Source organism: Danio rerio, chromosome 7 (assembly GCF_049306965.1).
Source record: "Danio rerio strain Tuebingen ecotype United States chromosome 7, GRCz12tu, whole genome shotgun sequence".
Taxonomy (NCBI): Eukaryota; Metazoa; Chordata; class Actinopteri; order Cypriniformes; family Danionidae; genus Danio; species Danio rerio.
In genome coordinates this window covers 62343022-62415110 of record NC_133182.1, presented here as the reverse complement: position 1 = coordinate 62415110, position 72089 = coordinate 62343022, and the positions used below count along the sequence as shown (strand labels likewise).

At 38.7% G+C, this 72089-nt stretch overlaps 1 protein-coding gene and 1 long non-coding RNA gene across 3 annotated transcripts; one reads left to right on the top strand and one right to left on the bottom strand.

Moving 5' to 3' along the window:
• Window positions 1-29188: 29188 nt before the first annotated feature.
• Window positions 29189-50939, bottom strand: LOC141375162 (uncharacterized). The gene is made up of 4 exons (XR_012382767.1): window positions 50834-50939; window positions 48321-48560; window positions 29963-30035; window positions 29189-29866 (listed from the first exon to the last, which is right to left on the bottom strand). It is a non-coding gene; the product is annotated as an uncharacterized lncRNA (long non-coding RNA).
• Window positions 50940-51335: 396 nt separating this feature from the next.
• On the top strand, window positions 51336-65180 carry larp7 (La ribonucleoprotein 7, transcriptional regulator). 2 transcript variants are annotated; one of them, XM_005166534.5, is made up of 13 exons: window positions 51336-51408; window positions 51691-51899; window positions 51984-52084; window positions 52189-52272; window positions 52366-52530; window positions 53946-54042; window positions 54195-54461; window positions 59143-59290; window positions 63967-64109; window positions 64191-64300; window positions 64396-64555; window positions 64642-64733; window positions 64917-65180. In XM_005166534.5, exons 1-13 carry the CDS (start codon window positions 51392-51394, stop codon window positions 64989-64991), a joined length of 1668 nt encoding a protein of 555 aa, XP_005166591.1. In that variant the 5' UTR covers window positions 51336-51391; the 3' UTR covers window positions 64992-65180.
• The last annotated feature ends 6909 nt before the right edge of the window (window positions 65181-72089 follow it).

Sequence of the window (72089 nt, the reverse complement as noted above, 5' to 3'; positions counted from 1 at the left end):
GAAAAACTTCAATCCATTTTGACCACGTCAACCATCACCAAACAGTACCATTTCCTATTACATGGGGACAATTCAATGTAATCCGTTATCAAATATTCAAATGGCCCTGTTGGAGGTGGGTGGGATGTCTGTGTAACTTTTATCACTCTAGCCACATTATGTAAATAGCAAATTACACATCATCTACAGAAATTGTCTGCAAATGTAGTGAACCCCTTTGTGAACAACATCTCCCTCATTTGCGTAACCATTACTTTGAAGCATGATCTTTACTGTAAATCAATTTCGCATAGTGTTGGAAAAAATGTTTTGGTAAACAAGCCTTGCCCTCAAAGTTTTATCCACACATTATCTTTCATCACGCAGCCAGATTGTCTCTACTTGTTTTATCCAGTCCAGTCGCAAATGTTTGCATATCCTGTAAAGAACAGACTTCATTGTTATTGTCAGCAGATAGTAATGTACATTCAGAACTGTCCTCGTCTTAGGATGCTACGACTTTTGCTGCCTCATCTGGCCTTGAGTTACCTGCAGATAAAGAATGTTTGTTGTTAGTGTGCTGCGCATTTACAATTGGCCAGTTTGTCAGGTAGTAAAATTGCATGTATCTAAGGATTATTGGTTGATTATCAGATTTCAGAAAATGTCTTTGTTTCCACAAACCCCCAAAATCATGAGCTACCCCAAACACATATTGAATCAGTATAAATTGTGACTTTCTTTTATGTCATCAATTTACATGATTCTTTCAACACCACAAGCTCTGCGGCCTGTGCAGAATAGTGTCTTGGTAATTTCCCAGAGGTCACCTCATCAAATTCAGTTGTCACTGCGTAACCAACCTTATTCTGACCTGTTTGTGGTTCTTTAAATGCCAAACCCATCCACAAAGAGGACATTGTCACAATTTTCAAGTGGTTTATCAGGTCAGGTCAACAGGTGCTGTTAAACAACAATGATGTTCCTCCCCATCTTCCTCAGTAGGAAAAAGAGAATCAATATTTAAATTTGTACATAACTTAACAGTCACATTTGACGTATCTAACAAGATATCGCAGCCAGCGAGCTGTTGACAAATGCAATGTTTTCTCTTTTTGAAGTATCATGGACACTGCATACGGCACCATCAGTATGAAATCACAAAAACCAACAAAAAGTCTTAAAACTATAACAGCTTTTTCCCACAGCTGCCACTGCTCTTAAGCAACGTGGCAGGCCTGCTGCTACAGGGTCAGGTTTGCCCGAAAAGTAGGCCACAGGTCGCAGCCTACCTCCATGGTCCTGTAAGAGTGATGATGTCATAAATCCACTGTTTTCATGTACCATCTGAATGAATGATTTTGTTCAAACAATTAAGCCTAAAGTAGGCACACCAGCCATTTGTATTTTCATGTTTACATAGGCCTGCTCTGCCCATGTTATCCAGGTTGGCTTATCTGTAAATTTGATCCCCTTCTCTATAATTTAGGGCTCTCAGGGGCTGTTCATAATTCCCTAATTTGGAATAAATGTGTGACAGTATGAGCACATTACCAAAAAGGACAACAATTGTTTTTTCGTTTGTGGTTTGGGTAAATTTTTTATACTTCTTACCCTTTTTCCAGACAGAGATTTGCTGTGTCGAGTAATGACATATCCCAAAAACGTTACCTTTAGTTTGAAAAATTGCAGTTTTGCTAACTGACCTTGTGGCCTCTGCAGCTAAGTGCTTAAGGAGAGTCACAGTGTCATTCACACACGTCTGTTCATTTTCAGCACATATTAACAGGTCTTTACAAAACGCTATTCTGCTGACAGCCCATTATCCCTTATTATTATTATTTATTTTTTTTTATTGTTTTTTTAACGGAAAAAAATAGGTGTGCAGACTTCAGAATTGTTGCATGCTGCAATAACACATTGCTCCAGTAAAGCTTTAAATACTGGAGTGATGCCATCAATGGCAAGGCAAGGCAAGGCAAGGCAAGTTTATTTATATAGCACATACACAGTGGCAATTCAAAGTGCTTTACATAAACAAGAATAAAAGAAACAAGTAAAAAAAAAATAAATAAAAACAAATAATAAAACTGATTAAAAAAATAAAAACAGGTAAAATGTGATATAAAAGAATGAAGAAGAAGAGAAAAACATAATAGTGCAATCTGTCGGACGCAGCACAGTGCTCATTCAGTAAAGGCACAGCTAAACAGATGTGTTTTTAGTCTTGATTTGAATGTGCCTAATGTTGGAGCACATCTGATCATTTCTGGAAGCTGATTCCAGCAGCGAGGGGCATAGTGGCTGAAAGCTGATTCACCCTGCTTTGACTGAGCCATTGGAACTTCTAGTTTATATGATCCTAAAGATCTGAGTGATCTGTTGGGTTTGTATTCAGTGAGCATATCTGTAATGTATTGAGGTCCTTGGCCATTTAGTGATTTATAGACCAGTAATAATACTTTAAAGTCTATGTAACTGGGAGCCAGTGTAGAGACCTGAGGACAGGTGTGATGTGCTCTGATTTTCTGGTTCTGGTCAGAATTCTGGCTGCAGCATTCTGGATGAGCTGCAACTGTCTGACTGTCTTTTTAGGAAGGCCAGTGAGGAGGCCGTTACAGTAATCCACCCTGCTGCTGATAAAAGCATGAACAAGTTTCTCTAAATCTTCACTGGAAACAAAGCATCTGATTCTTGCTATGTTTTTGAGATGATAGTATGCTGATTTACTGACTGCTTTGACATGACTATTGAAACTCAGATCTAACTCTAGAGTCACACCAAGATTCTTGACCTTATTTTTTGTTGTTTGACCTTTAGTAACAAGGTACGCATTTACCTTTGGAACCTCATCTCTTTTTTTCCAAACGCAATGACTTCAGTTTTCTCTTTGTTTAACTGAAGAAAGTTTGGAAATGGAAAGATCCATTTCTAAACAGGTAAACACCGTTTTGAAGAATGATGTGGGGAGCGTGTCAAGACTGCAGGTTGATGTTTTCATAGCTTGCACAATCTCTTCTAAGATTTTACCATTAATTGCCATAAAATCAGACATAATGTCTGATTTCTTAAGTTGTGGTTGAGCTTGTTTGATATCGACACAACTTGGCTGATTGGATGAGCTTATTGCCTTTCTGATATTATTGATCTTATCATTAAAGAAATGAGCAAACTCATTACATTTGCTTTCAGAGAGTAGTTCACCTGGAATCCGACTGGGGGGGGGGGGGGGGGTTGAGAGTCTCTCTATCGTTGCTTTTCATCATTTGTACTCTCGGTGACCTTGTCCAAGATCCCTTTTGCCTACCAGTCATCTTCTTGACTTTAACAGGAGCGACGTCATCTATAATCTTAATTTTAGAGATTATCTATATGAATATTAAAATCCCCAGCAATATTAAAATAATCAAATTCAGAGGTTACTATTGATAACAGCTCTGTAAAATCATCAATAAAAGCTGGAGAATATTTTGGAGGTTTGTAGATAATGATCAGTAAGATGCGTGTAGACCCTTTAAGTGCTATCTCAGATATTCAAAGGACAAATAGTCACCAAATGACACTTGTTTACACTCACATACATTTTTAAACAGGGCAGCGATGCCTTCAACTCTCCTATTAGCTCTGCAAACACTCAAAAAATCAAAGTTTAAAGGAGCTGCCTCATTCAGAATTGCTGCGCTACAACTGTCATCTAGCCAAGTTTCATTTAAAAGCATAAAATCAAGGCAATTTGTGTTGATAAAATCATTGACTAAAAGTGACTTATTATTGAGTGATCGAATGTTTAAAAGTGCTAACTTAACAGTTTTAGCCGTTTTCACTACAGAAGTCTCAGATCTACATTTAATAGACACGAGATTTGAATTATTTGCTAAAGAAGTCTTTGGTTTTCTGTCACTTAATACAACACATATCTGCTTAGAGTAAGCTACAGACACACTGGGTTCCTGCTTGTTCTGAAAACATTTGATAAAGACACTGTTCTCTAAGCAGGCCCCCGACACACATCAGTGAGAGCTCTTGTGTTCACCAGCTGAAGATGGGGCGTTGTTGTTTGGGCCCTGGCGGTGTGGCAAAAATTGGAGGGCTCTTCCAGGTGAGCTCATAGGTGGTTGTGGAGCAGGCCGCTTTTTGGTTGATAACTGGGGGCTTGCGGCAATGGAGTGTGAAAGTTTAGTTCCAGCATACACCAGTTCCTCCATCTTTTTTGAAAATCCCAAGAGTGGTGAACATTGTGACAATGAGAACGTGTCCGGTGACAGAGGCTGTGCATCTGGAGATTTTGTCTGCAGAAATATGTTTTCCTGAGGATCATTTTTGAGTGATGAGACTTGATGCTGTTCTGATGCGTCACAGTCTGCCTGTGTTGAGCAGAGGGCAAGTGATAGTGTTTCTATTAACATTGGGTGTTTTGGCTGCGTGGCATTATCACTGTACTTGGGTGATTCGTCATCCACAAGTCCATTCAGGAGCTGATTTGAGGTCCTGTGGTCATCCGGACATTTGCTAGGTGTGTGAGTGCAATTCAGTTCAGTGGCATACACAGCTGATGGATGATGGAGGGAGAAAAATATATTGTCCTTTAGCACCTTTGCACCAAGTTTGTTTGGATGAAGGCCGTCTGATGTAAACAGTTGTCTTTGGTTCCAGAAGAGATTGAAGTTGTCAATGAAATTCAGTCCTTTCTTGTTACATGTTTTCTGTAGCCATACATTTAGACCAAGAAGCCGTGAAAACATATTTGTCCCTCTTGCAGGGAGTGGTCCACTTATGAACGGCTGAACCTTCAATCTTTCAACTGTTTCCAAGAGCTCACAGAAATCTTTCTTGAGCAGTTCTGACTGTTCTTTCCGAATATCATTCTTCCCCACATGGATGATAATCTGTTTTGCAGTACTGTGCTTTTTCAGAATTTTCTCAAGTTCTTTATTTACATCAGAATCTGTTGCATGACGAAAGCAGTATGTCATTGTAGATCTGCTCCTGAAATTCTTGATTATTGAATCTCCTACGACTAGTGTTCTTATCTCAGGTGTGATCGGAGCAGAATGCCGCTGTCTAGTCGGCCTTGAGCCTCTGTTCCATGCTGAATTAGTTGCTGAATCATGCGATCTCTGTCTGTCTGCATTTGGGGATTCTTCACCCATATTACTCAAAACTTCATATCTGTTTTGAAGCTGTATTTGAGTCCGAGCTGTATTTGGGGTAGAAGACGCTAATGCGGCAGCGTATGATCTGACCCCGCGAGTACCCTTTGGTCTCGCACCTTGTTTATGCCAATGCTCATTTTCAACAGTTTTTTTCTGTTTTTCTGTGCTCAAAACAGTAGCAGGAACAGATTTATGGGACTCACCAGCTGTGTGCTGAGAGGATCCACAATGAAGCTGAAGTTCTGGTCGGAAGCAAGCAACTTCGTTTCAAGAACTGCAATCTTTTGTAGAAGTTTGTGGCAGTTTGTACAGCAGTGAGAATCTGAATTAATCCGATCCAGAGGCATTTTCACAGCCGTGTTTTCCCGTCTCCGGAAGTAAGCAGCTGGTAGCGGGTAGCAGTCGGATTGTTTAGACGGTAATTCCCCTCTTGTTAGTAAAGCTATATTCCAGAATGTTTGTAGAATAAATGCTGATCTTCAAGCGTGTTTTTTGAGCACTGTGCTGATAGGCTAAAGTTAAAATTAGGGTATAAGATATAAAAGCAAGAGTGCAAAGAGCGGAGCAGTAGGCAAAGACGTCCGAACAGTAGCAAAGCAGGAAGTGAGTTTCTTCAATGGCTTCTTTTTTCAAACAGTATTGTGCTTGGCATGACTTAATGTTATTAGATTTGGGAGTAATTATCACTGGATTACATCCTTTCATTAATCCCACATCATATTTGCTTTTAGCGCAATATTCATTTGGCACTTCTGCTAAGGCCGGGTCAATGTCTATTGCATTAAAGTCAGCCATGCAAGGATTCTTCACACAAAGTTTGTCAACAGCAGTTATAGTTCTTGATAAAGCATTTTTTTTATTCATGAAGTCACATCTAAATGCTTTCAAGTGCTTGCTTCATTCAACCCCTCCCTCTATGCTCTCTCATTTTGCTGCTTCAACACACATAATTTCACAAACTCGCCTAATTCAGACCAAGATGTTTACCTTTGCAAACTGATAAGCGATACAGCCTGTTCTGACATAAGATAAAGTGAACCCTGCTTTTCTGTCAGAGACACAAAAATTACACACAAACTTTCTGTTCAGTACATCTTTTCTAAAATCAAAGTTTCATTCACTTCTGTCTCGAACCAAACTTTCTCAAATTCCTCATCTGTAAATTACAACATGTAACATGCAATGCAGTTCATCAGAAGACACTATATTAATGTCAAAAGTTTTTACTCAACCTTTAGCCAATTTTCAAATCAAATCAGCACATTTATTGTTTTCAATAAGCCATTCATGATCCCACTGTGGTGTTTATGATTCAAATGGCAAACAACATAACTCCTTCCCTTCTTCCACTCTCACACCTGAGAAGTCTGCTGTTAAAACTGCGTTTAATTTATACAAAAAGGAGTGGTATGAGACATTTTGGCAAACAAATGTGGCAAAATGCGTGGTTGAAAACTTAACCCCTCTCTGTCTCACAGGTCAGGGGAGCTGTAAATCGCTCAACCACTGTATGACCAGATGCAGACAGAGACTCATGAAATTTGTTTGTATTTTATACTGTAGGTCACATTGTCGTATGCAAGATTTGCTAGCTCCACTATCAGCTAGAAACTGCATATTATTTGGCATATTAAAAATGCTTCATTATCAAAAACCAATGGCATTATATCAGGAAATTATCAACATTACTGTGATCAAAATTACAGTGGGAATAAAACAGGCTCAATGGCCATCCCATTGATGTGGATGGGTTCATGTGAGCCTATTCTTCCCTTCCTGAAACCACAATGAGCTCCTTGGTCTTGTTGGTGTTAAGGAGCAGATTATTGGTGGTGCACCAAGTGGCCAGATGCTGTATCTCCTCCCTGTAGGTCGTCTCATCATTGTTGCTGATTATAACAATCACTGTGGTGTCATCTGCAAATTTGATGATGATGTTGGATCTGTTCACAGGCCCACAGTCGATGGTAAAAAGGGGGTAGAGGAAGGGGCTCAGCACACAGCCCTGTGGTACACCAATGTTGAATGTGATGGTGGTGGAGCAGATGTGGCCTGATCTAACATTCTGAGGTCTGTTAGTCAGAAAGTCCATAAGCCAGATGCAGAGAGACATGTCGAGATCCAGGTCTCTAAGTTTGATCATTAACTTGGAGGGTATGACAGTGTTGAATGCTGAGCTGAAGTCAACAAACAGCATTCGTGCATAAGTGTTTTTATTGTACAGAGTGCAGTGCTATGGAGACTGCATCTTCTGTGCTCCTGTTGCCACGGTAGGCTAACTAATGTGGGTCCAGTGTTGATGTCAGAGAGTCTTTCAGATGTGCCAGGACCAACCGATCGAAGCACTTCATGATTATGGATGTGAGTGCTTAAGGGCAGTAGTCATTCAGGCATGTTGGGTTGGAGTGTTTCGGCACTGGCACAACAGAGGTGGTTTTAAAGCATGTAGGCACAGCTGCTAGGTTAAGCGACAGATTGAAAATATCTGTAAATACCCCAGCGAGCTGTTCTGGACATGTTTTGAGGACGTGCCCAGGGATACCGTTTGGTCCAGCAGCTTTACGCACAATGATCCGACTCAGTGTGGTGTAGACTTCTGAGGAGGTGAGTGTGATATGAGAGTGGTAGGTTGAGGAAGTGATCCTGTTGTAGGGTTTTTTATTGTCTCTTTCAAAACGGGTACAAAAGTAATTTAGCTCGTTCAGGAAGGAGACCTTTATGGCTGTGGGTGTGGACTGGCTGGGTTTGTAGTTGCTGATGGCCTGGATGCCCTGCCACATGCACCGAGGATCAGAGTTGGAAAAGTGCTCCTCTAACTTTAGCTTGTAACAGTCCTGGGCCTTTTTGATGCCCCTCTACAGATTAGCCCTGGAAGTGCTGTAGGCCTGTCCATCCTCTGGTCTGAAGGCAGTTTTGTGTGCCTTCAGCAGGAGGTGCACCTCATTGTTCATCCATGGCTTCTGATTCGAGTATGTATTGATCTGTTTCTGGGTTGTAACACTGTCTATGGTGGTGTTGTATTCTAGAACAGAGGAAGTGTAACTGTCAATGTCAGTTTGAGAGCCACAGGTGACCTGGGAACCTGGGGCCTCATGTATCAACGCTGCGTACGCACAAAAACTTTGCGTACGCCAGGTTTCACGCTCAGAATCACTCACGTTTGGATTTACTAACAATGAACTGAACGTGGGAATGTGCGCAGCTTCATGGCAGCTTTCTGGCAGGCATATGCACATTTTTTGTGCGTGTCTGTTTTATTTCCATTGGCGACTCCTAGAGGCAGTTGTGTTAAATTCCTTTACAAAGTGTCTGAGCCTTGCAATGGCAGCTGTATGAGACGGGTTCAGCAGGTATATAAGGTTTCCATACCATACATTTGACCAGCTAAACATTAAAGCGCAATTTGCAGCGGTCGCCTGTTTTCCCAATGTAATCTGAGCGGTCTACCGCACGCACATTGCTATAAAGACACTATCTGAAGATGAATTTGCATGCGTGAATCAGAAACATTTCCATTCAATAAATGTGCAAATAAAATATGATGCTTATTGATATGAACTTATTGATGATTCCTACTTGTCTTTCTCGTGATAAATAGTTGGCAAAATCTGATATGTAGCGGGGGAAAAAACAAGAAAGAATTTATTAGACGCTGGATTCGAACCGAGTTCAAGCTCGAACGTATCAATTCATGATCACATGCGTCTTATGAGTAGCGCCACTGAGACTGTTAAGCGTCCTGCAACATTTTATAGATATAAACCACACTATTTCTTTTTTTTAATGCACTCAGTGCGATGTTCAGACCCAACTGTGTTGACCGCATCAGCTAAACTCTCCGACTCTATTTTTTTCTTTTGTTGTTAATTCCGGAGAACAAACTTGCAAATAACACCGCTTTTCTCCGGTCTACCTCCGAAAGCAGCAACTCCAATTCACATTCTGTTCAAAGTTTCTCTTTTTGCTTGCTTTTGCCATTGCTTTTTCGTTGGGTTTTGCCATTAGCATAGTCATTAGCATATTCATACGGGGGAGGAGGCAGGGAGGAGTTTTGTGCTCGTGCATGTTGCGCTCAGTTTCACGTTCATTCAGATGTACAAAAGAATATGCGTGAGATTCGGCGTACGCAGTGTTTCATACATCTGAATTTTTTTCTGCGTAGGCACATTTACAGCTTCGTGCGTACGCAATGTTTTAGTAAGATTTCCACGCAAGTCTTCGTACATGAGGCCCCTGGTCCTCACTGATGGCTTCACATGGTTAATGGGGGGTACTTAGTACTTAGGGGTGAGGAACAAAAAAAGATGATCTGAGTAACCCAAGTGGCAGAGGAGGGATCACAGCGTATGCTTCAGCCATGTTTGTGTAAACATGGTCTAAGGTTTTGTTTCCCTTTGTGTGGCAGAAAATGTTTTGATGGAATTTGGGGAGCACTGTCTTTAAATTTGAGAGATTAAAATCCCCCGCAACAATAAAAGCAGCCTTTGGGTGAGCAGTCTGTTGTTTGGTAATGGCTGTATAAAGTTCATTCATAGCAAGCTTGGCATCAGCATCAGAAGGAATATAAGCAACATTTACAATGGTGGATGTGAACTCCCTTGGTAAATAAAACGGTCTACATTTAACCATTAGAAATTCCAGGTTAGCAGAGCAATGTCTCCCAATGACGACAGACCTTGTGCACCAAGCTTTGTTAATATAAATGCATAATCCTCCGCCACTGGTTTTACTGGAGTTATCTGCTGTTCTGTCTGCTCGGAATGTGTGGTGCTCAGTTAAAGATACAGCATTGTCTGGTATCCCGCTGTTTAGCCATGTTTCTGTGAAAATCATGCCATTACAGTTTTATAATCTTTTGCTGTGGTTGATGCGCTGTCGAATCTCATCCATTTTGTTCACCAGTGACCGTACATTGGTGACAAATATGCTGGGTAAAGAGAGACGATGTAGTGTTAGCTTTAGCTTAGCTCTTAGCCCGCCGCGCTTCCCCCGCCTTTGTTTACTGTCTCGATGCCGCTTTTTAAGCACTTCTGCCAGGCCAGGCAGGGCGCTCAAACTCAAATGTTCTGGCAATCTCGGGGATGAGACGAAGATTGCTGATAAACCTGTTCGGAATGCACAAACCAATATCAATGATCTCCTGTCCAACCATTTCTCCAGTTCAAACAGATGTCCTCCACTTGCTTGAGGTGGGGATTTTGTTGGTGCGGTCGGAGGTTTTCTGGGACAGAAGCAGTTGAGATCTGGGTCAGTTCCATGGCTCGCAGCTCAGCCACAGGTCTGATTGGTCAGCTTGTATTTTTTTTATTGTTTTGTATTTCATTATTTAAATGTTTATTGGTATATGTTTATGTTACTAATTTCTTTATTTCTGGTTGGCTTGAGTGGGAGGTTTCATGATTCTCTTTGATTGATTTAACCTGCGAGATTTTGTATGGTCACTCAGCATAGTGAGATCTCAATGCAAGCACTTGTTAAATGCTCCTGTTTATTCTACAGCTGGTTATTAGGCCAACACGGTAAACTAAACTTTGTTTTATATATTATTTGTTTATTTTGAGGTCCTTTTGATTGTGTTTATGTGAAACATTTGGTTTGTTTATTTATTTATCTTTTAGTTTTTACAGTGTTTAATAAATGAAACGCATGATGGACATCAGTATTTAGAAGCGTGGACTGTTTTAATAACCAGCGAGTAGTTACAGTGAAAACGTGGTCCAAATCTGCCTTACCAAGGTGTTTATTGGCGGTGCACAGCAACGGTGAGTGGCTCGTACCTCCGGACGGACCTTTGTGCGTGGCTGGGCTGCCTCTGCGGTGATGGAGGATGCTGTCTTTGGTGCGTGATTCTTTAGTGAATGTCTTGGACTCTGGGATCTGTTTAGCGGTGGCTAGTGGTTAGCGGTGGTTTCGTGACGTCATACAAGCTGTTGCCTTGGTGTTGGCTGCAGCGAGATTCAGAGCACAGTTCGGTGTCTTTCTCACGTGGCAGATCCATCTCTAATTCACTGGCATCATAGGAGGTCAGACTGTGGTATTTGAATGCCGTCTTTGGCGAAAATTGATGCTTTAAAGAGTTGGATCTAAGTTGTTTAAAGGTAAAGTTGCGTATAACAGAGAAAAAATGTCCTGATGGTAATGGGTTGAAATGGGTTGTGACTGTATCAATGTTTAAGGGTTAACATATAGATTTTAACCTTTTTGTAAAAAAAAACAAAAAACAAAAAAAAGTGTTTAAATGTAAGTAAATATTTCACAGTATTAAGGGTATTGTTTTGAAGTGAGTTTGAGTGTGTCTAATGATCTCATGGTTGTGCTGTGTAAAGTGTGTGCACATATACATAGTGTCACAGTCAAATAAAAGATGAGGAACCCTCTAACCAATGACGCCACTCCTCCAATGCTAGCTTGACGGCCAACAACTCTCGATTACCAATGTCTTAATTTCTTTCTGCAGAGGATAACCGATGAGAAAAATACGCACAAGGATGGATCTTGCCATCTGAGGCAGAGCGCTGCGACAGGATCGCTCCGACTCCAACCTCTGACGCATCGACCTCCACCACAAACTGCTGGGAAGGATCAGGGGCAATGAGGATCAGGGCTGAAACAAAGCAGCCTTTCAGTTTGAAAAAGGCAGCTTCGGCTGCGCTAGACCACCTGAACGGCATCTTGGATGAGGTCAAGGAAGTCAGAGGTGCAGCGAGCTTGCTGAAATTGCGAATAAAACGCTGGTAAAAATTGGCAAAGCCCAGAAATCTCTCCACGGCCTTACGTGAATCTGGGGTTGGCCAATTTACCACAGCCTGAATCTTCTCTGGATCCATGCACATCCCCTCGACTGACACGATATGCCCTAAGAACTGAACCGACTGTGCAAAAAAAACGCATTTTTCCGCCTTGACATAAAGCCCATTCTCTAAAAGCCTCTGCAACACTCGTCTGACATGTTAAACGTGTTCCTGGAGAGAGTGAGAAAAATCAGAATGTCATCCAGGTAGACATAGATAAACTGATCTATCATATCTCTCAACACGTCATTGACGAGTGCCTGGAATACAGTCAAAGGCCGAAGGGCAGAACGCAGTACTCAAAATGCCCTCTAGGGGTGTTAAAGGCTGTTTTCCACTCATACCCGGGTCTTTTGCGAACCAAATGATAAGCATAGCGGAGATCTAATTTTGTGAAAAGGTTCGCCCCCTGCAGGCGCTCGAAGGCCTAAGACATCAACGGCAGAGGGTAAGTATTCTTAACCATGATGCTGTTCAACCCTTGACAGTCAATGCATGGGTGAAGGAAACCATCCTTCTTTTTCACAAAAAAAATCCCGCCCCCGCCGGTGAAGAAGACGGGCGGATGATCTTGGCTGCTAGAGAATCAGAAATATATTCCTCCATGGCCAGTGAATATAACTTGCCCTTGGGCAGAGACGTACCTGGCAATAAGTCTATAGCACAGTCATAGGGATGGTGAGGAGGTAGAGAAGCAGCCCGGGACTTACTGAACACTCTCTTCAGGTCATGGTACTCACGGGGCATGTTTGATAGATCCACCTGCTCCTCCTGAAACACAGAACAAGGAACAGTGGAACAAGCAGACAATAAACAAGACTTATGACAGCTCTCACTCCATGAAAAAACTGCGCTGTGACCCCAGTTAATGTGGGGCTTGTGTAGTACCAACCACGGGTGTCCCAGGATGACAGTATTCTTAACAGTTCTAGTAAGAAAGAAAGAAATGTTTTCTGTATGACTTCCTGAAGTGACAAGTTTAATAGGAGCCGTGATGTGTGTGATAGTTGGAAGAGATAATCCGCTAAGTGCTTGGACAGCTATGGGTGAGGAAAGAGGAGAAAAGTACATTTTTAACTCATTAACTAAATCAGAGTCAATAAAGTTCCCTTCAGCTCCTGAATCAATGAGCACATGACAGGAATGAAAACTTGAAATAAACCCTAACTTAATGGGTAGAGATGTGGTATTGGGAGAGTCCTCTTACCAGCAGGTGAATTATTGTTCTTGAGGCTGCAAAATGCTCTGCAACCCCACAGTACATACACTACCCACTTGTGTGTCGGCGACGTTTCTCCTCCGCTGAGAGGCGAAATTCTCCCACTTGTCTGGGCTCAGACTCCGGAACAGGAAGTGTTGCCTCCGAAAAACAGGTCTGTGAAACCAAACGTTGAGATCGAAGCTCTCTGTGGGCACCCCTGTGCTGAAGGCGATTGTCCACCCTTATGGCCAGGTTAATGAGACCCTCCAGTGTCTTGGGAAGCTCCAAAACGTAGATCTCATTCTTAATATGATCCGCCAGTCTGAAAGACCATGTCCCACTGCGCTTCGCTGTTCCACCCTGCACTCGGCCGCCACGGTGCGGAAGTCGATGGAATACTCTGCCACACTGTGATCCTCCTGACGGAGCTCCGCAAATCATCTGGACGCCTTTCTCCCCGAAGTCGCTGGATCGAAAACCACTCTGAGTTCCTCCGAAAACGCCTAAAAGGACATACAACAGGGGAGTTTCTTCTCCCAAACCATGGTTCCCCATAATGCAGCTTTACCAGTCAATAAGTTGATTAAAAATGCCACCTTGCTCTCCTCAGTGGGAAAAGACGAGGGCTGGAGTGATAAAAAGATTGCATTTGGTTATGAAGGGTCTGCATAAATGGGGTTCACCTGCATAACTTTGTGGTGGTGGTAGTCATGGTTTGGAGGTCCGTGAACTCTCACTAAAAACAGGACTGGGTGGTGGTTTGACTGGAGGAGCTGGCAGCGAGGATCCGGCTTTGAGACCCGAAGTAAGCCGCTGGACTTGGTTAAACAGCTCGACGACTTGATTAAAAAGTGCTTGAATGGCCTGGCTGGAAACCTCCATTTGCTGGTCCCGATGATCCATACTGGCAACAAAGTGAGACAGCACTATATGGATCACCTCAGTACTTGCGGGGTTCAAGTTTGGTCAGTTCATTCTGTCACAGTCAAATAAAAGATGAGGAACCCAATTGCAAGTGAATAACAGTCTTTTAATGAAGATCTCACAAAAACAGAAAAATAGGTGAGTAGCCTGAGGTATATATGATCCTTGCAGGGAGAATAAACAGAACAGAGCTGGATTGGCAGCGCCGATTAAATCTTCATTATAAACGTCAACAGAGAGGTTCAAAAATTCATCTTCGATGAAAACAGGAAGCTTCGAGAAGCAGCAACAAATGAATCAACCAGCCCACTCACCAACAGCGAAACCAACAAGGAGAGTCTGATAATACACAAAAGACTGTGAACAAACAACGAACTGACAAGGTGAGACAGGAACGCTGAACACTTATAGGAGAGGTAATGCGCTGCACCTGTAGCATGCTGATTATCAGCTGAGCGGTGCTACGCAACGCTACTGGTGACAACGATCATGTGACCGCTCAGCTGATGACATGAAAACAAACAACCACTGACAGTCACGCAACTCCCACACAAACACAGAAACAGATGCACACACGCTAGAAACACACAATCGCTACACAGAATAAACGGTCACCCAACACACATCAAACACATCAAAAGAGAGCAGATAGATTCACAGCCGTGACACATAGAAAGTAATTGACAAAAAAAAAATGTCTCTTCAAGACGAGTCAGCTGAACAAAATGAATGTTTATTACAAGAGCAAGTAGTTTTAATGGATGATGTATATGAAATTGAGGGTACTGTGAGTAATCGCTATACATCATGTACCACATGCACCGAAAAATCTGAGGCGAGTTTTAAAGAACTTAATTCTGCTTCATCAACGGTAAATTGAAGTTTAGAAAGTTAGAAAATCTTCTCGTGACAAGTGTTTGAACCCAAAGATGCAGGAGTTAAAGGAGCAAAAAATTATCCAAAAGGAAAAGAAGTTTAAAACCGCATATGAAAATTGGAAGGTCCATGTGAGAAATGTTCGTTTTAAACTGAAGCATGAGTGTTCTGAAAGTGCGACATAATGGATGGGGTCGAAAAGAAAGAGTCTGATATGAAAGTGTTATATGATAAAATTTGATTTCAAGTTGTAACAAGTCAAGAAATTAGGAGGAAAATTGATGCATGTTCAGCTGTTACTGCAGATTTGCTGAAGATAATGAGGGCACGCTTGATGGAAGATGGCATGGAGTTTGATGCAGAAGCTGAGAAGGCAAGATGGACTGTGAGTTTGCGAGGTCCATTCATGGATTTACAGTGTCTAGAGCTGCAGCTCTTAGTAATCATTAAAATCCCTTTCAGAATCTTTAAGCAGAGAGCAGAGGCTGCTGCTTTGTTGGCTGCAAAGAAAGCCGAGATTGAAATGGAGGCTGATATCTATGAGCAAAGGCAGCAATTAAAGAAACTTGAAAATTGCAGAGATGTTGGGGTCATGGAATCAAGACTTTAAGTGTACACCGAGGAGGAGTCAAGAATGAACAGCCAGCAATGTGGTTAAACCTGCGCGGATGTGAGTAACCCTATTCTCTCTGTTTCCAACTCACCAGATTTGGATAAACAAGACCAAGAAAGTAAAATATCTGTCACACAGACATTACAAGAGTCAGTGGCCTTATCCCGTCTTCCTGTTTCAAAAACTTTTGTATTTTTTGGTGGCCCACATAAGTTTAAGTTTATAGAATGAAGCATTACATTTAAGTCTCTTATAGAAAGACGGTGTCCAAATTCAGCAGACAGGCTCTTCTATTTGCAAATGTATATTGATGGTGAAGCCAAATCAGTTCTGGAAGGCACCTTTTATAGAAAAGATGAACAAGCTTATCAGCAAGCATGGGAAAGGATAAATGCCAGATATCCTTCGTGGTACAACATGCCTTTAGAGAGAAACTTAGTAAATGGCCTAAGATTGGTGCATCCGAATCCATTAAATTAAGAGAGTTCAGTGACTTTTTGCAATCATGTAGTGATGCCATGCCACACGTCAAGAGTCCTAATGTGTTGAACGACTGTGAGGAGAACAAGAAGATATTGCTTCAACTTCCCAATTGGGTGACACATAGGTGGAACTGCTATGTCACAGAACAGTTGGACTTGGATAAAAATTACCCAAGCTTTAGCACCTTTGTTTTGTTTATCTCAAAGAAAGCACGCATAGCATGCAATCCTGTGTCATCTTTGTATGCATTAAAGACATCTGATGGGAAGTCAATAAATGAAATAAAGCATCCCAGAATAAGTTTGTTGGCAACCACTACGACAATGTAAATGCAGCATGTGATTTTGCTGATTCTAGCAATTCTAGTGCGTCCAATTCAAGCAGTACATTAGTGCTTGGTGCAAGTTCAGTCGAATGTTTGTTTTGTGGAGAGGGACATTTAATCCATAAATGTCAAGATCTAACAGAGAAGACTGCAATGGAAAAGAGAGGGTTTATGATGAAGAATAAGTTGTGCTTTGCATGCTAAAGAAAAGGACATTTCTTCAAGCACTGTAGAAACAGGGCCACATGTGCCGTATGCAAGAGGCACCACCCCACTCCACTGCATGAGGATCGTCAGATAACAGATAAGCCAACTTCTCATAGCGTTTCACAAGCTGAAGAAAGTACATCCTCTTTATGTTGTATGAGTGGGGGAGAAAGAGGTTTAACATCCATGATTGTTCTTGTATGGTTGTCTTCATCTTATTCTGAGTCAGAAATCCTTGTATATGCTTTATTAGATACACAAAGCAGTCACACTTTCATTGATCAAAAGGCATGTGATCGATTGCAGGTAACAACAGATCCAGTAAAATTGAAGCTGTCCACTATGTTAAGAAATGATTCTATTGTAGAGAGCCAGAGAGTTTGTGGACTCCAAGTTAGAGGGTTCTTTTTAGATAGTTCATTCTGTTCACCTCCTGCTTATATGAGGGACCCTATTCCCTTTGAACGCACACGTTCCTACCTGTGAAACGGCTAAAAGATGGAGACATCTAGAAAAGATTGCTGATGAAATGCCTGCACAACTGGATTGTGGAGTAGGTCTTCTTATTGGTTATGATTGCTCTAGAGCGTTGGCACCTCGACAGGTCATCAGTGGAGGTAATGAAGAGCCTTATGCCGTCAAGACTGACCTGGGCTGGAGCATTGTAGGGGATACTCCACACTGTACAAAGGTGAATGTGACTGGCTTAAGCCATTGTATATCAATCCAGGAACTTCATTCTGTGATACCTGTTGCTGTCATTAGATTATCGGAAATGGATTTTACAGATACTCAATTGGGAGAGAAGATCATATCAGAGAAAGATGTTCAGTTTTTGCACATTATAACAGAAGGTGTTCATCAGAATGATGGTGGCCATAATAAAAGTCTTGCATTAATACGATTAAAGCACCCTAAATGGAAACACTGCCCTGACAAGTCATCAAAACACTTAAAATAAGAGAAAGATGTCACCGTGGAAGGGCCGTCCCCAACAAAAGAGTTTTAGGTCTGCTGACTGGGAAAAGAAAGCTTACGGAAAGCAGTTTGACCATGAGAAAATACTAGGAGGAGGTAACCGGTTTAAAAAGAGTGGAAGTGGCAAAAAAATCCTTTGGAAAAGTGAAGTGTTGGTTGTCATGTTCGTGTCTTATAATAAGGACGCCAAGTTGGAACAAGTGTATTCTTTATTTATCAGTTCAGTCTGCAGCCTAATGCTGTCTTATTCTAACTCCTTCTCATCTCACCTGAACCCTTACAAACCTCTGATGCCATCTAGTGTTCACACACTTCATTATATACAATCACAACATCCCCCTTTTTCTCAGGCAAAAACATTAACATGAACTTATACATCTTTTGTCAGTAAATTTATCCATTTCTCCTTCAGTAAGACCCTATATTTTCATAACAATGAATATGCATTTTCTAAGTTTACCCTAAATTCAACACAACATAACTTATGTTCAAAAGGTTTAACATGTAAACTATTTAAATTTCTTATCTTTCATTTACCCACTATAAATTCAGTTTATTAGGCTTTCTAACTTCTCTGGTGGACCTTCTCAACTCAGGAGTAGGTGTGTGTGTGACAGTGTCACCATCAATAACTGGTGTGTGAATTGTCTCAGGTTCACCATAGGTCACACTAAGCTCTCCAACAGTTTCTTGTGGTGTTTTTAGCAAACTGTGACGATTACGCCTGAGGATTTGTCCATCATCAGTTTTCACTGTATAGGATCTTGGAGCTACTTCTTGCAGAACAGTTGTTTTTGTGCTCCATCCATCAGCATCCTCAACTCTGACTTGGTTGTTAGATGTCAAAGGTGAGAGATGTTTTGTGGTCCTGTCATAAAAGGACTTTTCCTTCCTTTTCTGCTTTTGCCAGTTATGTTCAATCTTGGCAGGATTCTTTTGCTTCAATTTGTCACTTGTATGACTTGGTTATGTTGTCCGAAGTTTTCTCTTCATCAAAAGTTCAGCTGGTGAGAAACTGCACTGAAGAGGTGATGCTCTGTAGCTCAATAGAGCCAGGTACGGATCCGAGTCACTGTCAGCTGCTTTCTTTAAGAGCTGCTTCAGAATGTGGACCCCTTTTTCAGCTTGACCATTTGACTGTGCATAATGCGGACTTGATGTTATATGCTTGAAGTCACACTGTGCTGCAAATTTCTGCCATTCTTTGCAATTGAAGAATGAACCATTGTCACTCACCACAATTTGTGGAATGCCATGCCTGGCGAAGATTGACTTGGCATGTGTTATGACACAGGTCGATGTTAAGTTTGTCAATAGAGCCATCTCGGGGTAGTTTGAGTAGTAATCAATTACCACTAAATAGTCCTTACCCCTAAGATGAAACAAGTTCATTCCTACTTTATGCCATGGTGCAGTCGGAAACTCGGCTACCACCATTGGCTCTTTGCTTTGCCTGCTTCTGTGTTTCTGACATGTATCACATTTACTTATGAGTGTTTCAATGTCTTTGTTAATTCCAGGCCAGAAAACTGTCTCTCTCGCTCTCCTTTTGCATTTTTCAATGCCAAGATGACCTTCATGTATCCTGTGCAACATGTCCATTCTCAAAGCCTGCGGAATGACAATCCTGGCCTTTTTTTAAAAGCGGACCATCCACAGCACTGAGCTCTCCTCTGATGTGATAAAATTGTGGAGATGCACCATCTGGCCATCCCTCATCCATGTATCTCATGACATGCTGCAACTCCACATCCTTTGCTGTAGCCTCCACAATGGAGGCTACAGGTCCTGCAGCTGACACCATATTCACGTGACATTGTATGTCCTCATCAGTTGTATTAACACTGTTGCCTGCAGTTGCCCTGGATAGAGCATCCGCAAGGACTAGGTTTTTCCCTGGAGTATACATTAGCTCAAAATCATACCTCTGCATCTTCATCATTAAACGCTGTATCCGTGGAGACATTTCGTTCAGATTCTTTTTGATGATGGAGACTAGTGGTCGGTGATCAGTCTCTGCCGTGAAAGATGGCAGTCCATATACATAGCTATGAAAGCGTTCCAAACCATACGCCAGCCCCAAACACTCTTTTTCAATCTGAGCGTATCGGCATTCAGTTTTGGTCATAGCCCTAGAAGCATACGCTACTGGTTTCCAGTGTTCTCCTTCAGCCTGGAGTAAAACAGCCCCAATGCCATCTTTGGAAGCATCTGTAGATAGTTTAATCCTCTTGGTGTGGTTATAAAATGACAATACAGGTGCTGTGGTCAGTGTGTTCTTAAGTTGCTGCCACTCATTCTCATGTTTAGCTGTCCATTTAAACTCACAGTCTCTGTGCAGAAGCTCACGTATACATAATGTCTTCGCTGTTAGATTGGGAATGAATTTGCCTATGAAATTGACCATCCCCATGATGCGAAGCACACCTGTCTTGTCAGTGGGCCTTGGCATGTTCTGTATTGCATGTATTTTATCCTGGTTTGGTTGAAAACCACGAGCAGAAAGCTTGTCTCCTAGGAAAAGGATTTCCTCCACGCCAAACTTTTTTAGTTAAACAGTTTTAGTCCATACTTTTGTATGCGCTCCATCACTCTGCACAGTCTCTCGCTGTGTTCTTGAGCTGTGGATCCCCATATGATGATGTCATCAATATAGACTCGAACTCCTTCTAAACCCTCAATGATCTGTTCCATAGCTTTGTGGAATATTTCAGTTGCTGACTTTATTCCAAAAGGCAGTCTGAGAAAAAAGTTTCTGCCGAAGGGAGTATTAAAGGTACAGTACTTTGTGCTGTTTTCATCCAGTCGCAGCTGCCAGAATCCTTGTGAGGCATCCAGCTTTGTGAAGTACCTGGCACCTGACATTTCACTGGTGATTTCTTCACGTGTGGATATTTGATAGTGTTCATGCTTTATGCTCTCATTTAAGTCTTTAGGATCCAAACATATTCTCAGCTCACCATTCTTTTTCTTTGTGATGACCATTGAATTGACCCAGTCTGTAGGCTCATTAACCTTTTTGATCACTCCCAACCTGATCATTCTGTCCAACTCCTTCTTTAGGCCATCCTTCAATGGTGCTGGAACTCTACGTGCTGCGTGCACAACTGGATGAGCATCTTGCTTCAACTGTATTTTATATGTGAAGGGCAAAACACCAAACCCTTTGAACAGATCTGCGGATTTCTGGATTATTGTGTCCACAGTGTTATTTGCTTGGCTTTTGGGTGGGCTTACACAAACACCCTTTTTACCAGTCCCAATCCTTCACAGGCTCTGTCACCAAGAAGTGATTCTTGTCCCTTATTCACAACGAAAAAGAACAGGTGGTGCACTTTTCCTTTTACTGTGGCACTCAGCCTGCATGTACCCAAACATTTAATTGGCCGCCCGTTGTAATCTTTTAATCCAGATTCTTTCTTCTTTATGTTTGGCTTATTTTCCATTGCTTTTATAACATTCATGTTTATGAGGTTCGCTTTTGCACCAGTGTCCAATCTCATGTTGAATATAGCTCCATTTATCAGTATTGGAGACATCCATTTATCTTCACTTTCATCTTCATTTTCGTTGTCTGTATTATTTTCTCGTTCATTTTCACAATTTACTAGTCCAACAGAGAATGTATCACTGAGATCAGGCTCCGTAACTAAGTTTACAGTTTTTCCTCTCAAGCTCTCTTTTCGTTTGGAGAAACACTGTTTAGCAAAATAATTCTTGCCTTGGCAGCTAGAGCATACCTTACCAAAAGCTGGACACTGTCTGGGCTTGTGCCGCGAGCCGCATCGCTTACAGCTGTACATCATTTCCTCCGGCTGCTGTGCCTGCCGTGTCTGTGTGCGTCTTTTCTGCTGATATTTTACTGCTCCAACTACTGCCACACCGTCACTCACTTGTGCTGAAGCTACTGCAGACATCTCATTGAAAGTCTTCACATGTTTGTGTGACAACTCACTCGCCTGGCATATCTTAATAGCTCCCGCCAGCGTCAGCTCAGTCTCACGTAGTAGCCTTTCCCTGACTTTATTATCCTCCACACCGAAAACGATCTGATCCCGGATCATGGAGTCCTTCAGCGTCGCGAAGTTGCAGGATTGCGCCATTAACCGCAAATCTGTCAGGAAGCTATCAAAGGACTCATGTCCCCGCTGTGTGCGAGACCGAAACATATATCTCTCGTACGTCTCGTTCTTCTTCAGAGAACAGTGAAATTTGCTCAGCACAGCATCCAACTTGTCACCATCACCAGGGTTATCAAACACGAACGTGTTATATACTTCTATGGCCTGTGGCCCTGCAATTGTTAGCAGCAATGCTACCTTTCTAGCATCTGGCTTCGTCTCGAGTCCCATCGCTGCAACATACAGGTGGAACTGCTGTTTGAAGGTGCGCCAGTTATCGTCAACATTTCCCACTAGTTTCAAGCTTTCTGGCGGTTTCAGTTCCATGTTGACTTTTACAGTTTACTCCTGGTACCATGTCATGTTCGTGTCTTATAATAAGGACGCCAAGTTGGAACAAGTGTATTCTTTATTTATCAGTTCAGTCTGCAGCCTAATGCTGTCTTATTCTAACTCCTTCTCATCTCACCTGAACCCTTACAAACCTCTGATGCCATCTAGTGTTCACACACTTCATTACATACAATCACAACAGTGGTTAAGCAAGGCTCATTGGTGGGAAGCCCAGAGGTAAAGGATGTTCAAGTATTAAAAATTGACGTTAAAATGCAATGGAATTTTTCTACAGCATCAACACTGGTCTTAAAATGGACTAGTTGTAAATATTATTGCAGATTCATAGACCGGTAAAGATGTTAGAGCCTTTAGGAGTGGAGTGTTCCACTTGTACAACAGGATGCCTTTATGGAAGTGTTGCATGTACTCAACCAGGAATCAGAAAAGCTGCCTTGTAATCATATATCCTATGACCAGTTTATATATCAGTTTGACCAGTTGACCCGTTATTGTTCAGTTCTATTCAAAAGTTATTCGTATTGGTGAGCAGAGTTTAAAAAATGGAAACGCTCTATAGTTTAGTTAGATTACTTGGGTATTAAGTACTCATTTTGTAATATGAACTTTATAGTGTGGATAAATCGAGTATTAACGTAATTGTCAATTTTAATTAGAATATGTATTTTTAAAAAATAATAATAAACAATTTAGTATTTAATAAATTGTAGATTTTAACTAGAATGTATAAATTATGAATTGAGTTGGTATGGTAATATTTATGGTGTTAATTTAGGAAAATTCCCATTGACTGTATTATGAATGTCTGAAGTCAAAGGTAATTTGGTGGGAGTGTAGCTGACGCTGATTGGTCAGCTTGTATTTTTGGTTATTGTTTTGTATTTCATTATTTAAATGTTTATTGGTATATGTTTATGTTACTAATTTCTTTGTTTCCGGTAGGCTTGAATGGGAGGTCACATGATTCTCTTTGATTGATTTAACCTGCGAGAGTTTGTATTGTCACTCAGCATAGTGAGATCTCAATGCAAGCACCTGTTAAATGCTCCTGTTTATTCTACAGCTGGTTATTAGGCCAACACAGTAAGGCCATGTCCACACTAATGCGTTTTCATTAGAAAACGTATATTTTTGTCTCTGTTTTGCCCTTCCGTCCACACTGAGACGCGTTTTTAAAAAACGAAAACATGTCTTTTTGAAAACGCTCTCCAAAGTGTATAATATTAAAAACGCCGTTTTTGCGTCGTAGTGTGGACTAAGAAAACGGAGGCTTTCGAAAACGATGACGCATTTTTAGTCATGTGACATAGTCATGTTACTAATTCAGCAAAAATGGTGGACCACATTGTGCAGCATTTGTTTTGGATGCTCTCAGTTTTAAAAGCTTTGTTAAAAATTAATGTAAGTTTGTACATGCTCCAGCTTGGTTTCATTAAAAGACACGGAATGTGTACTCCGAGCTGTTATTCAGCGGCAGGTCTAGAGCACAGTTACGGTTCAGGCCGTACATGGAGCGGAGATTTTGGGTGAGACCTGGACGCTGTCGTGTGTGGTGGGATAACTTTGTGTGTGGACTTGTTGTGTCCGAGGAGTGGCGTCAGAACTTCAGAATGTCTCGGGATTCTTTGTATCATCTGAGTGAACTGTTACGACCTCACATTCAAGGCCAGACAACGCGAATGAGATCACCGGTGGAGGTCGTTACAAAGGTTGCATGTACTTTGTACTATTTAAGTGACGAAGGCAGGCTGCGGAAAACAGCGAATGCGTTTGGATTAGCCAGACAAACTATGTCTAAAATAATCAGAGAAGTGTGCAGGGCTATCACATTTCATCTGTGTCCCGAGTATGTTTCGCTTCCATTTACAGAACCTGAGGTGCAGAGACTTGTCACAAACTTTTATCAAACACATGGGATGCCGCAGTGTCTATTGACTGCTATTGACTGCTATGACGGCTATTGACTGCACGCATATAGAAATAAAACAGCCTTCCGCCCACTCCACTGATTACATCAACAGGAAAAGCAAATTCTCGCTAAATGTCCACGCTACCTGTGATTACAAATACTCATTCATGGACGTTGTTATTAAATGGCCTGGCAGCGTACACGATGCGCACATATTTGCGAATTCAAAAAATCAATGCTTACTTGAAAGATGGAAAAATTCCTTCTTGTCCAAAAGTAATCGTGGAGGGAGAAGATCCTATTCCTGTCTTTCTTCTAGAAGACCCGGCATACCCCCTGCTTCCCTATGTCACGAAAGAGTTGCGAGTGGGGGTACTACTCATCAAGAACAGTACTTTGGGTTGTCATTGTGCAAGTGCAGAATGGTGATCGAATGCGCATTTGGACGGCTAAAAGCACGATTCGGAGCATTACGGAGGGCAATGGACATAAATCTGGACGATATTCCATTCATTATCAATGCCTGTTTTGTTTTGCATAATTTTTGTGAAGCTAACAGAGAAATCATTTCAGACCAAACTGTTGCTGCAGCTGTTCTGTATGACAGAGACTTCCAGCCACCAACACAGCACAATAATTTCAGAACAGAATGCAATGAAACTGAGGGAAGACGAGTAAGAAATGTGCTTACAATGTTTTTTGACCAGTGAATAATGCTTTTAATTTTTTTGAAGCAACTTAGTTTATTTTATATAATTTTCCAAGTTATTGTTGCTTGCCATTGTCAAATATGCTTTAATGTATGGGGTAAACACCTGGGGATACTCATCCCGAGGTCCTCAGATTAGGCGGAGTCACTGATTGGATCCAAGACCAGCGACGTGATGATCCCAAGGATTCCATATTCGGGACCAGGCCATATCCTGAGCTGCTGCTGCGCCGATGGTCATGGGGAGTGGAGAACATGAGTCTGATTCCAGCGACGCTCCAGGGACAGACGAGTCTTCATTGAGGCCATCTTCCAGCATAAACCACGGCGAATGAATTTCTGCACAAGACTTTTGGCCAGCGGAGAAATTAAAATGGTCGTGCCCAACTGAGTCTGGTTCTCTCAAGGTTTTTTTTCTTCACTCCCATCAGGTGAAGTTTTTTTTCCCTCTCCGCTGTCGCCACTGCCTCGCATGGTTCAGGATTGGTAGAGCTGCGCATCGATGAATTTGCTCTTCAGTGTTTGAACTCTCAGTAATGATTAAATCACACTGAACAGAGCTAAACTGAACTGAACTGAACTTAAACACTAAAACCTGAACCACACTGTTCCAGTTACTATGACCATTTATGTGAAGCTGCTTTGACACAATCTACATTGTAAAAGCGCTATACAAATAAAGCTGAATTGAATTGAATTAAACAATATTCAGTTCAATTGCGTCAGTTTTTGGATTAAGTTGTAATGGCCTAAGCTACACTGTGAACATGAAGTGTCTAAAGTGCTTAATTGTAACAGTCATTATATTCACCATATGTTTTAAAGCACTGCACTGAGTCACTAAGATTTTTTTTATATATGTATAATTTTATTGCAGATACTACAATTAAACATTCACAACCAAGAAATAGTTATCAAAATCTAGTTTGGATGACACTGAGCTTGTGTGATAAACCCTTACTTTTAAATTGTATCATATACACTTTTCTGTGAACAAAAAATATCTAAAGTGCTTATGCTCCTGAATAGTGCATTCAACATTGAAACAGATGCTGTATTCATTAAAGTTTCCGTAAAGCAATAAAGAAAAATTACTTCTTGATTTGTTACTGCTGAAATTATCATCTGATAAATCCACTCGTCAGACAGTACAGTGACAATAAACTCATGCCATTTCAGGCATTGTAAACATGACTGCAGAACCTCAAAATGACCAAAGCAAAAAAACAAAAAAAAAACACTGTTACGTTACTGTAAACTTTAGGGAAAAATGAGCATAACAATAAAAGTCTAAACAACTTAAACACTGGGTCAACTTTGTAACCATGGCTACAATAAACTTAAACAAGCCATTGCAATTAAACCAATAAAAAAACAAAAAACAAGATTCATTTTAAGGACGTGTATTAAAGAAATCACTACTCTCTGTCATCAGAGTAAATATACTCGATGTACAAAAAGGGAGCAGCATCTTGGTTTTGTGGTGGTGTTGGTCGTGTTGTTGCTGAAGGTGGGGGCAGAGGCAACAGCTGGAGCATAGAGATAACCATGGTGCTGCTGATTGTATGAGCTGTAATGTGGTGGTGGTGGTGCAACAAACGGATTCTGGGCCATTAACTGTCTCAAAAGCACAAATACATCTGTAACTGAATTTGTAAGTTTTTCAATGTTTGATGTTAGTCTGCCAATATTCTCTGAAAAATCTCTGTTTGCAGCCTCCATCCTCTCAAATGTCTGCCTCCTCAGCTTGAGATCTTCCTGTGCAAGTGTAATGAGCTGACCTTCATTTGACAATTTACGTTTAAGCCTCTCTTGTCTGTATGATGAAAGTGTTGCGTTCAACCTGTCACGTCTGTTTTGTAGCTCTGTAGGCATCCCATCTGTGTCTGAGTCCTGACTTGCTGTAGCAGGAGAAGGAGTAGAACTGCACAGCGAAGGAGAAGGGCTATCGCGACTGGTTGGTAGATAACCGTCATCGGTGTTGTTACTGCTTCCGTTGTTTATGTCGTTTGTTTCGATACCGCAACTAATGGTAGTGACGGCCGGAGAACCACCCCAGATCTGTTCACACAGTTCAAAGTACAACAGTACTACTCTTCCATGCCCACTTTTCTTTCCTGAATCCACCGCGTGTCTGTACTTAAGCCGTATAGCCTTTAATTTAGTTGTTATTATTAGTTTAGTGATGTCGTCCTTACTGTGAGGGTAAGCAGCGCCATCAGTACAATATTGTTCTTTGAAGTGGTCCAATATTTCAGCTTATTTGTTTTGGCACGTCTCCCAGTCTATATTTTCACTCTCTTTCGCAACTTTGAATTTGTGCGTTACTTGAAGCAGCAACTCCACCTAACTGTCAGTCCATTTAAAAAACTCAGTGCTTTTCCTCGACATTTTGCCGCGACATTTTAAAGAATTGGAAAGAAAATAAACGTCAAGCGGAAATGACGCGTTTCGAATCGTCTTACGTTTCACGCATGCGCCGTACAGGGCAAAATTGTTTTTAGCTGTTTCAGTGAGGATGACAAAGTTTTGGAAAACGAATGAAAACGACAGTGTGGACTTGAAGCGTTTTTAAACGAAAACTCGGTTTTCAAATTTATCCGGATTAGTGTAGATGTAACGACGGGGAGTGACACCACAACAGAAGGTAGGATCCAATATGCAGGTTTATTCTTTGTCAGGCAAGCAATGGTCAAAACAGGTATGAACAGGTATGTGCGGGCAAATCCAGAGTCGAAGTCAGTAAACAGGCAATGGGTAAGGATGGCTGACGTGAAACTGACGTTTCGACACAGTGTCGAGATCCCGAAGCGCAAGTGTTTCGAAACACTGCACCGAAGCATGATCCGAAACACCCAGGTCACGTGACTAAAGTGTTTCGAAACACTTGGTCACGTGACAAAAGCGATTCAAAGCACTGATCATTTCAGAGGCGTTTCATGACCCGGAGAATCTGCATTTGACTGGCATGATCAATGACATAACTGTGTTTTGTATGGCTTAGTGGACCGTGCGTGTGCCCAACAGATCTGTGTTAATAATTTGTTTTGGCTTCGAATCCCGACTAGTCCAAATACTACAAAATCATGATTTTATATATTTTAATCATGTTACTGTTTTATGGTGTAGTCTAGATAGGATACAGCTACGGATATGCCATCATTTTAGCATCATTTTTGTAACACTGTAAAACAATAATTCATATTTTTACAGTACTGTGATGGGTTTAGGTTTGGGATAGACGTTAATAAAATACAATGGGAAATTTAATTAATAATATAAATAATTATTGTTAACTTCTGGCCACAACTGTATCTGATCTAGCAACAACCCTGTTTTATGAACAAAACAATAAAAATTTATTTACAAGGTGTTTATTTGTATGTCATAGCAATGTTGAAACAAAACGATACAATAACAAAGCATTACCAACTGCTATTAAAGCATTTCAAAATAATTGTTTCAGTATGGATTCGAACCCATTATTCCCACATGGTAGTCACGGACTCTAACCGCTCGTCTAAACCACTTGCAGATTCAGGGCTGCAAAGTGGGGTTTCATACCCTAATTTGCTCAACTGTTCTTTGCTGAAGCTGTTTCCGTGAAATACAATTTAAAATGACCACTAGGTGTCGCCGTAGAGTGGTGTTTCGAAACGTTTCGAAGCTTCGACACATTTGCTTCGATAGTTTCAGTGTTTCACGAAGCCTCGCTTTGCCCACCACTAGCAATGGGTCGAAAGGCAGGCGGCTAAAAAGGATAACTAGGATACTGAGCTAGGTTCAGACACGGAGAAACAAGACAGGGAGAAACGCGTTGAAATGTCACTAAACAGTAAACAAGACTCGGCAACATCTGTGTGGAACAAAGGGGTATAAATAGTCCAAACAATAATTGTGTAAGTGGCTTCAGCTGTGAGAGTTCAATCAGTGTTGATCTGGAACCGGTTGTGTGTGTGTGTGGCATGACTGGGTGTTGTAGTCAATAACATGGCAGATATGTAGTTCAATGAGTGTGAATGTTTGTGTGTGAATGTTTACCAGCGACATCTGGTGGTTGTTCGCTGGTGAACATGACAGTAGACATGGCCTAAACTAAACTTTGTTTTATATATTATTTGTTTATTTTGAGTTTCTTTAGATTGTGTTTATGTGAAACATTTGGTTTGTTTATTTTTTTTATCTTTTCGTTTTCACAGTGTTCAGTAAATGAAACGCATGATGGACATCAGTATTTGGAAGCGTTTACTGTTTTAATAACCGGCGGGTAGTTACAGTTTATATTGTTGTTTTCACAGTATAATAATGTTTTCTCAACATTTCAATACAGTGAACATGGTTAACAGAATGCAACTGTAGATTTTTCAATGAATTTTGGGTAAAAATCAGTTAATGTGCATGCAAATACAGTACAGCAAATGACCATAAAAACCTCCACTCACACTATACTATTATTATTGTTTTTAGGTTTTTTGTTTTGCTTTTGACAAATTAAACTAACCAGTTTCCTCAGACTTGTTAGTGCATTAAACTGCCCCCTGTTTTTTTTTTTTTTTTTTTTTTTTGGCTGCACTGCACCTTAATTTTATGAGGTTAACATTAAAATTTGAAATAGTTTTTAAAGAACATAACTTTGTGCTTAACCAACACATAAACTGGAACAAAAGTAATTGATTCATGAAACCAAAGGCTGTTAAACACCCAAAATTATTTTAAAGTCAGCTTAAATGTCAGAATGACCAGCCTGCTTTAGACGGATTAATGGGCCACCATAGAGGTCACACATCTCAGTATTTTCAAAACAACATTTTAAAATAGGCATTATCTTTATAATTAAACTACAGACTTGAGTTTAAAACAACTACATTCCTGCATGAAAAACGGTTAAAACTTTATTTCATAACACATTCATTATAGAACCTAATCTAAGACTGGGGCGCGTTCCCACTATCGCGCCTAAAGCGAGCGAGCCACTATCGCGCCTAAAGCGAGTCACATTTCCACTAGCCGCATTTCCACTGTGGGGCCAGTACAAGCCAGGATTTTGATTGGGCCGGGCTGGTTGAGCAGGTAGGTTGAGCAGTGAGGCTGAAATCATGGCGCGTTTCCAATGTCGGGCTAGTAGCTCGCAGCGCCCTGAACGTCCCCCGAATCAAAACGTCACACAGCCCGCTCACTTCAGCGGGAATCAGGCCGATAAAGTACACCATCACATCATCACGAAACCATACAAATAAAGACACCTGAAACAAACAAATGACCCGTTACTCTTTAGCATTACATTATACGACTATATGCACAGGCCTGTGTGTTCTCATTCATCATATTCATTTACTCACCGACCGACTGTTGGCATTGAAATCGAGTGGTCTTGCCACTAAAGGAGGGACCCTGCGCAGTAAGCGCACCAATCTATAATATTAAACCACAGAAATTCTCCATTAATTAAGACAGAGAAATGAAAATAAAAAAGAAAAAGTATTTTATAACATCCTCGTTTAAATAGACGCCGTCAAACATTCAGCCCAAATGCTCCGAAGAGACCTGAAACATAAATTTTTCCCTATAGGCTATATGACACTTGATAGGTGATTCCCCTTTATTTATGGATATTTAAGGAAAGTGTCGAGAAAAAAAAGGTCAGAAAAAAAGGTCGCCTAGTTTCTGCTTTTACTCACCCAAAAATGTTTTTTTTTGCATGATTTGATTAATATCATCATATCCAAATACATAATAAATAATATTTCATACCTTTTTCTATGTTTATTGTTTTTGGAAAATATCTAAAATCTTTTTTTTTTGTCAGATAGGCCTTTGTAAAATGAAAGTTTAATATGGCTTTTAAAACGGTTTGATTTATGTAGGCTATTGTATATACCTAAATTAGTTTAGCTTTTGTTAGTTTTATATTGGTTTATTTATTTAATGTGATTTTATTAAATCCGATATTTGTAATTCTTTAAATTGTTTCAATAGCTTGGGCTATTTATCAGGATGTGACAATATTGTTTTGAGCCTACAAATAAGGACACGAAATGTGTTGAGTTTTATGTCTTTCTGTTGTATTCATATTGTGTATTATCTCCAAAATAAATAACAAAAAGAAAAAAGCCGCGCGGCATTAACAGAGCTGTGAAGGAAGCGCTATTTTGCTTGGTCTCACACACACATACAGGCATCTAAACGCGCACAAACACACCTTTTAAACTTGACAAAAACTCTTGACAACCTTTTCTGTCTGCTGTGTCTTTAATATGGTGTAAGATTATTTTGCGTTATTGAAACATCAAGGAGGACGCAGCAAAGAAAAGTCACTTATAAATTAAAACTTTATTATTTCATTCAACAGCCTTACATTTATAAGGGAAACATGAGGGCGATCATATGCAAAAAGACCCCAGCCTTTAAGGCTAGATGTTTCCTTTGCCTTATTTATTTATTTGTTTGCCACATGCACTCGTGTGCGAGCGGAAAACTGTGTCCGCACTCCGCCCCTCCTTTCACTCCGCCCCGAAGCCCTAGTTGTCCCTCTTTGGCCCAAGGTATTCGGCGGGCCGAAAAAGGCCGGCCGCTGGCCCCAAGAAAGCCCCGATTTGACCCGATTAGGCCCCGGAAGTGACAGTAGAAATGCGACTGGCCTTGGCTCGCTCGCTTTATGCCTAGTTCACACTTAAGGATTTTAAGCCTGATTTGAGCCCGATTTGGAAGTTAACGAGCTCGCCGACAGATCGGGCTGTGATCGGGAAGAAATCTGCGGGTGCTCGGCTCGCCGCTCTTTATGTGTGAACGACTGAACAACGCATCAACGAGGCTCGCTGACGCGTCGCCGACACCTCGCAGATGGAAATCCAACATTCAGCATGCTAAATATTCCAGAGCAGTCGGCCGACTCAACCCCACGTGTGGTCAGATGTAGTGACGAGCTGCAGCCAATGAGAGAGCAGATCAGCATGAGCTGAATGGCTGTGTGCTCAGGAGCTCAGCAGAAACATCTGTGATTGGTCAGAATGGGCATCGGTGCACTGGCTTCATTCTGCGTTAGCACAGACATGAGAGTAGGCTATATTAACAGTGGAACTAGAATTCTGTAACTATTAGAATTACCATACTGCTCATTCTGACGGTTCTTATATAAAACGCCATATTGTCACAACATATTTACATTCAAAGCTATTATTGAGATATTAAAATTAAGCTTTGAATGTCTGGCATCATATTTAATGACACCATTACCCTAAAAATATAATCTTTTTTTTTGTAATACAGCCTATAAATATGTAGTTAAGATACTAAAACACTTAAAAGTCTTGGTTTTCATTTTCACATTCAAACAGGAGCTATTTCACAGCACATAATATGCTGTTTTTAAAGATATCTAAAGTAAATTGATGTTTTTGAAATCAGAAAGTTTTGTTTATGTTAGCAGGAAGTTGCCAGGCAAGAAAATGCACACATATTTAAAGTCACAGTGAAAAGTATCAGACATGCATGCAGTCATTTTGACCAATATGGTAATTTAAGGCAGAAATGCTCAGTTCTTTACTGTTTTGTAATAAAAAAAATAACAATGTCAGAAAGAAATACACTGATAGTTAGAAAACGGCAGGGTGTTATAAATATGTTAGTTTTATTTCAAAGAGTTATAAAATTACAAAAATTAAAAACTCTCTGTGTATCTATCCACTGGAACCTTGCAGATGAGTGATTAATCCGCTGATAAATCAGCTGATTTGACGATGTTTTTAAATGCTTTCTCCAAAGCTTGAAACGCTGTCAGTGATGTCATCAGCACACAAGCAGCCAATAGTGTTCAGCTTTTTCTGACAACTCCTCCCTCAAAATTTCATTGGCTGTGGTTTGGTAGCTTGAATGAACTGATGGGGAATGAGTTGTTGTCAGATCATGTAGTGTGTGACCCCCCTCTTGTGGATAGTTCATGGAGTGTTGCGTAGTGTGAACACCACAGAGATTAAAAGACACAAAGTCAGGTCATGTAGTGTGAACGGCACAGCGATCTGCTGATGTTTAAAATCCTGTAGTGTGAACTAGGCTTTAGGCGCGATAGTGGAAATGCAGCTACTGACTGTAATTGTGATCATTGCTGTGTTGCACTTCGTCAGTAGGAGTATCTTGATGAGATAAAGGGTTTAAATTACGATTTCATTTCCTATCAGTCATTCTTAAGTGTTAGAAAGATGATGGGAAGTGAAATAATTTGTAATCTTTTAAACCATCTGGGCTAACTTATTCAAATTTAGTGATGCAGAGCTTGGGAAATACGTCTCCTTGGCTCGTCAGCCATCCTGGCTCGTCTCTGTGTGACCGCAGCCAGCTCTTAGCTGCGGTCACACTAGAGTTTGTGTGTGTGAAATTCTGTCGTACGGCCCTTGAAAAGGGGCAGTATTAAACAAGATTATTAGACATTAAAACAAGTGATTGCTCCATGTTTTAAATTCGTGTCCAGAGAGGTCATGTTTTGATCTTCGATTGGTCTCACGCAGTCAAGTGACGCGATTTCGCAGGTCAGAGTTCACCAAGCTTGAACTCTGCACCGCAGCGAACTGCGAAATTTAACAAGAGACCCCGCGATTCCGGTCTGACGCATACGCGTGCGTATGAATGGAAGTCTATAGGAAGAAAAGTCAAGTGTGAGCATAAAAATAATCACATTAGAGTTTGGGCATGTGATATTAGGCTCGTTTGAGATGGCCAAAATCTGCGGAGAATCAATCACTGGTGATCACTGCAATATGCATGATGGTTAGAAATGTGTCCGAGTTGCTTTCGCCTCGCTCTGATGTCAAATTGATGTGTGCCAAAAAACTCCAGCGATCGCGAGGCGGATACCTCGGATTAAGCAGTTGGCAGCAGTTGCTCTCCTAAGACTGCGCTCACCAAAAGCCTGATGGGAAACGACTGGCTGACGACACAGCTGAATGCTTATTGGATGAGACCGACAAATTACACCAGCTTTGTTAAATACCTTTTTTGTATTTTCATTGATAATACAAAAAAAGTCATAAAGAGCTTTATATATGGTTATTTATTTAGATTTACACGCAAACAAAAACAAAACACATCTTTGTAAAAACATAACGTGACCTATCTAATATAACTAATGTTACTAATAAATCATGTGCATGTGCTGTATTTTATTTCTATTTTAATTTAAAGTCCTGTTTGTTGTCATTTTCACTTTTTTTGTATATTTGTGTGATTTTTGTATTGTAATTTTTATGCAACGTTATTCCATGAAAGTCAATCCAATACACACAGTACATATATGCATACATACAGAGGTAATCAGACTGCTTCGTCATTATACCTCAACTTTTTGTGGTTTCATAAGAGAAGTGAAAGAGGTGCAGTAAACAAAACACACACACACACACACACACACACACACACACACACACACACACATATATATATATATATATATACATATATATATATATATATATATATATATATATATATATACATATATATATATATATATATATATATATATATATATATATATATATATATATATATATATATATATACACATGTGTGTGTGTGTGTGTGTGTGTGTGTGTGTGTGTGTGTGTGTGTGTGTGTGTGTGTGTGTGTGTGTGTGTATGTGAAGTCAAAAGTCATATTTAATAGACCAAAAACATTTTCACAGTATTTCCTTCAGTCTAATAGTTTTTATTCTGGAGAAAGTCTTAGGCTATTTATTTTAGTCTGGCTGGAGTAAAAGCAGATTATATAGACCTAATAAGCATGTCAATATCATAAGCCCCTTAAGAATTTATGTATGTCAAACATTTTTCATGATTTGTCACTTAAAAGCATCTTGCTATAGCTACTTTATTTATAATGTCACCAAATGAGACTTCTTAAAAAGCTTTCTTGCTGTATAAGCTGTTTATTTTGTCATTCTTTTATGCTGAATATACAGATTTATATTTTAAATACACTCTTTTAAGTAATGAGCTGTTTATCTTCTGTGATTATGACCATCTTTTTGTAAAAACAGTGATACGGTCTTAACGGTAGTGGCGCCCCCAGAAAAATTTCATAGGGGTGGCCAGATGAGGCCACAGTAAATCTTGGTGGCACACACGAAAAAAAGAATAAATTTAGTGTAATGTTATTTTTGTGTTATTTTTTGTAATTTTAACTAGCAATAAATTATTCCTAAAATATTGCAATTATTTCCTTAAAATTATTCAGCAAGTATATGTGCAAATCATATAAAAATCTATATTTAGTTTAAAAACACTTTCAAGTCATTTTGAAAGTTAAATTGAAAATGAAGCTAAATTAATTAATTAATGAAAGAGATAACTGGACAAACTGAACAAAATCCATTACTATACACACACTCACTATTGTCACGATTACCAGCGATCGGATTCCATAAGATCGCTGGTTCTCACTCACCATAACCTTGGACTACAATTCCGCCATTGTTGGACTACATATTCATACATGCACTCCGGTCACACTCACACATGCTTTCTCATCTAGACTGATTACTCGCACCACCTGAGGATTGTCAGAGACTGATTGCACACACTACTTAAGCCACACACCCACCTATTCAGTTTGCAGAGTCTTGTTTATCTTAGATGACATTGCAACACGTTACTCCTGTCTAGTTTTCTTGTGGTTTCAACCTAGCCTTGTATTCTTGTTCTCCCTGCCTGCTGCTGGCCTTTTGGCCTCTCGCCTGTTTACTGATTACGATTCTGGACTGTCTTCGTATACCTGTTTGCACCTGTGTTGACCATCGCTTGCCTGACAACGAATAAACCTGCATATTGGATCTTACCCCAGTTGTATGTATCATCTCCCCGTGGTTACAACTATATACAGACCCCAATAATATAGTTTATCGGTATTCCTTTCTTTTTCAAGCCATTATATTATTAATACAGCATGTTTTATTGATATACCTTTTTGCACAATACATTCACAAAATCATTGTGAGTTATGGCCCTTCTATACTTCTTGATTTAACACTTTACACCTGCAAATTAAACAAACAGAATGCATTACTTCATACACATTTCATCCAACCCTAATCATATAATAATGAATGCATGTTGCTTATAGGCCTCAATCTAATCAATAAAGCTTTATGCTTCTTTTGTTGTGCCTCTTTGCAAACACATCCACAAAATCATCAAGATTTATGGCCTTTGCCCTTCCTGACTCTACACTTAACACCCCCAAATTGCTCAAACGTTCATTACTCATTTTATTTCTCAACACGGTCTTGATCATCTTTAGCACAGACAAACTGCGCTCAAAGGATGCAGTGCTCACTGGTGAAACAAGAGCAATTTTGCAAAGTTTAAACATTACATGAAAAACCTCTCTATAGGGCTCAAGGAAGACTGTGAGGTCTAAATTTGATGGAATTTACAAACCATTGGTTTGCTTCCTTTCAAGAACTCGTTTTAGCTGTGGAATTTCATTTTCTAGATCTTCAGTGCTACAACTGTATTGTGAGGCAAATGGAAACAATACATTTTTCTCACAAAACTTGGGACTTCCAGGATTCAAGGCCAGGATTCCATGATGACACAACTCTCTTAAGAAAGCCTTTTCTTAATTTTAAAGAGAAGTACATCAACAATTGGAATGAAGGTGTCTGTCCTAAATGATTCTTTATTCTTTATTTTTGAGTTCAGTTTTGTTCAGTTTGTCTCTGAGCTATGGGTGTGGAAATGTAATATCCTTCAATCCTAGGGCTTGATGTGACCTGACGTCCTGTAGATGTAACACTGACACTGCATTGCTCTGCAAGACATATTGCATTATCCCGAATTTCATTGAAGACAGTGCCTTCTCTGCATCCATTAATGTGTCAATAAGAGAGTTAACAAGGCTAACAGCTGTGCCCAAATTTAACTGTGAGGACTGTAAAATGTCAGACAGATGCTTGATCTCACCAAATATCCTTGTGATTGTAATAAGAAGACAAATTAATTTGAAATCTATTTGTGCTAATAGACCTCTTGCTTCGACAGCTCTGTCTGCACTTCTTTCTTCAGAAAGTTGTTTGAGTAGCTGTATGATGGCTGGAAGGCTCATACATGTCTCTTTGCACCTCTATCCACTTTTGTTGTACATAAGAACCTGACATAACAACAGTTTTTGTAACAGAAAAAAATAACTGGCTTAAGGAAGGTATTTCACACTTTCCACCAATACTAAATTGAGACAGTGTGCATTGCAGTGGACATAGAAGGCAAATGGAGCTTCTGATTTAATGTGTGTCTGCACACCTGTGTTTTTACCACTCATAACAGAGGCCCCATCATATGCTTGTCCTACTAAATGTTTCTGTAATTAAAACCATACTTCTGCATTGTTTGTATGATTTTGTGAGAAAGTGCCTCAGCGTCCAGTCGTTCAGTAGCTTCAAATGTGAGAAAGCTTTCTAATACAGACCCATTGTAATAGTATCTTAACACAAAAGACATCTTTTTTTTTTACTAATGTCTTTGGTTTCATCAACCATAATGCTGAATGTCTCACTTTGTGTAAATTCACTTATTATTGAGGTTTGCACCATTTCAGCTAGGCAATCAATAATTTCATTTTGTGTGTTGTGTCCAATATATGTTGCATTTCTTTGACTAGTCATTTTCTTTTTTACTACATCATCATGCTTGGCAATTAACTCCATAATAGAAAGAAAATTCCATATATTCTCACCCTCAGTTTCATTACTTGCTCTCTGGGCTGTGTTTTGTGTTGCTGTTAGAAGCAGGGTTTCTGTAATTATTTTAAGGTACTCTTTGTTTTCCTTTACTAGTTTTTCATACTCTGCGTTTAAAGACGCAAAGAGAGAACAATAGTTTTTTTTTTTTTTTTTGCAATATTTTAAAGTCTTTCCAGGCTAACATAGCATTGGTATGAGATTCTGATTTTGCAACTCCTCCATCTCGAAAGGTTGTCTTCTTTCAGTGTCTAAATCCTTCAGATGTCAATGCTGAATCACGTGAAGAAGGAAGACTGAAGTGCCGGCAGGCATAACAGAATGCAGCATCTTTACTTGGAGAGTATTCCAACCACTAATGAGTACTGTATCACTCTTTTATGAAACTCTGCCTTCGATCTCCTATGAGGGAACGAGGGAAAACCTTGAGAAGTTGCTGTTTTTGGGTCTTTCTGCTCTTGACTGGGATATATCTATGATAAATCCAAAAGAGAAACCAAAACCTTAACTTATTATGTACTTTTAAATTAATTTTTTTGTAATAACTTTTATTATGAACCTAATGCAAACAACTACAGCTAACAAAAAAAACAAACAAACTATATTTCCAATCCACAGTAATTATTAATATTTTTATTAATAATTAAAAAAATATTTTAATCTGTAAACATCAGTATTTAGGCTCTTATAGCTCTTGTACTAGCCTTAAAAAAATATGAACATCAAGTCTCATAATTCAATGTAAAAATGATACATTAACAATAACAATTATTAAGAATACTGGTAGTTTAAATTAAATTTAACATGATCTCACTGCACACTGTCAACTTTACTGTTCAGCCAGTCAACTTAATGATGTCACTTTGGACAAAAGCATAGTTAAATACTTTGAACCTCAAAATTGTACAGTGCTATCTCTAGTATTAATTCTATTACTATAAACAGTCTTTTTTAACAAAACCTGGTGGGCTAGGAACCAAAACTGTTTCTGACTGGTCATCACTGTGCTGAGCCTGTGCATGAAAATCTTCTGTACCATCTGCCTCCACACTGGTTTGCTGCTCTGCCTTCACACTGGTTTTCTGCTCTGCCTCTACACTGGTTTGCAGCTCTGCCTCCACACTGGTTTGCTGCTCTACCTCCACACTGGTTCGCTGCTTTGCCTCCACACTGGTTTGCTGCTTTGCCTCCACACTGGTTTGCTGCTCTGCCTCATTTTGGACATTATGTCTATTCTCAACTTCCTCAGACCTACACTGCCCTGTTCCATTTTTATAAAAAAAAATTATAGATGCTTGTCGACTTTCTTTTCATCTTCTGCAAAGTGACATAGCACAATGTAACTAGCTAATACATTTAGCAGCACCAACATAAACTTTAGCTAATATCATTAATTCAACACTGTAAAAACGTTATTAACAGGGCTCAAAAATAAACCTTTTAACTTAACTTTAATGTAATGTTAGGACTTGTGCTTCAATGTCAAACTGTTAGAGGCACCTGAAAAATAACAGAGATGCTAAATTAACTAGATTCTGAAAGTCTGATTTCAAATTGAATAAATTTTCATTTCAACATTAGGAATTCTTAATAAATAGTATACAATACCAATAGTATCACGTTTCGTCTCGCGGTGTAGTCTCTCATCATCACTCAATACATAACGAATTATGCTATAAGAACTTTACATTACCCTTTTTTGAAAAAACATGAAAAGTCAGCTCAGCTGCTGCAGTTGAACATCAGCAATTACTGTAATCCTCGTGGTGGCAATGCTGACATTCACCAGAATAGCTGCATAATGGTGCCATTCAGAGCACATCTATGTAGCTCATGATTGCAAAGAAAAATAATCGAAAACAAGCATAAAATAACAGTACAGTTGCATGGTTCTGTCTAAAAAGAAAATCGTGATTTTTTTGGAGTTAAAATAAAGATCACGATTCTATCACGATTCTGTAGATGTAAAATAAAGGTTAATATGAGTCTGCAATTATTATTGTTTTTTCTCAAACATATAGTAAAACAACACTAATAATATGTGCAGGTCTACTGGTTTCTAAAAATAATTCTATTCTACTTATAATAATTCTGATGTTGCATTATGTTTGAGATATATGCTTGCAATCATTGACAACATTATTAGGCCATTTAATTCACTGGTAAAATCAACATTGAATAGGCTAGAGTAGTTATACTGACATTGTAAGCATTTATTTTCATGCACAACTGTGTGTTCGCTATGAAAGACAAAACATCAAATGCTTGACGCAATCATAACTCTAAAATGTGATATGATTATCTAAATGATGTGCACACTTTCAGTTTCATTTTTACTGCTAAGTGCTGTTATACTTCACGCGCGGCACCCAAACGATCACTGTGCCACAAACTCAAAATTATTTACAACTTTATTACCTGTTATTCACAGCAGGTACTGTTTACTAAAGGAGACGCATACAGCTCACGGTCAGCATCTCACGTCACGTGTAATTTACCAGATACATCATTATATGAAGACAAAAATGACATTTTTAGGTGATTTACCTTATAAACACAGTATGTGACTCTTTCAACATCATTTGGAGTTGTCCATGTCGCAGAGCAACTTATGTGAAAGAATGAAAAGGCTCATGCAGCCGCCTTTGCTTCTTTCCTGAACTTGAAAATATGATTGGCAGAATCAAAGAAATGCTGGATTAGGATCGTCTAGGGCAGGGGTGTCGAACTCAATTCCTGGAGGGCCGAAGCCCTGCACTGTTTAGTTCCAACCCTGCTCCAACACACTTACCTATAGGTTTCAAACAAGCCTGAAGGACTCAATTAGTTTGATCAGGTGTGTTTAATTAGGGTTGAAACTAAACTGTGCAGAGCTGCGGCCCTTTTGGAACTGAGTTTGACACCTGTGGTCTAGGGGGTCGAATCGAGATCACGATCTTTAAACAATTAATTGTGCAGCCCTAAATAAAAGAATGCAAATGAGGAGGAGTAATCAGCGAAATCGAACGTAACGTTACCCGAAAACATTAAAAATGTAAACCAAAATGAATTCATTTCGAGCCCTGTTGATTAACAAGTTTACCTCTTAGCTAGAAACGTCAACAGAGAACATGGAATAGTGAATTACAAGTGAAGACATAAATATATGACATACATACCCGTTGTTGTTGCTTAAAAAAAATCTCTGCCTAGCTGTCCTGTTACTAGTTGAAGGCGCGCATTTGACTGACTGTGCTACCAACGGCTCTAACAGGAAGGGGAAAGGGCAACGAATCAGCTATGTCAGTGGTGCCAATCCACAATCGTTTTGGTGACTCAGTTTTATTTATTGTGAACTTACATAATTACATTTAAATTGATAATATCAAAAGGAAATTTATATTGGGGTGGCCACAGTTTTCACAGGGGTGGCCGCGGTTTAAAAACCTTTCAGAATAAATTATGCCTTTTACACCATACCAGGTTCCAAATACCAAATCATTAAGTCAACAATATTATGCCCATTTAAACCATGTCAAATGAATAAATGTACATTTATAGGGATCAAGCTACTTCTCAAGTGTATATTGGAGGACATGAAATTGGGCGATTAAATAAATGTCTAAAACAAGGTAAGTAATGACTGGAACTTTTTTACCCAATGTGTTTGTAATTGATTTAAAGTTTAACTGTTTCTGTGCCATAGACTCAATGAGACGATTGACCTTTTTGACTACTCTACCAGCACGTGTGACTTGTCTTTGTGTGTTTTCAACGTTCTGAGTGTCTCGATCGTCAGTCTCATGATTAGGCTGTTCTGCTGTGTCTATAATGGATGTGTTTCTGTCACTATCAAGATTGAAACAGTCTATCTGACTATCACAAGGCTCTGTAATATGACTTTCATCCTCAAAGGACTTCTCAGAGCAACCATCATCCTGACTTGGCTGTCCTCCATCACTGTAGAATCACCCAGATCCAGTTTCACTTGATCCAGTGAATGTTCTGTTCTATCCAGCACCCAAGGACTTGTTCGTTCCTTTGAACAACTGCTCTCCAAACAGTCTTGATATCCTGAGTCTTTGAGGTAGCAACGAACTCTTCCTCATCACGTTCCTCTAAACAGAATTCACTGGCTCCTCCAAATTCCATCTGAGCAGGTAAAAAGCTGATGTCCAATAAAAGATTGCGATGTACAACTCTCTTTGCTCCGTTATTGTCTTGTACCACATATGTATGTGCCTGAGGGTTCCGTTTGATGACTTTATAAATAGTGGACTCCCACTTATCAGCAAGTTTCCTCCTTCCTCTCTCTCCCTTATTAGCGATCAGTACATGATCTCCAATGTTCAAATGTGTGCCCTTTACTTTTTTGTTATATCCCTGAGCTTGTTTTTGTTGCTCTTTAGCAGAATGATGTTGTGCAATGGCTGCTGTTTCATGGATATGAGAGAGTAACGTCTTGGCGTAAGTACTATAATCCACTACTACAGGATCCCGTAATACCTGTTTGAACATCAGGTCAACGGGGAGTCTTGGCACGCGGCCAAACATAAGGTAAAACAGTGGAAACCCGGTTGTTTTATGTACAGTGGCATTATAGGCATATGTTAGGGTCTGAATTTGTTGAGGCCATTGATGTTTAGCTTTTAAGGGCAAAGAGCACAGCATTGCTCCTAAAGTCCTATTAAATCTATCAGTTCCTCCGTTGCCCATTGGATGATATGCTGTGTATGTGATTTAACAACTCCTGACAACTTAAGCAACTCTGCAATCAAACCACTCTCAAAATTAGCACCTTGGTCTGTGTGTATACGTTCCGGGAATCCATAAACACAAAAAACATTATCTCACAGCTTTTTTGCCACCTGGTTAGCTGTCTGATTGGCACACGGAAACGCATGGGCTAATTTTGTGAAGTGGTCCGTAACCACTAACAAGTCAACAGTTTTGCTTTGAGTCTTCTGCAATCCAAAAGTCCAAGCATAAAAGTTCCATGGGTGACGAAGTTCTGATACTCTCTAATGGGGCTCTAGCGGATGGTTCAGGTGATTTAGCAAGAATGCATCTTTGGCAACATTTGACATAGGCCTTGATGTCCTGCTCCATCTTAGGCCAAAAGAATTGCTGCCTTGCCAAATAAAGTGTTATTGCTTGACCCTGGTGTCCTGCAAGATTGTGAATACCACTCAATGCTTTAGCCTTAAGACTTTGGGGAAGCACATACTGATATCACTTCGGCTTACATGTAGGGTCCTTAGACACTCGATAAAGGTATCACATCAAGAATTGTAAGTCTCTCCCACTGCTTGCTGAGAAACAATGCACCCAGGTTGAAATTTTCTCGCCGGTTGCCTTTTCTCGCCTGGAAGGCCTTCTTTTGGGGGACACAAAAGGGGCAATTGTGGCTATACTGGTATCTTGTTCCTGTCGTTGTTGAAGTTCCTGTAAGGAGAGTTCCGTTAAGGTGTCCAGATTAGATGGTGTGAACTGCTGAAAAGATTGAATTAAATGCATTGCCCTAGACTCTACTGCTTGTTCCCAGTTGTTAAGAGCTTCACAAACAGCATTAACTTCATTAGCATCACAAGAATCTGAAATAGCTACTGAAGGAATCTCTTTGGGGTCAGACTCTGACTCCATGCCATGACACTGAACTTTTAGTCAGAATGCATCCTGGATCCTTTCCTCACAAACTTCTTCAGCTTCAGACAGCAAGCACTTATAGAATTCATTGAGCAACCTATTACTGTCTTCGCAAAAGGATCACGACTAAGAACATCACGCAAACGCAAACACTCCACTTTAAGGCCAAAAATTCAAGGCAGTGGGCTGGATATCGTTTTTGTGAGGTACTAAGTGTTTTGCCTGCGAATGCAACAGGCCTAGCTTTGTCTTCCCCCTGTGTAATTTGAGCTAATACTGCCCCCCGACCCGTCTAAAGAAGCCTCTATGGACAGGATGAAGGGTCTCGAAAAATCAGGATGTGCCAGGATTACATAGTTCAACAGCTTTCTTTTAGTGAGTTGAAACTTGCATCACACTCTGCTGTCCAATCGGAAGATTTCAGTTTTCTATAGGTACCAGCCTGTTTTATGATCTTTCCCTTTCCTTTCCTCTTCTGTCCAGCAGTGAGGGCAAACAAAGGTTTTGCAATGGCAGAGCAATTAGCTATGTAATGCTGATAATAAAAGACCATTCCCAGAAAGGATTTTATTCTTTTAACAGAAAGAATAACTCCGTCATCGTCCATAAGATCTGACTTTTTCATACGAGAGATAACATCCATCTTTTCTGGGTCAACAGAAAGGCCACCCCCTCCGATTATGTGCCCCAAAAATTTCACTGATGTTCGCAATAGGTGACACTTTTTGGGACTCAGTTTCAGATTGTTCTGGCGAAGTCTTTGGAATACTTCCTCTAACTTACTCAGTACTTCCTTCTCAGTGACTGCAAAAACTAGTAGGTTGTCTAAATAGCACAATATCTATTATATATATAGTGAAAATCAGGTCACCAAATATACTCAGCATCATCCGCATAAACGAAGCGGGGTTATTACATAAGCCTTGTGGTATGCGGTTGTATTCATGCAGACCAAGTGGGGTGGTGAATGCAGTAAATTTCTTGTCTTCCTCATGCATGGGTATATTATAGAAACCTGAAGTCAGGTCCCTTGTGCTAAAATAGACATTCCCACCCAAAGATGCCAAACAGTCTGACTGATGTGGGAGTGGGTGCGCGTCTTTTAAGGTTCTGGCATTAAGCCACCTAAAGTCGGTGAAAATTCTCAAACTGCCATCTTTTTTCCATACCATGACTAGTGGTGAGGCAAATTCAATAATAGACTTCCTTATTATGCCCTGATTTTCCATTTCAGTCAAGACTTGTCTCAGTTTTTCGTAATAAGCAGGTGGAACTCTTCTGTAAGGAAGGTGAAATGGGTGTTCGTCTGTCAGACAGATCCGATGATAGAAGCCTTTTGCCTCACCACAGTCCAAAGCATGTTTTGAAAAGATGTTATTATAATTAACTAATAGCTGATCTAACTCTTGCTTAATAGAGTTGCTTTCTTGGCACAAATCAATGTCTAAATCCTTAAGGCCAACCTCTACAAGTTTCTCCTTGAGATCCTCAGAGTTAGATTCAGGGTTAGCTATCACTTGTTCCTTCTCATCAACCTGACTAGTGTTCTGGAAAGCTGTAAAATGTTCAACGGCCACACAGGGCGAAACATCTGCTAGCTTGCAATTCCTCTTCAAAGTCACTGGCTTATCGGAGAGGTTCATAATTTTCATAGGGATATATCCATGACCCCATATACGTGTGATATTGCGGGCAACCAGAATGTTTCGTTGCATGGACTTTGAGGACGTGGGCTCAACAACCACTGTGCTGCCTGGAGACATAGGAGTGTTTTTTGGGAGTCTGCCCCAAACAAGATACTCCTGTTACACCATGAGGGTCACAGCTTGTGTCAGTTTCACAGTTCCAATCTTATTAGGAGTTTCAGCCCCCTGCCATCTTGTCAATCCAGCCATTATATCAAAAAATGGAGAAGCATCAGGGGCCAATGAGGAATCACAGCTCTGAGTAGCCACTCTCCAGTAGTCATTACTGCTTTTCATCTCATGCATGAGGTACTTAATGCATTAGATCCAAGGATAAGATCATCTTTTTGTCCTGGGACTATGAGAATGGGAACCATACACTGAACACCGTACACTTCTATCTCCACTTCATACATGCACTTAGGGCGGGTTTGATGACCTCCACACCGAACCAGGACGACTCACTCAGTTAGTTGTTTGTCATTGGTGTGTTTGTTTTCTTCCATCAATCGAGACGCTGTATCTTCGCTTACTGTACAGGCCATGGAGCCGAAATCCAACATCCCCTTTACTTGGAATGTTTTGTGTATGATTACTGGAGCATAAAACAGTTCACTAAACAGTTCAATATTTTGTGATTTCTGCATGACTACATGACTATCTCCAGATTGAGCCGAGGAAGCCTTATCATATTATCGCTCCCAATCAATCTCACATTGTTGGTTGAGGGTTTGATTTTGTTCACCTGCACATTCCCTCTCCATATGCAGGTCTTTCATTTTAACAGCTGTTGTTGTTCTTGACTCATATTCAAATTGGGAACACTGGCTCCGTATCTTGCCTTAGGGCATTCTCTTCTCCTGTGGCCTGGCATACAGCATGACATACAAAGACCTTCTTGTCTGCAGTGCATGGTCGTTGAGTAATCAGTTGCTTTGCACACTCTACATGGTTTCCGGACTGACTGATATCCGCCTGACATATATGGAGTATGGATGGCTGCTTGATTGTTCTGCTTTAACATCTGATCAAGTTGAGTGATGAGATTCTGCAATCTTGTAGTGTCAGACACTGTGCAAACATCACCCACCATTTCAGTTTGATTTTGGAGTCTTGTTAATGCGCCCACTTGCACTGATTCATCAATTGCTGTGGCCTGCACATTCGCAGTGGCATATCTCTCAACACCTGGACATCTTGATTTGGCCTGCTGCTGTCGAATCTTCAACTGCCTGTGATGATCATAAAGGTGCTCCTGAATCTCACAGGCTTTCCATTTGTCTGCAGTTTTAAATTTTAGCACAGCAGAAAGAGCTGGATCTGGGCAATGTTTTACGAACATCATTGTTACCTCCTTACTTGGATCTTCAAAGTTACATCCCTGTCTTTTTAAGCAGTGCTCTGCAACATCAACAGTTTTATTCAAACAAATCCAATAGTCCATTGTATTCTCCCCTACTGCAGGCAGAGTGTTATAGAAATCACCGAGTGGCTTTGCAGAGTATGTCAGTTAACTAAAGTGCTGCTTAAGAATGTCAATGGGAACTTGACAATCAGTTTTTATGCGTGTGGAACTATCCACTGGAGAGTAGGGTTGGGTACCAAAACCCGGTGCCATTATAGCAGCGTACCTTGGTAACCAGTATGTACCGGTATTTAATCAGTGTATGAATTTCAGTGCCTAATTTCGGTGCTGCGGCAAAAACGTAAGGGGTGCATGAAAAAAGGCACATATAGGCGTTGTGTCACAGCATCACTAAACATTTCATTCTAAACAACTTTGAGGAATACGGACAGGCGATATCAGGCGATTGTTATTGTCGCTAGGGAACAGACGCACACAACGCGCGCAGTACAGCGCATTCAGCCTGGTTTTTCAGTGGTTTTCGTTGAGCGAGAGTGACACTCTTCAGATCAACACGCATGATCATGTTCATCCAATATGCTTAAACTAAGCATTCTAAAGCGGATTATACAAGCAAGGATTCTTACACAGCAACTGTCTTTACAAAAATTGCATGTAAGGGGGAAACATGTCAAACCTAATTACATGTTTTAGGGCTCAAAGGCAGAGCCTCTCTCGCGTGCTTTAGGTGTCACCCTCGGGCACTTATGCTCGCTCCCTCTGCTTTCGAGGCACTTGCTATCTCTGACGGTGCTGCGCAAATTGACACAGGTAATAAAAAGATTAAACTTCAGTCATGTTGTGAAACACTTTTAAAAATTTCCACCGTTGATGATATTAGACTTCTGTTTTCAATAGCGATTTTAACACTTTTATTATAGGAAGTCCTCGGCTATGCAGAGACCATTATTAATCAGAAATCAAATGTACATAGTTTCACGTTTGGAAATGCAGTCTTGAATTTACAAACAGTCGGCAAAACAAAGTAAACAAACAGTAAACAAAGTCCCTTTAAGTATTTTATAGTTTTTTATTAAAATTAAAGTGTAATTTAGACTTAATAAGTTAACTACGAAAGTAACAATAATTAAGTCAAATTATTTTGTTACTGATTTGTTGAGTAAATCAAAAATATACAGTAAAAATTTCTTAAGGAGGCTAATAATACTGACCTTATTTTTATTTAAATTAAAAACTGATTTTATTCACAAAATAAATAATAAGAAATAGGACTTATTATGACTCCAGAATAATATTTTTTTTAGGAAACACTGTAAAATTTTCAGAAACATTATTTTAAATGAATGGGAGGCCAAAATATTTTGACTTCAACTGTAGGCCTGTTAAATTTTACAGATGCAGCAATGTGCCTTGATGTACTTGAATGTTAGAAATGTGTTCTCCTACACCAGTATAACGTTACTTGTCAAATAAATAAACAAGGAAGATTATTTTGAGTTTAAGTTATTTAATTATCTTGCTTATGAAGAATGCAGAGTGATGCATGAAAACAAATGACTTCGAATAATGTTTTAATGATTTTGTGATGTATATGTTAAAATGTGCTCCTAAAAGCACGCGGCCCCTGCCCGCCCCACACAGGATAATAGTAAGCTAATGTAATTTTTATAATGCAAATCTTAAATTCATGCTAACAAACAAATGATCAAAGGAAATGTATTAATGTAATACAATATGAATTAATCTTTACTTTAAACTGTAATTATATTGTTCTATTAAAATGTTTTTTTTTTTTAATATTTTGTCAAATAAAATATTTTTGGAGTCATCCACCATCATTTTGTGGCTAAATCTAATCTAACCGGTTCAGGCACCATTTTGGCACCGGTATAATTTTAAAAGTATCGATTTAGCACCGGTATCAGAAAAACCCCAAATGATACCCAACCCTACTGGAGAGTCAACAAAACCCATAGCTTCCGGTGCATGAACTATATTTCTAAAAAATGTACCCCTTCCTACTCCAATATATACATCATCTTCAACATCATCAGCAGCGTAAGTATATGACATTTTGTTTTCATCAAAACTATTATTACTATAATTATTATTCAAATATTTTTGTTATTATAATTCAAATATTATTACTATTTTATTACGATTAGGCTAAAAGAGAAAAGAAATTGTTCTGTCAAAAGTCTTTGCAGGTGTACAATAAAAAAAAATATGTCAACTTCCACTTTTATTTGGTCTCTGTCAAATTATCTTCACTGATGTTTCACAATGAGTCTTTGTACCTCTCACCAGCAGATAAGTCAAGAAGGGAAAAGTTCAACCGAATCCTTGGTATGAAGAATGCAGCATACAGCATGCATCCGGTGCATCCGGTGGTCAATCTGATGTTGATCTTTTCGAAGGTCACGGCACCAATGTAGACGGGGCCGGTCTTAACGGGCACGACTACCCCTACCCTTGTGTTATGTAAAGTAAAGAACTGGAGTCTGTCTGCAGGTTCAGCTGTCTCATTTATTCAAGTGCTGCAAAAACAGAGAACATGCAGTTATGATTACTCTTTTATAACTTCTCTGACGCATGCTACTGCTCGCTCTGCTCTGTCCTCCAACAAATAGCCCATTTAAATTCTATAGTGAAAACATATATATAATTCTATAGTCTGAAAACATGTTAAAAAATACTATAATATGTACTGTAAATCACTATAGTGTTTTTTCATGAGGTCATTTGTCCGCGATAAAACCCGCGAACGCGATCTCCGCCCCTGGCGACGTTTCCGGCCGGTAAAACAGTGAGATTCGAGGAGTGTCCAACTTCCGTTGTGTTTTTTCAGTCCTACTCTTACTGCAGCCGTCTGCTCTCGTCTGCAATGCAGTCAAGGCGAGCCTATTCTGTCGTGCAGCGCTGCGAAAAGGGGCGGGATTAAACAAGCTTATTAGACATTAAAAAAAAGCGAGTGATTGCTCCATGCTTTAAATTTCTGTTAAGAGAGGTCATGTTTTGATCCTCGGTTGGTCTCACGCAGTCAAGTAAGGCGATTTTGCAGGTCAGAGTTTAACAAGCTTGAACTTTGCACCACATGACCCTGCGATTCCGGTCTGACGCATTCAAGTGCGTATAAATGGAAGTCTATGGGAGAAAAAGCCCAATGTGACCGCAGCTTTTAGTTACGGTCACACTAGAGTTTGTGTGTGTGATATTCGTGCGGCGCTGCAAAAAGGGTCGGGATTAAACCAGCTTTTTTGGCATTTAAAAAGGCGAGCGATTGCTCCATGTTTTCAATTTTTGTACAGTGAGGTCATGTCTATGGGAGGAAAAGCCCAGTGTGACTGCAGCTTCAAGTTGCGGTCACACTGGGCTTTTCCTCCCATAGACTTCCATTCATACGCACGCGAATGTGTCAGACTGGAAACACAGGGTAATGCTTTAAGTTTCACAGGTTGCTGCGGTGCAAAGTTCAAGCTTGGTGAACTCTGACCTGCAAAATAGCTTATGGCACACACAATCTGGCACACACAATCTAGGCAAACCATATATGGTTACAACAGATGCTAATGTTATTAATGTCTTTTTGAACATCGTCATCGATTAATTTTAAAATGTATGGTTAATAAATATTGTAAACAATAAACAATAGTGTTTACTTTATTTCACAAATATTGCAATCAAGACGGGTGAATGGAGAGCGTTGTTTCCGATCGCCATTCAATATAATAAACTGAACAGTTTTCTATCAGCCATCATAGATGATCAGTCATTATTATCTGACAATAATATGGCAGATACTCGTTTGCTGGCCTTGCTAAACGATCTAAATTAGACAGGTTTAATTTATATAACGGATTCATTTAATGAAGGAAGTAGCAAGTTAATATCGGCAATAATACATTTTATATGTAATAAAAATCTTTTTACATGTAACAAATGTATAACACTAAATTAATATTTTACTCAAGCGATTTAATAGTGTTTATTTTCTTATTTTTTTAATAACTTTTTAATAAATGATTTACCACATTAAATACTGTAGTAATCTATAGTAAGCAATATTGTTTTTAAACCAAAATTTAGCAGTAAAATCAAATAACTATTAATTAATAAATAAAAAAAGTAATAAATATAAATTTATCCAGGGATATCGAGGGAAAGCGGGAGGTTGCCGCTTGGCATAGATATATACATTAAATGTCGCCTACCCTGTTGTTGTCTATTGAAAAGAATGCCGCCATTTTGGAACAGGGTAGCGCTCCTTTGAAATAAATGCGGGACCAAGGTACAGTGGTGGAGGACTGTGGCCATCCAAAGCCAGAGATCTACACATATATCTATGATCGGGAGTTTTCCTGGATGTTAGTATGCAAATTAATTTTTAAATTACGAAATTATCATTTTACATCACTTTTCTACATTGATGGATCAGTGATCGCATTGGCATTCCTGACAAAAAGCTTGTGTTTGTGTATTCGGAAATGTACAATCTACCCTCCTTGTTAAATTTGATCTAATCCGTGCCCTGAAACACACCTCCTCTCCTGCTTTTACTACTCATACGGAGGGAGCGATTCGTTTGTGAATGAATTTCCCTTATGAACGACTCATCTCGTTGTCATATTTCTTTTGCATTGTTTGCTGATTTTATTCAACAAAACTAGCATAAGCCGAGTATTTAGTGCGAATTGGAGCTACTTTGCCTTATGGTGAATGCAGTAACGTTAAGTGATTGATTATCATCAATAACGTTACCTGTTTAGCACAAAAGTTCATAACATACAAAAACGTAAAAACTTAATCTTACCTATGAAATCTTCTGCCTTTGTGCTTTGTTTTCGTTTGCTCGTTACTACACCCGTAGACAGCGCTAAAGTCCCGCATCTTCACGTAATAATACTGTCTTGACAAGTGCGGTTGAATGACATTTGTCCTAGGAGCACTGCACCAATGTGGCGGCGCTATTGACGCATGATCAGGGTCCCTATGCGATATCTAGTGTATATATCTATGGCCGCTTGGTTGCACCCTTACAGTCATTGGTCGCACCATGGCACATTTGCTATTGGTGGACTTTGTAAGTGTAAAAACTAAGGATAATCAAGGTAAGGATTAAAAAAGCAACTTAGTAAAAATAGGAATGTTCTCAGGAATGGGGATTGTGGGTTCTGAAACGTCTGTGCTCTGTGGGTTTGTATTTATCTTCGGAGGGCGATATATCAAATTCCCTTTAGCAATCCCTGCTATGACATATAACAACAAAAGATGGCAGTAGTTGGACAAAAAGGTGCAAGCTGTCGGTAGAATCCAGAAGAAGAAGAAGAAGAAGCAGCAGCAGCAGCAGCAGCAGCAGCTATTAAAGAAAATGAGTCGTCGGCATTGGTAAAATTCGTAAACGAACGATTTGCTTTGAACTAAGTTTATTAGTGTTCTGCTATAAAAGTATCTTACAATAATAGTATGACCATATAAATTGGTGATGTGTGTTATTTTAGTAAAGTAATAACTGGATGAAAGTGTGTCAACGGTAATGTTAAGTGATTATTATTTAAGTTAACTGGGAGAGCGGGAATGTTAAGACAGAAATGTGAAACGGATACCCAGCTCGACGTAATTGTTATTCAATTTCAGATATATAATTTTATGACTTTGATTCAACCATAGCAAGACGATAGACACAGAGAAGATGTCTTCTGTCGGGGACACCGCCTGTGCAGACTTGAGTGAGAAAAAAGATAACGAGAAAAAGAAGAGATCCCGGGTGAAACAGCTGCTGTCTGATGTGAAGAAGCAGGTGGAATTTTGGTTTGGTGATGTGAATCTTCACAAGGACAGATTCATGAAGAGTATCATTGAGCAATCACGAGATGGATGTATGTAACTTTATTAATTGTATGATTATCTGTCAGGATACCCATCATTCGTACATATTTCACTTAACATTTTATATATTGCAGATATTGACATTGCCGTCCTGACAACGTTTAACCGAATGAAAAACCTAACTGCAGATGTCAAATTGATAGCCAGGGCTCTTAAAAACTCAACAATAGTAGAGGTATGATTTGGTTTGACAATTTCTTGTCCTTTATAAAATGAATTTTATTTCAGAATTATCCACTTACTTTGTTAGCAACTGTAACACAGCTGTGGTGTGCTTAGGTTAATGATGAGGGAACTCGTATACGACGAAAGGAACCACTTGGTGAAACCCCAAAAGATGTGGACAGTCGCACAGTTTATGTGGTAAATTACTACAAATAAGTATACATAATAATGCTAGCATACTGTATGTGTCATTTCAATGTGTATTCTCTTAAAATTGAAATTGTGTTTTAGGAGCTGTTGCCAAAGACAGTCACTCACATTTGGCTGGAGCGAGTGTTTAGCAAATGTGGACATGTGGTTTATATTAGTATCCCCAGGTACAAGTCCACAAGGCATTCTAAAGGATTTGCATTTGTGGAGTTTGAGACGCAAGAGCAAGCACAAAAAGCTGTTGAGGTAACTGTTGATAACTTTAATATTTTATATAATTTATTGGGCTCTATTTTGACGATCAAAGTGCAAAGCACAGGGCGCAAACGCATTAGGGGCGTGTCAGAATCCACTTTTTCTAATATAAGAATGGAAAAACCCGATTTGCGCCATGGCGCATGGTCTTAAGCTTATTTTCTCAAGGAGTTATGGTGTGTTTTGAGAATAAAGCAATCAGAGTCTCATCTCCCATTCCCTGTAATATTCAGTTGCATCGCGCCATAGCGCATTTGCTATTTACATGACGTAAAGTAAGAGGAAAAACTGAGCATTTTACTAGCAAGAAAACAGTTAAACAGAGCGTCTGCAGCATAAGAATAAGAGATAAGACCTTCTCATTATCGACTTTCACTTTTGCTCTCGTGGATCGTAAACCTTGTATGCACAGACATCAATTAGCCTATAAATAATTAGTTTTGTTCATTAAACGCAATGATTTGTTTCAAAACTATTTCTTAATTCAGTTCTAATTTCCAGCAAATGAATAAATGAACAATATTAACAAAGTGTGTTCAAACAACTGAATTATATCCTAATACACATGCTATGCCCCATATGGCCTAAAACTTGACAGGTGGATAAATCTAAGCTTGTTTTTAATAAAACAAATATAAATATACATATAATAAATAATACAGCTAATAATAATAACATTGCACAAAAGCAAATAGTCATGAATGAACTAAAGAAGCCTCCCGAGATGAAGAAGGCATGCATGGAAGTATGGTTTTTATATTTATGTGGGCTAGAATATAATATGTTTTGTAATATTTTAATCCTTTATATTTTTATCTTATATTTATATCCTCAATATATCCTATTTATATATCCTTAGTACTTTAATTCTTTTTCATATGTAAAGATATTTGCGTATTGCTCTACATCTTGTGTGTATTAAGCAATGTGTAAGTGAGGCGCACAACTAACGCATTCTGAGCTGGACAATGGACCGGCTTTGTTCTGGTCTATAGAACAGACTATTATAGTTACTCAAAATAGCAACGTGCCAGCAATGAGCCTCAACGCGCCTTCCTTTTTAGACCAGAACACCTATGGGCGCACATATGAGCGCAAATGCATTTGCTATTTAAACAGCGTGGCGGAAAACTTCAAAACGACTCTTGTGCCAAAGCTTAAACTAGCAAACAACAATTGCGTCAGGCCTTGTGCCACATTGCGCCGGGTGTATGATAGGGCTCATTGTTATTAAATACAGAAAAGATAATGTAAATACAAACACCAAGTTGCTAGCTTTGGGTATACACACCCATTTTTTTATTTTTATGTTTATCATATTTTTGGTTTATTATTATTATTATTATTATTTTATTCTATTTTATTATTTTTTTAATTGTTTATTTATTTATGATTTAAAATGACAGATGCTGAACAATCCTCCAGAAGATGCTCCAAGGAAGCCAGGAATCTTCCCAAAGACTTGTAGGAAAAAGGCTGTCCCTTTTGATGCTGTCACACAGGGTAACATTGATATGCCTTATGTATTTTGAAAATACTGCCTAAATTAATTTGACAATATTTTAATGTAAAAGAGGGCAGTGGCCAGTTGATGTCTTTCTACCATAATAACTAAATGATCAGTATATTATTAATAGCACATTTTGTACTTTTAGACAATGATGAGGATGGGAAGAAAAAGAAGACGGAGCTTAAAAACAGTACTTCAGAAGAAACTGGAAGTAATAATATGGATCAAGACGGAATGTTAGAGAGCACAGTTACCAGTGAACCAAACCTTGCAACGTTGACAAGCACAGTAAGCAAGAAAGCCAAGAAGAAAAGATTGCGTTCTCAGAGTTTTGAGGCATCATCTGGGGAAGACCAATATGAAATGTCATCCAAAATGAGGAAAGTTGAAGAGGAAAAAAGCGAATTGAAAGGTAAATATTGTTTTAATAAATTCATGTGATTAAAAGGTATACTTGGCTCTTTCTTATCTATAAATCTCAGACCAAGAGCATTTAGGTATATATTTAGCTATAAGGCTCTTAAAAATCTTCAAAGTAGCAGACAAATGTTCTACTAGAATAGTTTTGCTGCATTTAACATGTTTTTGTCTATACTTTGAGTTTATACCTATGTTTAGGGTCACAAAGAACTAAATTAAGAAAACGTTTTACAAAAAACATCTGCTAGCTTTAATTGTGGGGAAAAATGATATTATGAGCTTTTACAAACTTAATTTCATCTTCTGTATTTAAAATACATATTGGTTATATATCACTTAAGATCATGTAGCATATGACTGTAAGGACTTTGATGCATTTGTGTATAATTGTTATTCATTAATAAGGCTCCTGCGATTTTGTCTGTGTTCAACGTCGACAATGATAATTAGTCAACATTAAGGGCCCTATCATACACCTGGCGCAGTGTGGCGCGGCGCAATAGTCTTTTGGTAGTTTCAGCTTGGCGCAAGAGTCGTTTTGAGGCGTTGCACTACGCTGTTTAAATAGCAAATGCATTAGCGCTCATTTGTGCGCCCATAGGCGTTCTGGTCTAAAAAGGAAGGCGTTCTGAGGCGGACCGCTGGCGCGTTGCTATTTTGAGAAACTATAATAGATATACTATAATAGAAAACTAACCCGGTCTAAACTCCGGCGCAGAGTTGCGCCTCGCTTACGCACTGCTTATTACGCACGAGAGCAATATGAAAATATCTTTACATATGAAAAAATTGAATTATTAAGGTTATATATAGGATATAATAAGTATAGATATAGGATATAAATATAAAGGATCAAAATATTACAAAACGTATTATTTTCTAGCCTACATAAATATGAAAAATCACTGCTTTTATGTTTTCTTCATCTTGGGAGGCTTTTTTAGTTCATTCATAACAATTTGCTTTTGTATAATGTTATTATTATATGCAGTATTATTTATTATATCCATATTTATATTTGTTTTATTAAAAACAAGCTTAGATTTGCCCACCTGTCAGGTTTTAGACCATATGGGGTACAGCATGTGTTTTAGGATATAACTCCGGTTTTTGAGCACATTTTGTTATTGTTCATTTATTCGTTTGCTCGAAATTAGAACTGAAATTAGAAATAGTTTTGAAACGAATATTTGCGCTTAACCAACAAAAGTATTTATTTATAGACTAATTGATGTCTGTGCGTAAAGGTTTCCCTATCCAAGAGCGAATGTGAAAGTAGATCTTTTATCTCTCATTCTCACGCAGTAGATGCTCCGTTTAACAGTTTTCTGTTAAAAAACTGTTAACTGTTTGCTTGTAAAATGCTCATTTTTTCCACTTAGACTTATTTTGCGTCCTGTAAATAGCGAATGCGCACTTGGCGCGACGCAGCTGACTCTTAAAGGGAATGGGAGATGAGACTTTAATTGGTTTATTCTTAAAACACACCTATAACTCATTAAGAAAATAGACTCAACCCTTTTAGACCATGCGCCACGGCGCAAGGCAGATTATCGTCTTTAAATTAGCAAAAACGCGTCCTGACATGCCCTGAAAGCGTTTGCGCCCTGCGTTTTGCGCTCTGCGCATGGACAGTCAAAATGGAGCCCTATTATTATTAATTGACTTGTCATTGTATATTATTTAAAAATATATATTTTCACTTTTTGACTAAAATAACCATCAAAGGCTAATTCCGAATCATTAAATTGCCAACCTTTATTAAAAAAATCTGTTTACTAATGAAATATTTAGCATACAAAAAAAAAAAAAGCTATTTTAAACACAATAAAACAACATCAAATCTCTGTCTTGCTTTTGCTGAAAATTAGCTCAATCTTCCATCAGTTGTTTGGATATATTGGCATAAATACAAAGATATTATGAAACATATGAATGATCATTTAAGTCTGCTTTCTCTCTCTCTCTTTCTCTCTCTCTCTCTCTCTCTCTCTCTCAATTTCAATAATTGCTTTATTGGCATGACAATTGTTACAAATGTATTGCCAAAGCAGTTATAAAGTTTACATGAAAAGATATGAACATACAAAAAAAAGTACACAGTAAATAGTAGTAGTAAAAAAAAGATGATATTTATATATAATACTTAAATAAAATATCAACAATACATCATATTATTCAATATATCACATTAATATTCAATATATTATATTATTATTTGAACATTAATTATTTGTACAAATCAATACAAAAATAGATCAGAATAAACTGTACAGTTTTAGGATAAAACAGTAATAAAAACAATAATAATCTGTGTATTTACAATGATTCATCATTTATAATCATCCAGGGGTGTGTGTGTGTGTGTGTGTGTGTGTGTGTGTGTGTGTGTGTGTGTGTGTGTGTGTGTGTGTGTGTGTGTGTGTGTGTGTGTGTGTGTGTGTGTGTGTGTGTCACGTTTCATACTTTGGTGACATGTGCTGGACTGAGCCAGGGCAAACACAGTGATGTCTGCTTGTCTCCTCCAAAAACAGCTTCTGCAGACACCGTGTGATGTTCTGAATGTATATAATATTTTTGCGGCAGATAGACGCGAGTCGCTTTCTGTATGTCCAAAAGCTTCAGTAAAAACAAAATGACTGTGATGTGCGGAAGTCTTTCCATTTCGGCGCTTGCTTTCGTGACTGTTACCTAGCAACGGTTGTAAACCGGAGGTGGAAAGGGGGGACAATCGAACTTTGGTACGGTCCAGGCAATTGAACCAAGTGTGAAAGCACCCTTAATGTAATGTCCATGGCGTGATGTATGCACAAAATATATGCACAAGTTTTATATTAGTCTATATTGGATACATGGTGGACATTGCGTTCTCTTGCTCTCGTTAACATGCTTAAATACCTGTGCTATGACTATATTAAAGCTGTTAATGTCCTCATGTATGGTTTGGGGGACTCTGCTGAAGTCTGTTCTGAAATAAAAGCATCAGACTTGACGTCTTTGGCTACGGTCTTTAATGCAGCATGACTCGCATTGACTGGTGAAAATCCGATCTACCTGCTTACACTGCAGACATGAGGGCACAGATGTGATTCAAATCAGATAAATTTCCACATATGAACAAGGCCTTTGATTTACTCTGATTTGAGTAAATCGGAATCAATGTGAATTGTTCCTGCTTACACGTACATGGGCCATATCCAATCCGTGCCACATGGGAGAAAAAAAAAATCGGAATCGAGTCACTTGAAAAGTGCAGTGTATATGCGGCCTAAGAATGTGGCTAGAAGCTACATTTGTACAGTATCTCTCCCAATCTTAATAGTTCAGGATCAGAAGACAGACATACAAAAATTTACTTTTAACAAAAACCATCTGCTAAAATTGCAGCTTATTCTAAAGTTACTGCTTCATGTTCAGTATAAACAAATAAGCAGACAACCTCAACCAAACATTTCTTAAAATCTTCAAGCAAAATGTCCGATCAGGATTTTTGCAGCTTTTGATGCATAAGAAGTTAAAATGCACACCTATAAATCTAATACCCTTTTACTAAAAGGAAAGAGGTCTATAAACTACTGTTTATAGCAATGCGTGTATTACAAGAATTTATATTATTAAATATTCATGTTAAGAATAAAGTTTTATTTATCTAATAATCCCAGCCAGCTTTTAGTGAATTTGCAGTATTGTCAAACCGAACTTTCAGTTGTTATATGTAAAAAGGCCTAAACATATGCATGACCATTCAAGTATTTTGCTTGTTTCCAACTATTGACAGCAGATCACTCAATGGTGAGAGAGATAGGGGGATTTGCACTTTTGATGTCTTTACTGCTGTATTAATTTAACCGAAGAATTGTAATGCTATTACATTGCCTCTCATGATCTGTACTCTTGCTCATTCACTCTTGTCGCTGTGATTGATTTCTGAGTATTTTAACTCATTTTTGGGGATAACAGGGCTGGTATAAATTTACAGGAGACTCGTGGAGCTTCCGGGACAGGTCATATGGTTGGATGAGATGCTAGATAGGGGTGACTGGCTGCGCCACATCAGCTCAAAACAGTGGGGATGCTATGGCTGCACTTGCAATAAAGAGAGCTGAGCATTAGGCGCGCGAGTCTCACCAATAAACTGTAAACAAGTCGCACTGCATCTGTATATATTTTTAGCTGCTGTCACTGTGACGCGAACACATTGATCGCCCCTGCACATCATTTACCTGTGTTGTATCTGCTGTATTCTATACATAATATACGGGAGTGCACGTGCATCTTCGTTCCTGTCAGATCTGGCATGCACTCATTCTCACACAGCAGAGAGTGTGAACTCCACCATGCGCGATTCAGAGAGCAGAAATTTGTAATCATGCGACCATGTAGAGACAGAAATGTCATGCCGTTGTGTAAATAAGATACTACACATGGCTATTTAGCTTGTTAATTAAAAGAACTTGTGATCTGGTGCTATATATAAAATGCAATCAACTTGACTTCAAGGGGCCGGGGAAAGCCCTTGAGAGGGTGGGGCGCCCCCCCTAAAATTATGGTAGGGGAAACACTGCACTACTTTCAAAAATAACTTTCCCTAACACTCCTAGTATGACATTTAGAAAAAAAAAACAACAAAACACTGAGGTTATGTACTTATGTTTATTCATGTTCCTTCATAGATCTATCATCTGAGAACAAGAATGAAGAGTTGAACAGCTTGAAGAAGAAAGATGATTCTGTTTTGAAGGCCAAGAGGAAGAGAAAGAAGAAGCTCAAAGAGAGATTGAAAGTAGGGGAGGAAGTCATCCCTCTCAGAGTCCTCTCAAAGTAAGAAAAGCTGTGTTTATTGTTTTAGAATTGAGATTCATTAAAAATTGTCTCTGTGAAATGTTTGCATAATGAGTTTGAGTATATGCATTTAGATAAACTAGTGTAATTTTGAACTGAACCAATTTGTAAACTGGTTTATTTTGAAAAATATCTAGCCCAAATTATGTTACATTTCAGATGTTTGGCATAAGCTGGTAAACCCCTTCCAATTCCCATTTGTCTGTGCCGATTATATTATGCATTAGGTAGTTGTGCACTTAGACTTTGTAATTTTTGAGGAAAACTAATCTGGTTTCTTTCCTCTCTTTAGTCCATCAAGGTTGCAGCTCTTTATAGCAATATCGAAAAAAAAAAGTTTAATACTATATAGCTGTGAATTGTAAAGCAATGCATAAAGTGCTATAGTAAAAGTTTATTTCTTATTCAGATGACAATGTGCAGCAAATGTTTGCATGCCCTTTCAAAAAATCCCTGTTGTTCTATCTAATAGGTAAACAGAAATGTGAAGTAAAAGTCATGACATGACCAAGAATGGTGATCAATCGGAATTTGTGTTATGCATTTAACCCATCCAAGTGCGCACACACAGCAATGAACATGCACACTGTGAACACACACCCGGTGCAGTGGTGCTGCGGCACCAGGGGACCAGTTGAGGGATCGTGCATTGCTCAAGAGACTCAGCTCAGCTCTGGTATTGAGGGTGGTGAAGGGCGCTGGTTATTCACAACTATTCACAGCTGGTTATTCCGGTGGTGGGTGTGGGAGTGAACCTTTTGTGGGTGAGAGAGGTTTCTAAAGACCCAAGAACAACTGTCAAGAATGACCATTACATTTTATATATATATATATATATATATATATATATATATATATATATATATATATATATATATATTAGGGTTGTGACGATGAGGAAATTTCCCTACTGGTTAATCGACATGTGACAACACCGGTAATACCGGTATCACTGTGGGGTATGGGTTTCCTCTTTTCTTTCTACTTTTAAATAGCTTATAAATGCGTGCGTATAATACTTTCAGTTTTGGACGAATGTGATGAATGTTAGAATGTTTTTAAAACTAACAAGATAATAAAATAGAAAGATAAATAATTAAATTGCACAAAGTTAAAATAAGATTAAACGAATGAACAAGAAACAAATATTTAAGAAAAACTTTCAAAATTACATTACAAAAATGACAGCTCGACACAGTCTTTTAATGAAAAGAAATAAATAAAACACTGTAAATTGGCATTTATTAACAGTGATTTTTACATGTTCTTTGCCAGGAATCCTGGCCAATATGTTTACCATCTGTGGCTTAAGATGGGGTCTTGTGGGACTCACTATGTTCCCCATCGTGCTGAACACACTCTCAGATGCGCAGCTTGTTGCGCACACGCAAAGATACTTTTTGGTTAAATTTGCCAACAGGGGGAACATGTTTGGTTGTATTTTGTTGTCCTACCTGACTTCAATTTCTTAATGTATTAATTAGCCTAATGCATTATATATTAATAGCTTAGTCCTTATGAACAATCCATTTATAAAAATTCATTATTAACAAATATATATACTGTTGAAGAATAAACCGAATATGAAATATGATCCTTGCATAATGATCACAACTAAACAAGCTAGCACTCATTTTATATATAAACTATAAATAAAAAAAGAAAGAAATGTTAAGAAATTAAACATTGTGTAAAAAATCTAAAGACTACAGGCTAAATAAAATCGCCTCGTCCGAGCTAAACATCACAGCACGCGTGTCAGTTTACAGCTTCTGTAAAGATCAGACAGCCTATACAATCGCACATCTCAAAAATCTCAATAAACAACATGTAAACGTATAAATATTTTGATAAGTATTGTTATGGAATATTTATAACTATATGATCTTGCTTTTTTGAAATATCGATACCAGCTTTGAGCTCTCTTACACAAGCGGCAGTTGAAAGGTGCTGCATAAGGTGTCTTATGTCACTGTCAGTGGTGGATTACACACAGCATACCCTGGCAAGATGTTTTATTTGTTGCCGATTGGCGTGTTGTTCCTTTTTTAAAATACCTTTTATTTTTAAAATTTCTTAAGTTAATGTTGTTTATAAAGTAATATAATCTCCCTCGGAGATATTGTAGTTCAGTGACGTGGTGCGCAGTATATAAAAAAAGAGCAGCTTCTGCTATAAGCTGAACTGACTGAATGTTCACTATTACATATCTACTATTCAAAAATATAAAAACAAATGTAAAATACAGTAAACAACACCCTAAATGTGTCGATCTGATGGCAGTTGAGTTTGCATCTGGATATTATTGGGAGATCGCTGACAGGAACAGTGAACAACTCCGCCAGCAAGTATGAAACTCATATGCAAGTTTATTTTACAGTCTATAACAGAAACATCCAGCATTGTTAGATTCTGTATGGGCGCATTTGGACAACTATGTATATAAATAAATGGTTTGTATATTAAATGGTTCACATAATAATACACAAAGAGTTAGGGTGCTTTCACACCTGTGAATCGATTCAGTTGTTCCGAAACAAAGATTACAATTGTTACATTGTTGCTCTTTGCTCTTGGAGCGGTTCGCTTTCACATTGCAACGTTTCTAATCGGAATAAAAGAGCTAAAACAAGTCACGTGCGAGTAAACTCTACTCACATTGGTCAGAGTGTCAGGGTTTATTTTGCAGCGTCCCGCTAAGCTGTCAGGAGAGGTGGTGGTTTGATTGTGAGGAGGAGATGCGGTGGGGAGGGGTGAGAAGGGTGCGTGACGTAGCCTATTAGAGCACCGGGAGGGAGACGCAAGATTACCGGGAGATCATCACTCGTTTCAGAAGACGAGTGCATCAGAAGACTCGCGAAACTTCCCGTCATGCTCATAATTCTCTCTTCATCTAGCCGTATGCCTAATACATATCCATAAAACACTGTGATATAACCGCGCTCGGATCGGATCGCTTTCTCACTGTAATCGAACCGCTCCAGGGTTCGTTTCAATCGAGCTGAGACCACCTCATTCAAGCGATCTCGGAGCGATTACTTTGGCGCGGAACAGAGCCCGATTGCCCTGTTCACATATGCCAAACGAACCGCGCTAACTGTGCAATCGAGACACGTTCCGAAACAAAAGTGTAGGTGTAAATGCACCCTAACTTTCACTTCACGCATAGTTTGTGAATGAACAGACTCCTGTGTTTTGCTTAATAGTTGCAGATGCGATCATGAGGTTGTTTTTGTGCAGAGTTTAAAGTAAATAATCACAGAACCGGAGAAAGTGCATTATTTTGTTCATTTTAATATAGCATATTAATAATGAAATCCAAAATTTTTTGTAATATATTAAGAGTTAATTTTAAGAGTTACGTTTTACAAGTTAAATCTCGTGGTCCACCTGTGGGATTGCTGGGCCCACTAGGGGTCGTGGCTCACTGGTTAAAATTCCTTGCTTCAGATGAAATTAACCGTTTAAAGTTGCGCCATCCAGTGGACACAATTAGAACAGCAGCTTTTTTTTCGCACATTCGCATTCCTGTTCAAAGCTTAATTTTTACAGCTGAAGCAAAGGCTCTCTTTTTAGCGCAGGAACACATTAAAAATGCTGAAGAACACAATTTTATTATTTTTTCTTACTCAAAATCTTGTCTACAGACATTGAATTATTTTAAACTGGAGCATCCTATTATTATTGACATTTTTATCAAAGTGAAGAACTGCAGAGAAAGTTTTATAATATAGTCTTTTGCTGGATCCCAGGACATGCTGGACTATTTGGAAATGGAGAAGCTGACAAAGCCGCCAAAACAGCCCTAGCAGGAAAGCTAAAGGAGTGTTAAAAGCCATTAATTAAAGGCTATATCATAAACAAATGGCATTTATTTTTTAAGTCAAGACACGATGAGATTGTGTATAGAAGATGCCGCATTGGACACACAAAACTTACACATGAACATTTTACTCAAAGGAGAAGAATCCCCATAATGTCTTTATTGCAACAAAAACCAAACTGTAATACATATTCTTGTAGAATGCCCTATTTTTAATGTTCTCAGATAAATATTTTTATCTGGAGAGACTTTAAGTAAAAATTTTAAAAAATTTTAATCCTTCTATAATTGTAGAATTTTAATCAAAAGGAAACCTTAACTGTTTAAGATTTTTATCTTATCTATTATGATTATTATTATTATTATTATTTATGTATTTTACATTGTGTATTATTTATTGCTGTTAATGACTTAATTATTAGGACATTTTTATAATTATAGAAAAGTGTTATTTATAAAATGTGTTTTTTTGCCATGACATAGCCATAGAAGCGGAAATGGCAATAAAATTAAAACTCTCTCTCTCTTTTACACTGTACCGAATCATCTCGCGGGCCAGATTAAACGTGTTTGCGGGCCTGATCCGGCCCGCGGACCACATGTTTGACACCCCTAATTTAGGACCATGATCTATTCACACTGCAAATCTCATATTGACCACATTTACAAGAGCAGTGTAAACAGCCATGCAAAAAATCAGATCTGAGAAAAAAAATCAGATTTGAGCACTAAGCATTGCAGTGTAAACCTAGCCTTAGACACACACACACACACACACAAACACACATAAGCTAATGAGTGTTTATCTATCTGCCCCTTTTTCAAATATCAGGAAGGAGTGGTTGGACCTGAAGCAAGAGTATCTCACACTGCAGAAGCGCTGCATGGCCCATCTGAAGCAGTCAGTTTTTCAGATCAATCAAAAGCCAACAAACTATCACATCGTGAAGCTTAAAGAGGATGACACGAATGCTTGTGAGTATATTTTGCTTGTGAGGACATTTTGGCTGTGATAAGCTTTTGCTATTTATTTCCCTGATTATTTTTTTCTTAAAGTTTATAAAGATACACCTAAGAAAGAGCTCACTTCTGGTCCTGAGTTTTTAAGTGGTGTCATTGTCAAGATTAGCTATAACCAACCTCTGCCGAGCAAGAGGTGCATCAAGGTATGGTAATTTTGTAGTTTATTTGGTGATACTTTTTGTCATACTTTTTATCTTATATACATTAAATAAGTAATTTGTCTTTTTCATACATGCAGGATATGCTATCTGAGCTGTCCCCTGTGGCTTATGTGGACCTTCTTGATGGAGATACAGAGGGTCATGTTCGCTTTAAAAGTTCTGAAGATGCACAGAAAGTCATTAAAGCACGATTTGAATTTCAGAAAAAATACAACTGGAACCTTGAACTCCTTTCTGGTTGGTAGGATTTTTTGAATGCTGTTTTTTAGCTGTTTTTTGTCAATGCAGAATATTATCTAAATCATGTATTAATTAATAAAAAGGTGACCATGAAAGAAGGTACTGGCAGAAGATTTTGGTGGACAGACAAGCAAAGCTGAACACTCCTAGAGAAAAAAAGCGTGGAACAGAAAAGGTAACATAAATACTCAACATACTTTTAACAGTAAAAAGACAACAACAAACTAAAACAATTTAAATTTACAATACTGTCTGTCTGTGTGTGTGTGTGTGTGTGTGTGTGTGTGTGTGTGTGTGTGTGTGTGTGTGTGTGTGTGTGTGTGTGTGTGTGTGTGTGTGTAATGTATGCTTTTCATAGCTCATTTCTAAAGCTGAGAAAATCATCATTGCTAAGGCCAAGGAAGCAAGCAATCACATCCGCTTTGATGATTAACTGGGTGACAAAATGTAAAAGGTCGTTTGAAATGATCTGATTTAATCTGTACATTTGTTTGCATTTTTTATATATACTGTAACAATCTTTAATTGAGTCATTGATGTTATCATTATTATTATTTTATTCTTTACAAGTTTCATTATTCCTATTTGATTGGTTTTGAATAAAAGTTTTTTAAGCAGTTGACAGAGCTGTCTCTCTCTTTCTCTCTCTCTCGTGCGTATGTGTGTGCGTCTGTGGAGTGAGTGAAGCGTGACTGTGAGAGCGACTGTGTTTTTCCCAACTTTCACGGATAGTTTATTGCTTAATTTACTTTGGAAAATTGTGTTGAAGTTAATATAATTATTTTAGTTTCTTTTTGGCCATTATGGCCGGGGTGAAGGAAAGTGGAGGGTTAGAGCAACGGCGGCATGGAATCAAAGTGCCGGTTGGAGTTGATTGTTCTGTGGAAGAATGTAGCCTTGCGGCCGGACAAATAGTTGGATATGAAAGCATAAGATCTGCTTCCAGAATGTTTTTTTTTTGGATTCCAAAGATAAGGTGAACAAGGTTGTAGAACAAGGCATTTTAGTGAAAGCACATACAATGAGTTTTCCTCTTATAAATCTGGTGAGGAGGTAATGTTGTTAAATATTCCGCCTTTCATAAAAGATGACGTTTGAGAACGAGAACTGTTGCGATATAGACAAATTGTCTCAACAATTCAAAAGATCCCGGTAGGATGTAATCACCACTGTTGAAACATGTTGTGTCGTTTAAACAACATGTGTTTATGGTGTTGAAACAAGGACACGAAGAGCTTAATCTTTCATTAAAATTTTTAATTTCATCAAAGAACAAATGGAGTTCAAAGATATGACTAAGACAGGTGTTTGCAGTGAGATAGAATATTCATCGGAATCTGATTGTGAAAAAGAAATCTGAACACAAGCAATGTTGAATTAAAGAGAGAAAGATAAGTATGACTTTTCGTAGGTTTCTACAAGTAACAAAGGGAAAAAGAAATGTGGTAGTAGAAGATTTCTTTCCAAATTTAGCTTATTTTATCGAATCTGCAAGAGACATTGTGGGTGGAGATGGACTTGAGACTAATATATCATCTCAGGAAATTTGTTTTAAAGACGAAAGCACAAATGATAAAAGATTATTTGGAAGGATCACTACAATAAGCAAAGCTGTGTAGTGAGCATTATCTTAATAGCCATTTCTTTCTTGATTATGGCTGACTTTAAGATTTCCTCACTAAATTTAAATGGAGCATGACATGTTAAACAGAGAGCTTCTTTTTTTCAACTAATTAAATGAAAAAATATTGACATTTCATTTGAACAAGAAACTCATTCATGTATTAATAATGAGGTTGATTGGCAAAAAAAAAAATGGTATGGCACTATTATAATGAATCATAAAAGATACCAGTGCTGGCGTGGCCATTCTTTCTTCAAGATAATTTTCACCCTTGTCTTATGAAGTAGAGGAAATTATAGTTGGTAGATTAATTAAAGTCACTGCAAGATATGAAGGAAAAAATTATCTTAATAAATGTTTACACCCCTGTTATTGCAAGAGAATTTTTTTATTATTATTTTTTAATACTTTAGAAGGATGAACCTCTGAAGATTTTCTTTTTTTAGCTGGAGATTTTAATTGCACAACAAATAATTTAGACTTTTGGAATCAATTGCAATGGATACCACAGAATATTTTATTTTTATCAAAAGAATTAGGAGGTCAAGGTTTTGGTTCACTTGGCAAGCAGAAAAGCTGCTTGTAGCATACAATTTGTGCGAAAGTTTTTATATGGAAAATTGGAAGATCTATGGCGACTGTTAACTGAACATATCTTAAAGCAGTTTGGAAATTTGGGATTAAAACAAACTTTTTGTTTTGGATACCAATGTTTTAATTGTGAGAGTTTTTTTTTTCCATTTTATTGCAGTGTTTCCAAAGCTTGGTCTTGTAGAAAGAAAAAAAAATGTTTACAAAAATTTCCTTTTTGTTCTGGTTATTAGAAGAACCAATTGTGCATATATCACAAATTGTTTTTTAAAAAAGATGATTTTGTAGGACTAAATATTTTCATCAAAACTGGTATTTTAAAAGTGAAGGATTTGGCAATGCTAGCAGGTCCAAATCAAAATAATGTTAATGCAGTGGCACAATGACTTGATATTCATTCTTTAAGGAAAGTTGGACAAATTCAGTTTTTCGGTACTCTATCAGAAAAAGAAAAGTTTAAACTCAAAAACTGGATTAAAGGAAGCGAATTGCCTGAATGCACTGACTTTTTTTCCGAACATATGCATAAGACCAAAAATGGATGAATAGGACTTTCAACTTTTATACTGAATTTTTAAAAGTGATGTTCGTTTTACTGTTTTTAATTCTGTTGGTGAAAAATGTATTCATTTTTTCTGAGTTAAAGTGTTAAACAAAGGAAAACTAAAGAATAGGATTGACATATCCTGGAGAAAACTTTTGAAAGTTAAAGATTAAATAATGCCAGTATGGGAAGCAATTTATAAGCTGTCATTGACAAAAGGGGTTAGAGATATTCAATGGAGAATATGGTATTGTTCCTGTAAATGCTTTTGTGTCTGTTTTAAACTCTGTTACAGATTTATGTCATTTTGTAATTGTAGAGAGACAGTTTGTCATTGTTTTCTTCAATCTGAACGATTGCTTTTATTATTTGAGTTTTTAAATAAATTGTTTGAATTGTTTGGAGAAATTTTATCTGATGTTTGTTTCATTTTTGGAGTGGAAATTGGGAAAAAAGAACAATGTTTGTATCTAGAATCTAGAACAAAATTTTTATAGATTGATGGACAATATTTAAAGTTTTAAAGATATGTACTGTTATAGGAGAAAATGTATCTTTTTCTGAATTTTTTTTAAAAGGGAAAAATGTGTAATTGTAAATTTTTAAAATTATTTTATACTGATTTTGTTTTGATTCCCCTTTAAAAAGGCAAAATAAAGTTTGTTAAAATCTCAAGTCTTTCTCTCTCACTCAAATTTAAAGAGCTTTATTGTCATGACTGTAAAACAAATCACAATGTTGTCAAAGCAATAACAAAGGCGTTAGGTTGTAATAACTTTTCTAAATACATATAAACGATTACAATTCCGGTTTATGTGCTTTTTAACATGTAAATTACTAGAGCTTGGTGCTTCATCCACATCTGATGTGAACGCACCATTAAAGTTCCTCTAGCGACATGTCAAGATTGTCACGTGACATACAGCAGCCCCAGTAATTTATGCATATATTGCTTTTATGTTTTTCCCCCTTTTCTGTAAATATTGACAAACGTCAGAATTATTTTGTCAAATATTTTATATTTGGGTTTTTAAATATGTGTAAAAACCGTGTATTCCATTGTTAAAATGGTTTAAAAGGATCATATTCTTTGATATATGATGGCTGATGGTCCACATAACCTAACATTATGCTGCTTGAAAATTCAAACAAAGCTGGTGGATTTACATGTTTATTTATAATTTTCTTCCAAACTACATACAGTGACTATTTAACCAGGAGAGAGTAAAGTAGATGTTTTAGTAAAATAAACAGTGTGTAAAAAAAAAATAATTATATATATATATATATATATATATATATATATATATATATATATATATATATATATATATATATATATATATATATATATATATGTGTGTGTTTGTGTGTGTGTGTGTGTGTGTGTCCATGACATTTGTGTGTATTTTACAAACCTTCTGTTTCGTTTTGCATGTAGTTTTGTGTATTTCATTGTCTAAAAGCTAAAATAAACTTGTTTGAAAACACTCATTACGTTTTTTCTCGATTGCTGAAATACATTTTTTGAAACTTATGACTCGTATTTCTAAAACGGTAAACAAATACATGCATGGCACACGTCACATTTTCATTTTAAAAAGACCACATTTACATTTACTTTTCTTTGTCATGCCATGTTTAAAGATGGGCAGTATAAGTAAAATAATTTTTCATGATGATTATGATAATTTTTTTGATGAAATTTTCATAAAGAATATTAAAATGTTAATAAAAAAATGAAATGATGCTTTAAAAGATATTAAAAGATATCCACTTTTATTTATTTAGCAGACACTTTTATCCAAAGCCATTTACAAAGGAGAATAGAAGAAACACCCCAGTCAGAAAGCGCAGCAATATAAAGATGCCATGACAAGTCTAAATTAGATTAGACAATTTTTTTCATACAAACTTTTATATACACATGTGCACAGAGAGGCAAGGATATCACCTAGAGGTGGCTTGTCAAGCCCACTCACCTGTGTGAAGCACACAAAAAATGGCACTAGGTTTTCTCAGAAATGTGAACCGTTTATAAGAAAGTGTCTGGTGCATATGTAAAGGAAAAGAGTATGTCTGTAAGAGTAAAGGTGTTTTTTCTTTATGAATGGATTATTGAATCATCTTTATGATTATTTGTCTTTTTAAATGGAATGGATTATTGATTTGTTCTAAAACGCTGTTTTTAATGATCTTTAGTTTTTCAGAGAAGCACACCTGTTTTTATTTATTTATTTTTATTGCTATTTTTTTTGTTAATGAAGAACCCTTGAATAATTTTGAACTTGAAACTGTGAAAATATAAATTTATATAATCTATATAATAATGTGGTTTTCGTCCGGGCCGTGGTACACTGGACCAGCTCTATACCCTCACCAGGGTGCTCGAGGGTTCATGGGAGTATGCTCAACCAGTCCACATGTGTTTTGTGGACTTGGAGAAGGCATTTGATCGTGTCCCTCGCGGCATTCTGTGGAGGGTGCTCGGGGAGTATGGGGTCAGAGGCGATCTGTTGAGGGCCGTCTCGTCCCTGTATGAACAGAGTAGGAGTCTGGTTGGCATTGCAGGCAATAAGTCAGATTTGTTTCCAGTGCATGTTGGATTCCGGCAGGGCTGCCCCTTGTGACCAATTCTATTCATAATTTTTTATGGACAGAATTTCAAGGCACAGCCTTGGGCTAGAGGGGTTCCGGTTTGGGAAACACAGGATTTCATCTCTGTTATTCGCAGATGATGTTGTTCTGTTGGCTTCATCAGACATGGACTTTCAGCATGCACTGGGGCGGTTTGCTGCCGAGTGTGACTCGGCTGGGATGAGAATCAGCAACTCCAAGTCCGAGGCCATGGTGCTCCTCCGGAAAAAGGTGGTTTGCCATCTCCAGGTTGGAGGAAAGTCCTTACCCCAGGTGGAGGAGTTTAAGTATCTCGGGGTTTTGTTCACGAGTGAGGGAAGGATGGAACGTTAGATTGACAGGCGGTCGATGTACCGGTCCGTTGTGGTGAAGAAGGAGCTGAGCCGAATGGCAAAGCTCTCGATTTACCGGTCAATCTACGTTCCTACTCTCACCTATGGTCATGAGCTTTGGATCATGACCGAAAGGACAAGATCTCGGATACAAGCAGCCGAAATGAGTTTCCTTCGAAGGGTGGCAAGGCGTTCTTACTGCTAGGTTGAGTAGCTCTGACACCCGGGAGGAGCTCGGAGTAGAGTCGCTGCTCCTCATCGAGAGAAGTCAGCTGAGGTGGCTCGGGCATCTATTTCGGATGCCTCCTGGACGCCTACCTAGGGAGGTGTTCCAGGCATGTCCCACCGGGAGGCGGCCTCGGGGAAGACCCAGGACACACTGGAGGGACTATGTCTCTCGGCTGGCTTGGGAATGCCTCGGGATCCCCCCGGAGGAGCTGGAGGAAGTGTCTGGGGATAGGGAAGTCTGGGGTTCACTCCTAAGACTGCTGCCCCCGCGACCCGGCCCTGGAAAAGCGGCAGAAGATGAATGAATAAATAATCTATTTTTTAATTAACAATAATCTACATGTAACTGAAAAGTTATATTCTTTGGTTTTTAATTATGTTATTTCATTTGAAACTGTAACAGCACAGCTATGCAACCTTTTGCTTCCTGAGGGCAGGCTGAGTCAAAGTGATGCAAATGTTATGGGTGGGGTTTAAACCCTAAGCCTTTTTCTTTGGATGATACTTTAAGGCCAAAGAAACCCTTTGATTGATTACCATGTGTGGTCAGTATCTCGGCAGGTTTCTAACACCCATATGAGATCAGGGCTGGACAAATGTCGTTAAACTTGCTCACCCCAATACTTAATTTGATAACTGCATGCTACAATTATCTTGATAAGATTAGGGCTTGGGAAAATGCTGTTTATCTTGCTGAATACAATACCTAATTTGCCTGCTTTGTTTGGCCATCTCCGCCACTCCCCTTCTCCTAAAACCAGGGGCGAACTGGCCATCTGGCAGACCGGGCCACTGGGCCGACATACTTTTTGGGCCATGCTAATCATCGTCCTATGATCTGATCGGCCCATAAAAGGCTTAACAGCCTATTGTTTTTTTCTGCCTAATTAATTGACGATGCTGTGATCTGAGACTTTCTGAAAGTAAGATGTTTTAGACTAGCCCATGTGACATAATCTGCAGCTCATCGGTTCTTTTCTTTATTGACATTGGGCTGGCCCAATCACAAACTCCTAGTATTTTGAGCTCTGTGTGAGTGCGCAACCTCAGTGTGTATTTGTCAAAATAGGCGAGAGTCAGAGAGAAAATCGAAAGGGAGGTGCAGGGACTTTGCAGGAGACACAACAGCGTTTCATTTAGTGGTTCTGAAAAGTTCTTCGTTCATACTACACGGCTAAACACGCACATCACATGACCACACAAACACATTCTGTCATGAGCTGCAGCCAGTAGGTCAGCGGGTGCTTAAAGCATAAAACCCCAGGTAAGAGTATAGAGCATGTCTGACAGTCCATCAAATATCTACTGCTGGATCTCATCTCACTATGGTTGTTAAACGTGATATTTTATTCATCTTCTTGTCTCTATCTAAGGACTCTTCGGTCTTTTCAATTATTTGTTCTCAGGTAACGTGTTTTGGCTGAGTGCAAAGATAAGTTAAAATATTAATTCATGTAACCAAGTTCACTGATTCTGCACATTGACTGAATGCTTGCCTTTATCGTATAAATTTATTGTATGTTATACTGTTATAATGGCCATTATTGATTATTCAAAGTGATTTTCAGCAAAAGA

Bases quoted from the DNA above. Each gene is read 5' to 3' on its own strand.
- larp7 (XM_005166534.5), top strand. The intron at 52,273-52,365 runs GTAAATTACTAC...ATTGTGTTTTAG, and splicing joins ACAGTCGCACAGTTTATGTG to GAGCTGTTGCCAAAGACAGT. The intron at 64,556-64,641 runs GTTGGTAGGATT...ATTAATAAAAAG, and splicing joins GAACCTTGAACTCCTTTCTG to GTGACCATGAAAGAAGGTAC.